This window comes from Aquila chrysaetos, chromosome 8, assembly GCF_900496995.4.
Source record: "Aquila chrysaetos chrysaetos chromosome 8, bAquChr1.4, whole genome shotgun sequence".
NCBI lineage: Eukaryota > Metazoa > Chordata > Aves > Accipitriformes > Accipitridae > Aquila > Aquila chrysaetos.
The window spans coordinates 24007337-24059786 of NC_044011.1; the positions used below are offsets into that span (position 1 = coordinate 24007337).

At 38.5% G+C, this 52450-nt stretch overlaps 1 protein-coding gene across 2 annotated transcripts; it reads right to left on the minus strand.

Moving 5' to 3' along the window:
* Positions 1-1973: 1973 nt before the first annotated feature.
* Positions 1974-47315, minus strand: LOC115344872 (venom phosphodiesterase 1). Of its 2 annotated transcripts, XM_030022839.2 has the most exons (25): positions 46958-47313; positions 41754-41832; positions 38435-38557; positions 37286-37411; positions 35773-35833; positions 33319-33416; positions 30590-30669; positions 29904-30023; positions 27754-27863; positions 26314-26379; positions 25357-25429; positions 23858-23966; positions 23566-23694; positions 22140-22171; positions 19127-19254; positions 17205-17271; positions 15522-15609; positions 14574-14743; positions 14412-14463; positions 13500-13654; positions 8232-8367; positions 7656-7733; positions 6070-6202; positions 4238-4394; positions 1974-2665 (listed from the first exon to the last, which is right to left on the minus strand). In XM_030022839.2, exons 1-25 carry the CDS (start codon positions 47111-47113, stop codon positions 2492-2494), a joined length of 2700 nt encoding a protein of 899 aa, XP_029878699.1. In that variant the 5' UTR covers positions 47114-47313; the 3' UTR covers positions 1974-2491. The 2 variants fall into 2 exon arrangements, with proteins under 2 accessions (XP_029878699.1, XP_040981348.1); XM_041125414.1 differs by lacking the exons at positions 1974-2665; positions 4238-4394; positions 6070-6202 and adding an exon at positions 7343-7428 and having other exon boundaries at positions 46958-47315.
* Positions 47316-52450: the final 5135 nt, after the last annotated feature.

Consider the following 52450-nt stretch of genomic DNA (forward strand, 5'->3'; position numbering starts at 1 on the left):
ACACAATGCTGCCAGAGCAGTTTGTAGCAGAGTTTACATCACGGGGTGTGACAGAAGCTGTATGATACTGCATAGAGAATTGGCACTGAGAAAGCTGGAGACTCTGCAACATGAAGAGAGTACCCAGGCATCAGTGCCAAAGGAAGAATAAAGGGCTAAGAACCAAGTCCTTTACTCACAGAAAAATTTCAGTTAGATATTCCTATGCAATCTCCATACTTCTATCTGTAAATGACCCACTGCACTTTTGAAGGCTAGATATTATGACAGCTGAATGAATAGTAGGGGAAATAAACGTGACTATAGCAAAACCACTTTCATATTTGCTTTCTTAGAGTAACTGCAACTTCAGACTCCGTTACCACAAAAGTTTGTGTAAAACCCAAATATATGATCAAGATCCTCTTGTTAGATGCTATACAAACACAGAACGAGAAATAGTTTTTGTCAGCCTGATAGGCAGGGATCTTTATGCAGAAGGGGCCAACTTTTATCAGCAGGGTGGGGTACTTTTGGGGAGGGAAGGCTAGACGTTTTGATAAAGAAGAATAGTGAAGAATGTTGTGAAGGAGAACAGAGAATTAGTTTTGCTGCTAAATAAGTCCAGTACCTGTCGCATGTGAGAGCATGGATGAAATTAATTTTCAGAAGTCTGGGCAAACCTCAAAGACATTATTTCTTCATGCAGGTACCCGAAGATATACATAATTCAAATGTGAGTGTAACTGGTCACAAAGGCATAACTACACCAGAAATTTGCTTTCATCATTGAACTAGAGTACTGGCCTGAACCTTGTATTGTTGCCATGGTTGGTGATACAGGGGTTAATTCAAATTTAAATATACCAAGTCACAACAACATCACATCAGTCAAGCTAGTTCTACTTTAAATTGCTAATGTAGACATACCAAATATTATACTCTTAAGAGGCTATTTCTTCTTCTTATCTCTGAAATTAAATTTATTATTCTAGACTAGTTAATTTACATACCTAAATTAGTATGTTATGTAGGCTAATTGACTAGAGTTAGGGTATGATTTACTATGCAGTGAAAAATCAGTTGTATTCTTAATTGAGGCAGTTTAGCAGAAGTCTCAGATTTAGATGGACTGAGTTAGATGCCACAGTGTTGCAGGGTGAAATACAATTCCATGGGAAGTGGTGTAATGGTTTAACCAAAGATATAAATCTTGACATTCAGCTTGGTCCCACATCTTGATGTAAAATAAATATTGCTAAGCTACGTTTGGACTGTATGTGCATACACTGATCATCTAAGATGTGGGGAAAAATATGTCCTGTGGTGATTTTGACTTTTTTTTGTATAGGCTTTTAAAGCGTCCTTTTTTAAACAGACATATCTCCTTCATTCCACAGTTAGTTACAGATTGAAACACTCTTTGACATGTTTCTTTAAAACTCCCTCACTGTGCCGATAAATCAGACAAATGGTCAATTGTCTGCTGTTATTTATACCTGTGCTTAGCAGCATTTTCAGTGGAGAAAATCAGCTCAACACTCAATTAATGCGTGACATTTCTGTAGTAGCAGAATCTGGGAATTTCCACTGCCTTGTCCCACTTACCTGCCCTCAGTAGTAATTCATGAACAGCACAGTGTGAGTTAGAAAGTCTATGGTTAAAGTCACTACGGAAAGGAACACTGACTATTTTTTGGATGTCACCACTATTTTTGTGCTCTAATCTCAGGCTTAAATATTTAAAAACAGATACAAACATTTAGACATTGCCAGGCATTTAGAAATCCTTGCAAATACATGTAAATATCCAGACAAAATTCTTCTGGCTAGAGTGTTTCTTTTACCTCTTCATGTTCAGAATGCTTTAAGATTTCTGAAGGGTACAAAATATACCTTGTTTACTCTAACTTCACTCATTACTAGCATAATGAATTAACTCAAGTGGAAAACACAGGGGATGATCATAGAAGACACTTCCACTATATACAAACTTCCTGCAAGTCTGAATATGTTTTTTAAATACATAGCAGTTTCCATATGAATTAATAGGTGAGAAAGAAAAATTCAGAACATTTCAGTACATACTAGTATTAGATAACCATAACCTCTCTGATAAACACAAGAGAGAAAACACACACACTCCTCTCAAACTGCTTCACTTTCCAACTGCATTATAGAAATATTTTCTATACAGTTTACAATTCTGGGGTCTCTCTACTATGAAACAGGTTCCTTTTGCAGGTTTCTTTCAAACCACTACTAATAAAATATTCTCTGTTTTGAAACCCTGGCTGAGCAATGATGATTTAATTTACTTTAGGTAATTTTTATTCAGTTGGCACAAAACACTTGACCAAGGAACACACATTTGAAAAATGAAATTAGCTCCTCTAAGTGTGTTTTCCTATAGAAGAGCTGCAGTCATGTTTCCTACATACTTTAGCAAGGAAAAAAGTTAAATCACTTAAATTTGCTTTCTTCCAAGCACTGACACTTTTTTAACAGATACTCAGTTAATTTCAGTATCAAATATTGGCAAAAATGTCTTTAGCTGTAAGATCTCGGAGATGGGTTCCTTTCTTTCCTGGTAAAAGTCAAGCCCAGTTAGCAGCTCCACATCCCGAACACGTGCAGAATGAGCCTGAACTCTTTCTTCAACCCATTCGGAAAGTGTCTTATTTTCCTGCCAAAACAAACAAGAACAATGTTCAAACACATAAAAGGCATTCTGTTGTTTGGTGGGTTGGTGTTTGTTAGACAATAATCAGTGTTTGAACTGGTTTGACAGACTAAAGGCCTCCAGCTGGTAAAACTTCTTTCAGGTTTTCCTAGACATCTTTACAGCCTTGCATTTAGGGATCTCATTTAAACAGAATCAAATGGATGTCCCCTCTCCCCACTTCCGCACTTCCGAAGTAACAGAGGAGCGAAATTATGCTGAAATGGCAAGTATGACCTTTAACTACAAAGTACAGTTAAGTCAGGTTTTAAACACACAAGTAAGGACAGTTTTAGTTACAGTATAAATTAGTTGCAGTGCTCAGGCTAGCCAAACAACAGACACCTGGCAACCTGAACAAAGTCCTTACAGCAGCTCAGTCTTGATTGTTGGACAGCAATAATAATTGCTAGAGAGACAGGGAAAACAATAGAGATGTAAGCACTAATCAATCAAAAATGTTATTGTTCAATTCTTTTACTACAAAAGTTTTTTTGCAAACATGGTAATTTGCTTTTCCGTTAACAGTATCTGTTTCTGACACAAATGGTTCCCTAAATTTACGGCGCTGCAAGACACAATGAATATGAAGTGCAATGATATTTGGGGTTTATTGCTAAGCTTTAGAAATAACAGATGTTGATTTCTAAAGTATAAAGACTAATTCATTCAAATAATTTATTTTGTATATTTAGTCAACTTTCAACTACCAAAAAGATAAGTGGGCAGTTGTGGATTATCCACACCACAAATGAGGAGACACCCAAGTTGTTTCTAAGCAGTGCAAGCTTGCACGTGTCTGGAGTTATGAGTTCAAAGTTATAAATAAACTGAATAAACACAGTTGTATTGCTTTGAGGGCCAGTTCAAGTCTGTGCAGCTATACTTGTATGTAGGGAGACTGTAATACACACACTGAGGTAAGGAACCTTCTGCATCCCAGAGTTTATGGAATAGACACTCAGCTGGCTCAACAATGCATATTACACTCAGCTAATTTCTTTTGTTTGCTACAAAACATGAGATTTACACTGTTAATGGTAAGCATAGATTTTATTTAATTCAAGTATGAACTTCCACTGCAGAACCATCCATCTAAATGCCTACTGTCTAATTTTTTATAAAGGCGGAACAAAGGATTGAAGGAATTCTAGCTACACTGAAGGGAATAACACTCAAAGTCCTCTGTTACCTCTGGAGTAAGTTTATCCTGCAGCCTTCCATAAAGCTATCTCATCACCCTGTTGGCTGTGCTGCTGTTCTCAGCCCTTCTCAGGTGACAGCATTTCCAAGTCCTCTTATCAAACCCTCCTTTCTTCTTCTTCCTTGCCTTCCTGTCAGCTCATTAGTTTCCAGCTACCTCTCCTGGAGCTTCTTACTCTCCTAGTCATTGCTTTAGCTCTCAACTCACTCTCAACTCATGGGGAATGTATTAATTAAATACTTAGACTTCTAAAGATTCTCCAGATGACTGGATCCCACTGGGAATCAGTTCACAAAGCTCATTGGTATGCAGGAGCATAGAACTGTACTTACAGCACAGCTTTCAGTGTTGTCAGGTCGATGAGGAATGATAAAAGACAAAGCATCCAAGGAGCCTGAACAGTTCAGTGGAGTATAGTACTTGTTCTTGCAGCTAGTCAGAACCACAAAGTAATGGGTTGGGACAGGGATTTCTGTATTGTTTACGTGCCTAGAAAACAAGTATTAATTAAGGAATTTATCTAGATATCAAGTATTAAAACCACTGATGCCATTAGTAATTTATAGAACTTAGCATAGATCTTTCACTACTATATGACCTTTATTTATTTTATAATTGAAATAAATACCTGATGGGATAGACAGCCTCACTATCTGTTGCATGAACAGCCAAACACACAAGGATTAGTCCTTTTGCTACAAGCAGTCTCACTGAAACCAACAGGATTGCTTACATGGTCAACACTATTTTGCCAAAGCCAAAGATCTCTACATCTGGAAGAGGCAGGATAGAGCATCATATTTGCCCTTCATTACATTAAGAATTTCAACCACATGAAACTGAATGGGGGAAGGGTGATGAGAAAATTAGCTTCTGGTTCTTTGCCAGCAAGAAATGCTGGAATGATGAATTGTGGCTATGTGCTATAGAAACTAGTTTAGGATACCTGATTGAAAATGTCTTTGCTTCCCGTTTCTGGTTATTCTGTGAACATGGTCACTTTTGTGTATAAAGTTATGAGGAGTTGAACACTTCCCAAAATTGCTGTACATCTTCAGTATTAAAAAAAACACCATCACTGAAATCATTATACTGCTTCGTATGACTGACTAACCATGCTGAATAAAACATGCTTATTCCAAACTGTAGACATTATGTGGTCAACTGGATACTGCAGCATTCTGCTTGGAAGGAAGTTCTAGCCTCTCCTCCCTTCCACCCTCCTACTTCGTGGCAGAGCTGATTTTCCCATTCTCAAACCATTTTTGACAGATGTGGTATTAAGTCTAGCCTTGAATAAAACATCTCCAGTGACAGATTCAGCTGTGTAGATTTCCCAGCATTTTTCTACTACATAAGCATTCTTACTGTCGCAAGGCATCTTCCCTATATTTGGAACAATCTAAATTGTTTTTTTTTTAATTCTGTTTTTTCCTCCTTCTGTCCTCATTCACTAACATAAATAATTGGTCTTTATCTTTTATATTTCTCTTTTATAGATTTTTTTTTTATGCAAGTCTTCTCTCATTCCTGTTTCTACACACAGATGAATTTTTAAATGTATTTTGTTATGCTACCAGAGCTCACTAAAATGTACCTAGAACTTGTCAGACCTTCAAGTGACTTGTGTAAGCCATAGCTATGCAAAGGTAGCACTCGGGAACGTTACACTTTGCATTCCCAGTTACATGATTCAGTGAAGGCAAACACAGAAATCTGATCTTTGATAAAACACATCAGTCTGAGACAATAGGGAGGAACAACAAACAGGTGAGTGAGCACAACATGGAAGTCAGAAAATTACACTAAAGCACATCATCTGTATATTTAGATGTCATCTATTCTCCCAGTATTTCTGTTGCAGAGGCCCAAAAATCTAGGCATAAGCTTGGGAAACATATTACTGGTCTGTATATGTGCATGTGTACATAGATCCACATGTAACTGCAAAGCTTTTTTCTCTTTACTGGAACTTCAACTTCTACAGTACTGTATCTGTTTGCAGGAGTATTTGCTGTTGTATGAGCAACAGTGGGTTTAGTATTATAAAGGGAATACTCCATTCTCTGTGATACCTATTTCTTGTTCTTCTTGAATAGAAGTTTGTGCGGAAATACAGTGGGAAATAATCTGGAGTTTGACTTCTAGCTTTTCATGTACTTACCGCTTAATTTCATCAAAAGTATCAAAATGGCCATCGTAATTGTAATCAAACACCGGTCCACTGATAACATTTACTCCATTCCTCTCTCTAGCATACTCCTGAAGCAGCACATTATGGAAATAGTCCCATATGTCTGTCATTAAAAGAAAATACAAGCATATTTAACATAAATTTGAAGTTATTTCACCACTAAAGAAAAATAACCTAGTTCCTTTTTTGCTATAGATGAATAATAAAAAGTTCCAAACTAAACTGCCTGTGAAATCAACTCTGTAACACAAAATTTGGATTTCATCAAAAGGGACATACTCTCACACACCATTGAAAAAGGCACGGTAAATGCTATTATAGCACTGCAAGGCCCATTGCACTACTGGAGATAATGCATTTGAGCTGAAGCTGAAGCTACAGTTTTAGAGCTGAGAGGTCATTCATTTCTGGCCTATCTGCTAGCACCTGCAACTCTGCCAATTAGTAGGAACTGAGATAACAGCTTTGTGGGAGGAATATTCACCAGCTGAGAGTTAGTCTAACTCTACAGAACTCATGTCAAATATCACTAGACAATTTGGCTTATTTCACAGCTGTTATTTGAGAAAGTATAATTTATAGGATATAAGCTAGTGAGACTATTCAAATATTTACAGCTATCATGGCAAAAAACCCAGATGTGTCTGGGGAGTTGAGGGCATCCCCTACTGATTTACCTCTTGCTTATGGTCTAGAGTAACTTCTTGTAAGTTTAAATCTCTTGTAGAGTTTTCTTGGAAAATTGGATTTTTCATAATGTCTTTGATTTAATTGGAAGATTAAAGCCAGTTAGGCTTTCTGGATCTCTGTTTTTTCTATGACATGGGTGAATGAATAAATGAGGTCTGAGTGCATTAGAAAGGTAGTTATATCATTGCTTTGCCTCCAGCTTTTTCCTTACACAATTCCTCTTTTTATCCTTTGTCTAAGAAAATGAGCCTAGGCCTAAGAGTAAAACAGGACGATATGAAAATTGTAGACAATTTCTTAACAGTGATTATGAACAAATGTGAGTCAGACTGGATGGAAAGAGTTAATGTAACTTATTGCACTTGTATAATAGAAACACCTGCCTGAAATAAATATTCCAAGATTAGTATCATCTGGTTTGAGTTTCTGCTTGATGAAACAGGCACTGTATCAGGGCATTGATTACAAACTTCGTCCTGTTTTCTCTTGAGACCTCGCAAAAGAAAAGAAAAAGTGCCATTTTCATTCACCTTGAGCATTTCCCCAAGGGGAAATTTTCATGAGAGCTTCATAGCTAGGATTTCTCGTTAGGACAGCACAAAAGAGATGAAGAGAAAATTCAGAAGTGAACAGGTACACCTAAGCAGAGGTCAGACAGGACTATACACAGAAAAAAATTTAACTTACATAAGTGCATTTTAAAGTTTCAAACATCTACTTTTAAAAAGTTTTAAATACATTTGCACAAGATCTGGATATACTGCAGGCCACCCATTAATGTTTTTAAGTCTTTGTCATAGCTTTACCAAATCCAGAACCATAATTACAAAAAAATAATAAAAATTAATCAAAACTTTGCAACCTACCTCTGAAAGCTCTATACATGGGAACAATATTGCTGGTGAGTAAGGCATCATACTGTTCAAGAGCAGATGAATTGAAGTCTATATAAAAGAACAAAGTAAAAATTCATGAAATATTATACAAAGATGAATTTGATTCATATGTCACTATAAATTGCAGGTACATGTAATTCAATTATATTTCACATTTGAGCACGAGTGTATGATCCTACTGCAAACATATATCCAAATTTGTTTGTAAAATCTGTTCAATAAAGTAATTATCAAATTTGACAATAGGAAATTAATATTCATACAGAGGAAGAGGGACAGCCCTTTACATCTTTCCAACCAGTTTCCATCAAATTCAAATTGTTCAATTTTTTAAAGAAAAACTTAAATGTTCTAAACTGAAAATATTTAGATACAAGTAGCAGTTGCCCTGCTTTTGGTCAGTCTACAAACACTGGAAACCTTTTTCTGCCCAACATGCTGATCCGCAGAAGTTTGTTTTGGTGTTTGGGTATATGTTTAAACATAAACCCACATCCAGCTGATTAAGACTTTCTAAGCTCTAGCTATAAAAAGAACCATGCTCACTGGGAGGATAGAGGAAACTGCGGATGAAGGTCAGCCCTTCTGGGTAGTTGGAACAATTTTGGCTCCGAGCAACAGGGATCCTAACATCAGCCCGCAGACAGTCTGAAACAGTGGGAGGAAGAGGAGATGTGTTTTCCTGTGAAAAGGGGGGGAAAAAAAAAGTATTACACCCACGGCTGTGGCTAACCCAATGCTTTGTATGGTTTTAACTTTCTAGAACGAACTTCATTGAATCTTCTCCTATTTTCATAGTGAATCAGGTCAATGCAGGTAATGGACACTGATGTCTTCTGCCTAGTGTTTTTCCTCTACTTCTTCTGGTTTTAGGTAATTCAGGGAAATCCTTATGCAGCATGTAAAATTGTAGTAGCAAAATAAGGTTATACCTTAGGCAAAAACAGGTGACAAGTTTGGCTCATTTGTCACTTTTACATATTTCTGGAAACACAGACTTGATGTCACATCCTCCTGGAAAGCAGCTAGTATATAAAGATGACACTATGACCTAATCTTAGCATCTGAGGATGCTATCTCCATAATAAGAGTCTGTGCTGCTGAAGAGTTAAAGCTAAATAAATTAATACTAAATTCAGTACATTTTACTGGCTAGCTTCACTACCTTCGCTGAGACATGTTAACATGCACACTAGCTAAGATCTGGCCAAAAGTGATGCTGATGAGTATAATTGTTTCTATAACCTTTACTTTTGTTTCCATAACCTTTTCTGTAACCTTTATCGTAATTTTACAATAGCATTAACTAAAACATCAGAATATGCTTTTCTGTGTTTAACTGCATTTTCTTTTTCATACTCATTTACATGTAATTTATTTTCATTTTGGTAAGAACGGAACATATTTATTTTCTTTATACCTTTATAAACAGTAGTTAAACATCTAAACTGATTTTCAGTACACTGCTTATTTTGATCGGTTAAAACTGAGCAGAAAAAAATAACTGGAATGTTCTTCTTGTGCCTCTTTGTACTCCTTGATTCAATTCTTCACTTCCTTCTGTGAGAATTCCTGTAGATGACCATATTATGGTCAGGTTGTATATTAATGGAAAATATATATATATTTCATTCATATGGGATGAAATATAAAAGACAAAAGACTGCCTTTGCCACCTGAGCAGATAAGATGTCATTGTCAAGCAAATGTAAATCCCAATACAAAACTGACATCCAATTCATTTGAGCAATTTGTCCTTTCTAGTGTCCAAATCAATAAGGCAGGGTTAATGGATCAGGGTCACTGAAGAAACCGATATTTTAAATTTAATAATTGAGCTGTGATATTCAATGATGGCTTCAACTTCTTTATGATCTCTGAAGGGAAACCTGAATCAAAGTAACAAAGGTCTGAATAAACGTGCCAAGGACTGTCCTGAAGAGTTCATTCTTCTCACTAAATACAGTGGTCACACCTAATGTTATCCAAATACAGCAGGGAATCTACTTTTGACCTATATCATGAATCTGGATTATTAGAAGCATTCACATTTTCTCCAACTTGAAGTGATGAGGACACCATTCAACTCTCTTCTCCTTATTTCACATTTCTTAAAGCTAACTATATGAGCTATGAGCTCTAATCCAAGTGCCAAGGCAGGAGGACAGTGTTTTAGAACTGTCTGTCCATCACATATGTAATACATTATATAACCTGTATTTTTATGAGCACTCCCATACATTTAGGAGATGAAGGCTGCTCATGGCATTTCCATTGGACATCACAGGAGAAAATTCTCAACTGAAGAAATGAGAATTCATAATGAACCTATGAACTCTCAAAATACTGAAAAGCAACTGCTTAAGAATATTTCAGCTTTTTTCAAGGATCTACAAGTCAGCAAGTAAATAATATCAAAAGCTGTTGAGAGATGAAAATGGCTTTGCCTGTGTCACCTTTTAGTACAATGAGAACAACAGTTAATGCAACCCCAGATTGCAAGCCATATTGCTAATGCTCTGTGAACTAACACACACACCCTGCTACAACCTCTCCTCATTTCTTTTCCTCACAATAGAGGAACAAGCTATTTTTAAACAGATCATCTATCAATTAGAATAGAATGATTCTCAAAGAAGCTAGTGAAAGTGCTCATTTATTAAGAAATGAGGTCTTGACAGTGATAGCCATCGCCTCAAAACTTCAGAATCAGAAAAAAACATTCAACGCCAATTCAACAGCTTTAGCCCTTTGGTTCCTTGTCTTTTAGGTCAAAGAACCATAATGTCTTCTGAAGAAAACAGTTACAACTGAAAAATGGCTTTGCCTATCACATCATGCATCACCTTTTATGATGCAGGTTATTGTCTTTTGACAAGCTAGTAATTAATGTCAAGAAGCATGAATTATTTGCATTACATGACAGACTTCAAGCATCTGCTGTGGTCTGTCATGTCAATTTCAGCCACCTCCAGGAATCTTTTTTCAGTAGTCAAGAAGAAAAAATATTAAACCATAAAAGACAAAACTCCCATAATCCCCAGTGCACTGAGCTTTAGTTCAAAAAATCCCAGTCATTTATACAAGTCCCATTGCTGTTTTCATCCCATGGCAGTATAGATTAGATTGTTATACATTTTAATATATTTTTATAGTAAACTTCAGTGATTCTACATAGAAAAGCTATTTAAATTCCACAGGTGTCTGCAGGCAGGTGGAAGGACTATCTTTTTGCCAGAAAATTTGCCTTCCTCCCTGGAAGATGAGGGTAAAACCTCAAGAAAATAAATGTCCTTCACTCTTAAACTTTCCTTTGACTGAGAATGCTAAGTAACCAAAACTCTATCTGACATAATTTATTTAAAATTTATAACTATATATTATTCATAATATCCCTGATTCTGATATCACATGCCAGTGCAGTAATACTATGCAGGCTTGATCAGCCAGCCCAGTTTCAAAACTTCCAAATCATGCAAAACTCCAGCCTGCATCATTTATTTTACTGTTTAAGCCCTTCTTTATAGCTACCTAATGTCAAGAAATGCCCCACCTTACAAATTGTGTAAATCACTGCACAGGCTTCATCCACAACATAAATAACCTAGGATGCAATAAAAATTCTTACAATTCTTACAATTCTTGCAAGAAAAAATTCTTGCAATTTAAATTGCAATTTTCTGTCATTCCCAAGTATTGTAGCCAAAGCTTACAGTCAAAGGCATTAGCTCTGTCCCTCTGTCCTTCCACTGCTCTTATAAATTATAAAGCTTTTTTCTCTTGATTAGTATATATTGTAATAAAAAATCGTGATGTCAGCTTACAGTATAAGGTAAGTCAGTGAGTGAGCTCTTAGACTTATAGCCTTTCACCATTGTGTCTCTGAGAGTATTACAGAGGAAGTTTATTCTTTCTTATTCTTTCTATAGAAAACATACATCATTGTATTAGAGTCAGCTGTGAACTATACCCTCCAATACTTCAGTCTCAATCATTCGCTGCTTCCCACAATGTTGCATAAACTACTGTAAGAAACTCCCACAAATATGTGTTTCTGTTGATTTAGATGTTATATTGAGCAAGAACTTATTTCATACACTTCTTTTCCAGCTGAGAATTTGGTTTTCAACAAAGGAAAATGTCTGAAAAGTTATTTGCTTTTTTTGAGCTTTTTGCTGTTAGTGCTGAAATATTAAAAAGACTCCAGCTCTGGTGGGACTTTTTAATCTCTTTAAAGTGAAATCAGAAAAAAAATCTGCCCACAATTAACTGGTTTTCATTAGGGTAATGCACTTTCATAGCAAGGTATAAGAGCAGATCTTCAAATATGATGAAGTAAAACCATTCTTTGTTGAAATGGACATTTGTTTCACTAGACTTTAAGCCTTCTTAGGGTTGGATTTGTGATCCTTCACTCACATTGTGAAAAATCAGGAGAAAGTATGGAGTAAAACTTTCTGAAATACTAACATTCTAGCAGCATATATTTGATTAAAATAATTTCCCCATATTTGTACTGATAAAATAAGAAATCATGTAAACATCAATAACAGTTCTCTTCAGACAGAAAAATCAGTGTAAAAGTTATTTCCTCGGGGCAACTTAGAAAAAGGGTCAAATTATAGGGGGAATTAAGCCAATGAATGTCCACTAGTTTACTGACACTGAAAACTCAAACAATTTATTCCAGAGCCACATAGTCTTGAACTCTCAGAGGTTCATTCAGCTATAATTACATTTTTCAGAAATTATATAATGTTGTGGGAACATATTTAGCTAACGGTCACAAGAGCATTCCAGACGCCTTTAGAAGGCCTTGAACAGAATAAACAAGAAGACAAAAATAAGAAAGATACCAATTAGAAAAACACAGGTGCATATTCCACGATAAAGAGAACTTGGCACAAACAACCTCAATTCGGCAGTTTATCTTGACCAATTAGACTGAGATAAGTCTCGTATGTTTAGTTAGTATGACCAATTATATTTTATGTTTATGCGCGTGTGCAGTGTTGATGCAGCCAATCATTGAGTGCAACTGGACGCGTGGACAGTGCATGAATAGTGTGTGTAACCAATGGGAGCTAGTTGGACATGAGGAGGGGGAGATGTAGGGAACACCGTTCGGAAGATCTCGCGATGTCACGGAAAGGTAGAAGGCTAGTCGTCGCCTCCCTATGACATATCAGTAATCCCACCTACCGTTGTTAGTATAAAAGGAATTAACTGCGCAATAAAGGACGGAGTTGGCACTCACACCATGTGTGTTATCTGTCTCTTCCCTGGTCCAGGCCGACCAGTGATCTAATCGCGGCACCTTGATATGTAGCACTGCTACATATAATGTATAGAGAGCAAATAAACAGAACATGCAGAAGTGTGCATTAGTACAAACTGTCTTGCAGAATTGTACAAAGGTTTGTTAATAGGAAAAAGATCATGATATTCATAGGAAAGCTTAAAAACTTCTGATTTTGGAAATCAGAGCCTGCTTTTCCTCAGGAATTGACAGGCAAGTTGGAGCACTGTCTTGACAGCTTATTTTGTAGAACAGGCTTAATGGAACCAGCTTACCAGCAGCTATATTCTTCGCTATCTTTTGTGTCCCTAACAGATGGCCATTCCCACTTTTTTAAACAATAGCTTAAGATAGTTGAAATTTAAAAGATATCAAAGACACTTTTTCTTTTTCAGACATAAGGACCTTAGTCACACAATCTCCATCAGTTCTTAACCTGGACTTCTGATGACTGAACCATGTTTCAATCCATTATATTACATATTTAAGAATAGTATGAATATTTGATAACCTACAGGCTTATTCACAGTGTATGCCGTCCACAGTGGCATCCAGATATCATAGCTGTATCCGCTCACATACTGATGATGGGAAAGTAGGCAGTAGACATTTTTCTTCTGAAGAACTTTGGGTCTCCCATATGGCAAATGATATGAGTTTGCCTTCTTTACTAGAATTTAAACAATAATTATTGATTCATTCTTCTATAACATTTTGGATGGCACAAAGGTTTAAGAGAGCAGAGAAAAAAATGTAAATTAAAACACTAATAAATACAAATAAAACCAACAGTAAACATGGACATGTGTTTCTTTAAGCTCTTAGCTTATGAGTGGAATAAAAAAATGTAGAAAATAGTTTTCATGTTAAGTTTAACACACGAAAGTCAGTGTAATATATCAGACTTGCAAATTCTTTCTTCTTTGCAATTTCATACCAATATAAACCTTTTGAACTTATCCTGCCAGTAGAGTGAAATTTACATCTTATTTGGCTAGGAAGCATTACAATGCTTCCTAAGATTTCCAGAAGACCCATAAAAAAGCACACAGAAATATCTAAGGGAATTTTTGATCAGAGAAAGGCAAAGTTATGGTTACAAGGTGGGGAACAAGAGTTACGGCATATAGCCTGGAAGTGTTCAGGCTTTCTCCAAAGACAACTGAAACCTGTATGGTTTTTTCCAAGATTTTAATGGGATTCAGATCCGATTCCTATGCATAAGTGTTGCTATAACAGTATTAATTAGCATTTTTTAAACAAATGCAAAGAAAAAAGAAAAAAAGCTATGCGTCTGACTTGGCTTTCCCACTTCACTTTAAATTTTAATTAACACTCCAAAAATTCCCACTGGAACCAACAATACAAAATCTAAACCTGGCATAGATTTAAAAATATTGCTGTCCTTTTCATCTCTTGCTACTTACTTTCTTCTGTGGTAAGATTTAACCTCTCATTTAGTACTGAAACATTTGATATCTGTAAAATATAAGAGAATCTTTCACAATGAATCCATAGTTTAGAAAAACCAAAGAAAAGAGAACATACTTGACAAAGATGATTAAAAGATCCCAGAAGCCCCTACTTACATGCTTGCATGTGCATCCCAGATCATCTATGGGAGTCAGATGGGAAACTGGACATGAAGAAGGAGATGAGTTTTCTTTTGCATGTGAAGGATTGTAAAAAGGTTTTTTTAAGAGGTGATTCAAGCTGCCATGTGTTCCATTGTTTGGTGCTGGTGTAATATGCAGCAAATCTGTTGAAACATTTGAAATTTGTAAACATATTTTAAGACTAAAATGGCATTTTAAAAAGTCATTATCTTTCCAATTCTGCACATTTCCTATGCATTCATTCTAAATATAGAAGAAACAGCTTATTCCGTTATCTAAACTATTATGGTAACTACTACCATCAACTTCCAGTTTTCTAGGTATGAAGGTTCATTGCTATCTTCCATTGCATCAAGATTTGGTAATTATGTATTTGAGTACTGTTAATACAGTTTTTTACATTGCCATAACATTCATAAGATTAGAAGATTTAATGCAGAGTACAAATGTGATTGCAAATGCATCATGTATTGTGAAGCACACTAGCCTATTGCATTTTTGTGTGATGCATTAATGCATATTTTCTGAGGCACATACTTCCTAATTGCTCACTGCCAGGACTGCAATGGTCCATTTCAAGTTATGAGCAAGAGTGGTAACTCTCTATAAGATTCTTATTCCACAATTATTCCACAGGCATCATTTCAACAGCAAGCCACGTGGCAGGAGCAGTTCTTTCTGATTCTTTAGTGGAATCCTTCTGCAATCAGAAACAACCTTCAAAGCACAACAATTTTTGGCAGTTAACATTTTAGCACTGTACAGAAGGCAAGAGAGCATGGTTTCAGCGTTTTGTGTGAAAAACCTAGCTTCTGATTTAATTCACTGAATTTTTAGTTACCCTTCTTTTAGCTCTTACAACACTGGTATTTGGAAACACTGTTGGTTTATCATCTAAAGTACTGGATTGTTTCTACTCACCACACATAAGGTTGTAAACCTCAATGTTTTCAAAAGCATCCACTTCTGTTTTCTCTTTAAAGCTTGGGCCATATGCTAAGAATATAGCCTAGATTGTAATAAAACAAAAGTTGTTATCTAAAGGAATCCAGATTAAAAAACAATTCAGTTGGATTTTACGGAAACAGGGACACTGGAACAAAATACAGTCTTTTCACAGTATAAAAGTTAAAATATAGGATTGTTCTGGTAAAGAAGGCAAATTTTGCCCATTGCATATAATTTGAAGAAAAGTGCAAAACATAAATTAATTTCTCAGGATACTTTAAACTATATAATGAATCTGGAGGGGTGTTCTTTAATATTTTGATGCATACTTATGAAAACTATTTTTTGCTATGTTTCAAGTTCACACCTTTTTATGTTTTCATTGCAACAGCCTGTAACAATGCCATTTCAACAAATGCAGAGTTATGACACTCACAGATCCTATCCAAAGGTTAATATTGAGCCAGAAACACAAGCATTGGGGGGTTGGGGTTTGTTTTAATACATTGCATTCTCTAAAGTCTTTGGGTCATTTAAGAGCCTATAGCCATGGTTAAAGCAAGGAGCAGGGAACTGCAGAGACCCATCCCAAGCTCAGCAGAGACCTGCATCAGTACCACCAATGAAGCAATGTAGTGCTGGGCAGCCCTTGCGGGGTCTGCAAGCACTGTGGCAGAACATTGATACTACTTACAGTCTCACATCGGTTTCTACTAGTTTATAAGCCTTTTGAGCTGCCTGCCATAAGATACAGGAAACATGACTAAACAAGACAATGATCTGTTCTAAAATAATATTCTTATGTTCCCGTAACAGAGAAGGAATTTTTAATTTATTTTAAAAAGACAACACTAAGACATTTTTCTCCTTTATAAAGAAAAAAATTTTCCTCAGTCATTGTGCCACCAGCATAAGGTTATTTATGATCAAGGTTTCCATGGTAACCAGAATTTACCTTTTTTCCATACAAACATTCAGCACCATTCTGATCAGTATATTGACATATGGTTTTAATATTGCTGTGAAGATCTGGAAGAATCTGATTCTTAGGCACAGAATATGGGACTAGTAGTGGGATGCTTGACCTTACTTAAAGGTTCACATCACAGAAAGTACATGAAAAACCAAAAGCTCAAGAACTCAAAATATTTTCACTGTAACCAGAAGTGAAAACGAGGTGAAACAGGCTATACTAACATACAGGTTATACTAATGAGTTTTTTACTCTGATGATATGATTAAGTCTTGTACGATAAGCAGAGTCAATGAGATTTAGTTTATTTGAGCACTCAGGCTTTCAGATGCTCAACTGAACTCCCAAGGCCTATGGAGATTTTTCAGTCATTGCTTCAGTAGAAGAATGAAAGAATGAAAGAATTCAGTGTCCCACAGCTAAACATGGTATGCTTGGTTTACTGTAGTCTATCTGGCTCCATGGAGTTAAGGTGAGCCCAGACAAGTTTTACTACAGGATCCCAAGGAAGCAGGCCTCGTACACATCGATGAAAGGCAACATGAATATGTGGACCCAGTGGGTGACACAGAAGAAAAATCACACTGCAAAAACTATCATATATTCTATATTCTGGTGCTTCACCTAGCACATCATGATTTTCTATATAAGAAGGTGCAAGACTTGAATAGAAATCATCTTACCTCCATACTTTTAAATTCGTTGTTATAGCCATGGTTACCCCTATCACAATTCGTGTAATTTGCATTCCTAAGGAGAAATCATCATATAGTGTAAGTAAAAATGGCACAAACAGAACCAGTTAATAACAGTCATCCTGACTCACTGGACTCTGGATCATGCCTTAAGAACTGACTCTGGCGTAATATTGTAGTATTTTTTGCTCATCCAGTGTTCACTTTTATGAACACCTCTTTCTCGTGTAACAGAGATTGCTATGGACAGGAATTATCCTGTCTAGGTAGCTACTGAGTGTACAGTGAATCAATGTTTTCAAAATACATTGACAAAATGGCTATTTTTGAACCGAGGCCTTCACCTAGCTACAAGTTTCAGAACAAGTGTAATCTGCTTAGGAAGAATTCCTCAGTTATTTTCTGTGGTATCTGCATTTTAATAGAAAACCTATAATGGGAGGACTCTGCTGTTAACCTCTGTGGAACAATATAAATAAGACTGCAAGGGACTTGCCTTACAAGACAGTGCATTTTCATCATGGATTCTAAAGGGTGAAGGAGAGATGTGGATGGGGGGGGGGGGGGGATTATAGGATTAATAACACATCAGAATAGTCTAACTTAAAATGACTAATACTTGTTTTAATTTACCCGTTGCTGAGATACATGGAAAGATATAGTCATCCCATACTGATTCAACACACAGTTGTCAAGCACATGTATCCTGTTTTCAGAGTCACAAGAACATTTCAGCAGTTAAAAAAAAGGTGAATACGAGATTTTTCAGTGGCCATTTCTTTTTATATGTCCAGGACAATTATTTGGTTGCATCAAAACAAACAATCAAGTCATATACTGATCGAGCATTTTCTACTATTTGAATATTCTTAAAATTCCAAGTCAGCTCATGCTTCTCCTACTGCAAGACTGTAGCTCAGTTAATACAGCATTGCTACTAACACCACAGGCTTTGTATTGAGTTTTCAAGGCCTCAGGACTAAGGCTTGTCTGAACTGCTCCTGACTTGCTCAGAGCTATTTTTTTATTGTTTAGCTCTTACAGCAATTTTTTGTAATGGCAAGGTGGTTATGTCTAATTTGTTTTCTTATCAGTTTATCTTTGCATGGTAAAGACATAGTTTTTATGCAGATAGCAGTAACAATTTGTTATTCTGTGTAGAATGGAGACTCTGAGGCTAGAAACAACTCACCAACGGCCAATTAAGGAAATGCAGACCTGGAACTGAGCAAAACCAGACTTAGAGGTTCGAAAGAGAATAAAGAACAAATATCTAACACTTGCAGAATGCACCATATCTAGTGAACTGAGACGCAATGTTAACTTGCAAGCCAGTGAAGAATAAGCAAGCTGTAGTGTTAGCATACATAAAGGAAGGACCCCATTCAGATCACCGAGTGTGGAAGAAGGAACACAGACATCATATTCCTCCTGATGAAGGATTCATAATGCTGATTACTAGCCATATCCACACATGTACCAGACTGAAGCCATCAACCTTAGGACCCAGAAGGGCAGCAGAGGGGAGACTGTAATGCCAGGAAAAGGGCTAGATACTAGGAAGGCATTGTATAACAATTTTAACTGCATTGTTTTGAGACCTTTTCTGTGTAGTAGTAGTATTCATTTCTTTATTTGCTTTTTTCTTCATTTTTTTTCTGTAAAAATTTCATCTGGAGTAATGATGATTCTTTCATTAGACTGTTCAGATTTGAATCATACTAATAATACATTCTTGGTTTTATATATAAGGCGTGTTTCCTTTTTACGCATAGTAAGATTTTAAAAGTAACAAACATGGAAATGTAACAAGTCTAAAGCAAAATGGGAAATCAGGCATCTGTGAAGGAAACTAAAAGGATGAGAATGGGATGAAAAAGATAAGGTAACCGTCACACAAATTATGTTACCTCACAGCCAGCCACTGTCGATCCACCAAAAGATGAACTTTATCAATACGAATGTTGTTAGCATAGTGCAATCGTTTTGGCAAGTCAGGTGTCAGATAAGGCTTGAAGTGCTGAGGGGATCTTTTGCACTGTGGAAGAGGAAAGAGCCCAGTGATGAGTTTTGCTCAGTATCAAAAATAAACTGATCATTCAAAATTATCACAAACATCTTAGTGGCAGGAATGTAAGAACAAAGCACATTATTCACAGATAGCTTCTCAGATAACCTGCAGATCTCATTTTTGGCCCAAGAAGCAATGGAAGGAAAAGCGGCTTTTTTTGGAACTGTTTGAAAATATAGTGCTATAATATGTATAGCAAGTTCACAAATACTGTGGTAAAAGTAATCCTAAGGCTGTAATGTTTAGTCTATGTGTCCATACTAATGTCACTGGCATCTAGTATGTAAGATTACACTCCACAAGAGAAAGTTCCCTGGCAGTTTATTTCTGCCATCTTCTATTACTTTACCATTCAATAAATAACAAAGAAAACCAAGTATACGTAACAAAGCAGTCTAGGGTTTTAGCTGCAAGACTGAACATGTACTCTCATGCCATGTAAATGTCCAGTACTCAGCTGTTAGATAAATGCCTTAGCTTTTACATCCACATTTAATGTGTTAATATAACTGCTGTGTTAGCAGGCATGCCATGAATGAGTTTGCATTGAGAGCCTAATGACAACCATATGACACACTGCAAAGATTTAACTACATATGGCCATCAGGAGCCATTCCAGCTGGCTGCAAGCATCACGGCAATGTTTCAGAAGTGTTGTTGCTGATCAGCAATCCAGCACTGGGACAACACAGAACATCTAAAATGCTGAGGGAAGAGCTTCTAGGAAGCTGGGTAAGCCAGAGAAGTGGACCTGTTCTACCACACAGGCAGTACAAACTATAGCACACTTGGAGTCTGATCTGACGTCTTCACCTCTAAGTACTAGAATTGTATACTCTGCACAGAATAACATTAATGTGAAACGAGAGTGAGTGTGCCTGGATAGTAATCAAAGAAGCATAGTGGAATCCAGGAACATGAAAAATAAGGATTCAATGGGTTTGCTAGCCCGGGACAGGAGGCCATTCTACAAAGCATAGTCTAATTAAAGGGAAAAATAGAGGAAATCGATATATAATATCACTTTATGTCTATCAATTAGCAATTAGTATACAACACACAACTCCCTTCTCTGCCCAAAACCCTCATTCTAAGAACTTGAAAGGGACAAAATACACTAACTATTTATGAATGAAAAAGGAAAGAGGAAGTGTCCTGATACCAGGCTATTCCTAAAAGGCAGAGATGTCACATCTCTGCAACTTCTAGCAGTTGCAGTTTCAACTGGGGTTGAGAACAGAATATGCAAATCATGCTATTCCGCTTACACTACTGCTCTTTGATATGACAGGCTCCACATCATACAGTGGGGTAGGGGATGTAGCACTGAAAAAGCTCCTTCTGCTATTCCCAACCATTGATATCCTACTCCTGCAACTGTATTCTTAGGTATTCAGAATCAAGAAAAAATTAAACAGGAACGTTCGCTGCTCTTTGGATGTCAGTGGCAGGCAAAAGCTATGTTTAATATTGCACAACTGAGTTGTTCAGCAGGTTAAAGGAAGGCCTCTAGTGGTGATTTATCAGAAATATACCCAGCTGAGACAGCCCAGAATTTTTCCAAGCTGAGAGCATTTATTCTAAAAGTATAAGAACATCTGTCTACCGCTTGGACTAGGACTAGTCACAGAATAGAAAACAAACTGGCAATGAAGGAAAGGGAAAATTATGACAATGCATGGAGAGCAAGTAGTTTTAATGTTTAACTCACTGTAAATTATAAATGCAAAGAAAATACAAAAAGACAACTTTCCTACAAGCATTTTAGTTTGTCCACCACATTCATCTCACATGTATTAATGTATATCTTGAACACTAAAAAAAAAAGGCAGAGAATTATCTATCTAAAAAAGTATAAGGAAAAACATGCACTGCCACATCTTATCACCTTTCAGTAAAATAGGCTTGGTCTTCCCTTGTTTTGCACTCTGTTCTGCACTCCTTCCATTGTACCCTTCAGAGCTCAGCTGTCACAGAGTGTACCTACAAGGAGCAATTGCCTACATGGAGACACAGACAAGCTTGGTCCTGCCCTGGAGTGCTACATCCACACGGTGTGGCAGAGACCCAAGCAGAACTATCAGTATGGCACCCAGTGGTAGTGCAGCATACCTAAAACCACTGCAAGTATTTAAGTGGTATGTCATAAAAGATCCTAAAAGAGCCATACCGCCTCATGCCAAAGGTCATCTTGCCTAGTACTCTGTTTCCAATCAGATCTCCAGAATTTCCAGAATCAGATACTCAGAGAAAGTGTGTAAGAACAAGTCAAGTATTGAATGAACCTTCTTTCTTGTACCTGCTCAGTTTCCTCTAGGCTTCAGGGATTTCTTAAGGCTGAGGTTGCTTGTGTATCATGTTTAATATCCCTTACAGGCTTGTCCTCCATTAATTTGTCTCAAATACCCCCTTGTTATTTATATTTCCAGCCCCTACAACACCCTGTGGCAGTGTGCTCTATAATGTCATTATCTGTTGTGTGGAAAAGTTGCTTTCACCTAGCCTGGGTGCAGCAGTTGTGTTCCAGAGCTAACAGATGCCTATTATCTAAAGCATCTCTGTGTTGTATTCTGTTCTATAATGAAGGTATATCCTATTTTCTCCACATGAAGTCAGCTACTTCTCTTTCAAAGCGAAGTACAGAAAACTCTTTTGCTCTAAACAGAGATCCCCCCATGACAAACCTTTGTGCACTATCTTCAAACAACTTCCAGAACTGCCTCCTATGGTACACTGGAGTCAGTACACTATTTAAACTGGCACTGTAGTCTCAGTTTTTCACAAACTGTGCTTTTTGATCAGATTCCTATTAAGAGGAACTATGAGGAAAAATTATGAAAATATTTACTCACTGTGAGGTTTTTAACAATTCCTTCTGAGTCAACTGTTAAAAAGAAAAGATGAATTAACATACATTCCAACAGCTGAAGGTCCAAAGCCTCATGAGAAAAATTTCAACGTGCTTTTTGTCTGTAAAATTGAATTTCTTCATTAGTCTGTGAAGATTATGGTAACCATAGCCTTCCACAGGTAGGAAAGTTATTTTTCCAAGAGTAACTGTCTGTAAGTGTGGTAGCCTGTGGATGTACCTAGCACTTTGGGTACATCAAGACAGACTGTAGAAAACTGCCATGGTGATGACTGCCTACACCTAAAGCTGACACATCATCAGAACCAAATTTTCTCTCCCACCTAACCTGTATGAAGTATAATCTTTTTTACACTGAAGTGGACCTGGAGCTCTTGTCTTGTAGTCCTCTTCCAGCAGCATTCACAGAGAAAAATCCAGTCTGTCTTAGTACTTTCACCTTCCACATTTTCAAAGAGTGACTTTAACCTTTTGACATTAGCTTTCTAAAAAACAAATCTGAGCACTTTACAGAAGGAAAATTCCTTCAGAAAAAGTAAGACCATTAGAGGAAATGAGTCAACAATTATATTGAGCTTAAGACACATACGAAACACCATTATTCTCTCTGCTTATTACTCTGCTCCTGTCTGACTTAGACTGTCTTCTACTTAAACCAAGGAAAGTCTGCTTTATGTTGTACAAATATTGTGTCTACAAAGATAAATACAATTAGAAAAGATAAAGTACAATGGGATCCCAGCTTTTACTTGAGATCTGCAAGAATTAAGCCGTTTAGAATACTTTATGAATTCTACAAACTCACTAAATCAAGCACTTCCATCATTTTACCTCTCTCCATTCTTTTCCCTGATAGAGAAAGTTTTGAGATGGTTTGTTTCATTTCAGTCTGGTAGCACAGTATCTATTCCGAGTCAGAGTCAGCTCACATGGTTTCAATTTTGTGTTCTTTTGTGATACTAGCTAAAGGGCTCAACCAAGGCTTAGATCCTACTGTGCTAAGATTCAGATTCCGTAACTTTGTACACACAGTTAGAAATAGTCACTGCTTCAAAAAGATGGACTCTGCCAACATTGCATAAGAAATCTGTGAAGAGCAGTGGACTTATGAAAGACCTGAAGTTCCAGGTCAAAACAACAAAAATATCTTTACTTCATCTTTCCACATGCTATGGAAATGCAAATCAGAGTCTGCAACAAGCTTTTCTAAGCTTCAATTTAATCGAAAGGGGTTGCTCTTGCAAAAAAAACAAAAAAAACCACCACAACTTCCAGGGATGTTTAAGCCAGGTTAAGTGAAACAGACAGCTGTTCACTCTGCTGATTACTACTGATTATCTATTTTCCCTATTTATTTATTTATTTCCTGTTATATTGATTGTGCAATCCCAGGATTGGTCCACACTTACAGGTAAAATAGTCCCTTGGAACATTTCTTGCTCGAATGCGAGCTGCAGGCCCAGCATATATGTAGAAATCGATCTGTTTGAAGTATTTAGTCATATATTCTAACTGTTTGCAGTAGGTCATGTCCATCCCTAAAGGACAATATAGAAAGAGTTATTTTTTGTATACAATATATGGCAAGGAAGATAAAGTGAAGTACAAAATAGATTAAAACTAGTAAGCACACATATTACACAGAGGAAGAAAACTATGACTCAGTAAAATTTAGATTGGAAAAAGAACTATATACATTACCATGATCAGCTAGAACAATGAGGTTTACACATTTGTGCAGGTTTCTTTGTTTAAGTCCATCCATTAGCATCCCCAGTGCTTGATCTGCTAGCTGTAAGGCTTTGATTACCTGTGAGAGAAACCTGTTTCATTAGAATTTTTCTTTCTGATTTCAAGTTCTCACTTAAATGTGATCATCAAAGTCTGAAAAAAGTGAGCTTTTCTGTCAGTTTTCAGGTTCTTAATGTTGCTGCTTCTTTTCTTTTTTCATCACCACTAGAGTATAGATGTGCAGAATTCCACTACTCTACCACAAAATATGCAACTTACTTAAAAAAAGACTCACAATTAATTTTTTCTATTGCCTTAGAAAAATTGAGCTTTAAAATATATTTATGGAAAGAAAACAACACATTCAGATCAAATTTGTTCCTCACTCCCAAATTTATATAAAAACAGATTTGTAACATTAAATACAATTTTTGTTGTAGTATGAACATGTCATTGTATTAACAATAAGCAGCGTTTAAAAAATATTTACACACACATATTATCTATAAGACCAGTGTAGCCTCCAAGAAGGCATGGTGCCCTTCTCTCATATATACAGTCCCTTTAAACTTCCTACAGAAAACCACTGACCACAACTGAAGTAATATGGGAGAAATCCAGCACAACGCTCCCTGCAGCCATTCACAGTGGATGGCTCTTCCCTAGTCGGCACAGCTGACTTACAGTCTTCCTGTAAGTCCTACAGTAAGGACGATACCTGACTGAGTCTGAGGACTCCATGTCTGAGCACTTACACCCTTCTTGTTCCCCTAACTCTGCTGCACTCTCTTGAATGTCTTGCGTGCATGGACAATGTACACATATACGATTGTGCATACAGTAATGGGTTTTCAAGCCCTTTATGTACAAAGAGAAATGGAGGTCCCTTTCCAATTAGGGAGCCTAAAACTATCCTACAAAGATCAGTTTTTCTGTCCTTGTTCACTATAATGAGGCCTTTTGCTGAAGACCATTTTCAAATATATTAAACAAGACCATTCGAGGAAGGAGCTGATATGACAAGCCCCAAGCTCCTTTAAGACTGAACTTTTTGCCTGCATGCAAGTAAAAATGTAATATTTTGGGTTACAAATTAACAAACACTGAAGTACAGTGTTAGGAATAAATAAAAGACAGTTCTGAGGATTTGCCAGACCACATGCTTCCAAATATCACTTGGCAATAAAATTAAAGTTCAGTCTAAACACAACCATTAATATTATTTCTAATAGTATGATCTGAAACGATTTTCTGCCAGTCTGTTTGGTTTACAGCTCTTTTGATTCACACACAGTGTTGGAATCAGAACAATGGGATCAACCACAAGCAGGAGTTCTTAATAAAAACTCATAAAACAGTCACAGTAATTTTTGATCTACTGTCCTTCCCACGTTTGTAAGTTGGTTAAGTTCATAGTGCATACCATTTTTCGTTCAATTTAGTCTAAAAAAACCACAAAAACTACTTACACCACCACTAACTGGTCCAAATGAATGTCCAGAAGAATCTGGTTCTTCAATATATAAAGTGTAGAAATCAGGCCTCGAGTTAGAAATAAATAAGAATGGAATATTATGAGAAATTAGAGACAGCATATCAAAAGAACACTTCCATTTAAAAAAAATTAAATCAAACTTAAAACAAAATTATAAATAACTTCTTTAAACCTTAATAAAAGTCCATACAGCAAATATAATAATTCAACTTCTTCTGAGTTTTGTAATTAATCAACACAGACAATTTGAAGTTACAATTTCAGAAACAGTATCCAGTGTCTTTAATTGGTATCCAGAAATCACTCTGAAAAACTTCAGTGTCTCAGATAGCAGAGCAAGCTGTTCCTTTTTGAGATATAAGTAGAACTACCACCTAAAGGATCTCTTCCTGATTAAGCAGTGAGGCTCTAGAGAGCATCTCCTAACTGTAAATATAGTAGGAATTTGTTAACAAATTATCATATAAAAGATTTCACTTGTTTACATGTCACAAAGTTGAGCATGATAATCAGTACTGACATCTACTTTTCATCCTGAATTACTGCCTGCGATTACTTTCAGATATTTAACCTTTCTTGTGCAATATCTTTCGTATAACATCCTTCATCCATACACTTAGACCAGAAGCTGAATGTTCCGTGTTTCCTCTAGGCCATGCACCAAGAAAAAAGACACAACAATAAAAGAAAACTTCTACAACAGTACATCCCATTCAGATATATGTTCACTTTTTCATCTTTTGTATCTACAATCTTATCCTGAAAATGATTAGCTATACTTACAGAACAGGCTTAAGTCCAGCAAATTATCATTTGAGATGGTGAGGAAGATTCCATGTTTCACAAACACCAATAGAAATTTCAGTTGCTAAGCATTAAAACCTTTCTAAGATATAGTCTCACAAACCAGCTAGATATTACTAAGTGTTACCTCTCAGACTTGCTATAATCAAGCCATTTCAATACTCCTGAAATTCTCTGTTCATATGTAACTGAACTGAAAAAAAAAAAAACAAACCCAACGTTAACAAGATTTTAACAAGGTTTTTCTGATAAGCCCTTCTAATTCCAAGATACAGAGAGTGTCTGCCCTCTAGTCATAGAGTAAAGTCACAGATTTGGATTTCAAGAATGATGCATCTTAACAAGGTACCAGCAATCAGTTTTATTATTCTCATTTTTGATTGAATGTAACTCACTTTTAATGGCAAATTAGACAGATCCTGATTTTGCAAACACAAGCATGTGATGTTGGTTGCAATACTCACATATTTATAATTAAATACATGCAAAAAAGAGATTTCAAGTTCAGGACATAAACCTGAAGTACAAGTCAGAATAATTTTTATTCTTTCCAGCACGTATAAACCGTGGACTTTCACATTTTAAAGGTAATGTCCCCAGCAAAATCTTTGTGAGGTCATGCTTTGCCTCCTATGAAGGAATTCACCCATTAATAGCTTTGCTTTCCCCCAAAGTCATGCACAAGCTTTATGTTAGTCACCTATAGTACTCAGGTGTTTTCTGGGTACTAATCCTACACATCACTGCAAAACCTTTGTTATCTATAGAGACTTACAGTTACATACTTGCTTTAGATTATCTTTGTAAATGTGAAGAATCATGGGATATCTACTGAAATCATCATGAAAATTTAGAAATAGTTTACTAGCATCAATGCTTTCCATAAGGAAAAAAATACTATGAAGGTAATTGCTATATTTTCACATGTGTAACCTGTGAATTAACTAGGCAAAACATACAGAACTATGATTCAGCAGCAGTGTGCACATTATCACACATACAAGCAAGACCGGAGGGAATTGATCTAGAGCCTATCTTCCTTCAGTAGCTTCCCTATTCAGCATCATCTCTTCAATTAGTTTCTGCCTCCTATAGCCTCTTGCCATGACTTCCAACTTTCTCTTCATTATCTTAGGGTATAGGCTATCTGAAAGCTTATTCTCAAGTACAGCTACAAGTATTTGTAAAGGGCTATATCATATGTGTAGATTTTATGTGTGGAAATACAGTAATAGTTGGTATAGCTTTGCAGTGGATACTAATCAGTTATAGGATGCTTTCCTAGTGGGAGATCAGTAGCTTGCAGTTGGCTGAAACTTTCAAAACTCTCTAGGAGAGCAGAATATACAGTACCCTTTGACTTTCTCATTGTGAATCCCCTAAATGATTTTGAAAATTTCAACTACTATTGGTAGTTCCATGGCAAAACCAGGACAATGTGACATGGCATTTACCTCTCAGTCTGTTGTTTAAAAATCTTGTATTTCATTTCCTTCAACTGTCATATGGCAATTTGGATTTTTGGAGTAATTTACAGGAATTTACTACAAGCCCTACAAAAATTTACCTGTTGTATACATTGTACAAGGTGGGGTATGTTCCATTAATTGGAACATCAGAGCCTGGCCAAAACAAGGTGCCTGCTTTCAAATTTTGGTACATTGCTGTCAGCCAGACCTATGGGTAAAGATACAAACAAATTATTTTATGGCATTTACACCACCGGAGGACCTCAGATTACTAAAGCAAAAATACATAATTGGATCAGAAATATGGGCTGTAAGCATGCATTCCTCTTTTTTCACACATCATACAGTTGCCTAATGACCATATCTGATTTGAAGTTTGCTTTCTGCATACACATGCTGAAGAAAAATTATAGAATCATAGAATCGTTTAGGTTGGAAAAGACCTTTAAGATCATCGAGTCCAACTGTCAACCTAACACTGCCAAGTCCACCACTAAATCATGCCCTGAAAGTGCCACTTCTACATGTTTTTTGAACACCTACAGGGGTGGTGACTCCACCACTTCCCTGGGCAGCCTGTTCCAACACTGACAAACCTTCCAGTAAAGAAATTTTTTCTATTATCCGATCTAAACCTCCCCTGGCACAACTTGAGGCCATTTCCTCTCGTCCTGTCACTAGTTACTTGATAGAAGAGAACAACACCCATCTCACTACAACCTTGTTTCAGGTAGTTGTAGAGAGCGATAAGGTCTCCCCTCAGCCTCCTTTTCTCCAGGCTAAACAGCCCCAGTTCCCTCAGCCACTCCTCATAAGACTTGTCCTCTAGACCCTTCACCAGCTTTGTTGCCCTTCTCTGGACACGCTCCAGCACCTCAGTCTCTTTCTTGTAGTGAGGGGCCCAAAACTGAACACAGTAGTCAAGATGCATCCTCACCAGTGCCAAGCACAGGGGAAGTAGTAGCATGGAAGCCAGGAAGTTGCCATTTCTTGGGTATTCTCAGCATAGAAAAAAATCGTATAGGTACTTCCATAACTGGCAACAAGAAGTGATCTTTCTTCCTGTGGCAAATGCCAGTGGAATGGATCATGAAGATGGAAAATGGTTCTAAGCTGCATCAGAGATGTTCAGACTTGACATCAGGAAACATTTCTTTACAGAGAGGGTGGTCAAACAGTGGAACAGGCTTCCTAGAGAGGTGGTTGATGCCCCAGGCCTGTCAGTGTTTAAGAGGCAATTGGACAATGCCGTTAATAACATCTTTTAACTTTTGGCCAGCCCTGAACTGGTCAGGCAGTTGGACAAGATGTTCATTGTAGGTCCCCTCCAACTGAAATATTCTATTCTATTCTATTCTATTCTATTCTATTCTATTCTGTTCTAAGATATGGATTCTAGTTATATGACTTTATTATAAGAGGGCATATTTCTATTTACCTTGAAGAGTGCAGCTGTGGTTCTGTTACGAACCTGATGGAATCCTTCATGAAACAATAGCACCAAAAACCTGGGTACTTGAGCATACTACGAACATGACTACACAGACATACACATACACACACACACGTAAATAAATATATAAATGTATTTTAAGTAGATATACTATATACATGTGTATATACATGTACTATATACATGTGTATTTTTTATATTTTTGTACCATTATTATAGCTTGATATTTCTAGTAAATGAATAATATTAATCATAACCATGGGCACAATGTGTGGGGGGGTTATGAAATGTGCCATACATTACACACAAATGTTCATTTTGCTGGAAATTAAGCTCTTTGCTATTCTCTTCCTTGCTTTTATATGCCTGGACTTTGTAAGTGTATTTGTAAATTGATATAATTTGGAAGTAGATTTTCATATTTCATTTTGTAGCTAGTTGTCAAAAGACAAACAAAAAAATACCCCACAATAAAGCCATATAAAAAATTTACGGTGGTGTCCTGTGGAAAGAGATTAATTCCAATACTAGGCAAAATATTTAAATCTTTTTTACTAACTACCACATCAAGTGAAATTTTTAAGTCTCAGAATTAACACTGTAAGAGTTCTTTTATTGTCATGAAAAGCAAACTGTTTTGTAGGCAGCCTATAATACGAAGCCTACAGGATATTTAGCACATACTGCAAATATATCACACAGCTTTGCATTTCATCCTTGTTTTGTTTCGTTTTATAACATGGCACATGAGCCACTTGAGACTTAAAGGAATACCACAATGAGAAATAAACCTACTGGCTGTCCCTTCCACCATGAAGGTTTGAATTTTTCCGTCCCCGAAAGCGAGAAATGCTCGTTCAAGTCTACATCATACATGCTGTTATCAATAATACCATGAGATTCTGGATACAATCCCTGCAAAATGAAAATAAACAAAAAAACCCACTGGATCTTGAAATGCAATGGAGCATAAACTATGTTGCAATGCACGCTGTTGCAGTGTTGCAATTATTTTTAGCTGTTTTATCACAGAAACAGAACATGCTTTCCTAACTCACACAGATCATCAGATTCCTGCCAATGAATTCAGTGTGCCTGTCAAGTTCCCCTGAGTTTCCCCATTTTCTCCCCAGCCCAGTTAAAACCTGATGTGCTACAAATTAAGTACCATATATGTCATATGGCTGTATATCAGCTGCCAAACCCATCCTAACACACACTCTCATCAACTGGCTGTGTCCTCACCCATACTCACCCATATACAATTAGACTGACAAAGATCAGGAATAACCAGTTTACAGGCCAGAATCAGATAGCGTGCCTATATAGCCACATTGATCATGCCTGTATGTACTTTCTCAGCATCTCCCTCTTTTACTCCTATAGCTTGAGTTCCCATGTCCCACAAAAAGATTGGCACCACAAAATCCTTTCTGTGGCATCCAGATAATGAAAAGGAAAAATAGCAAATTCTCACTTACTGTGACAATAGTATAGTGGTTTGGAAAGGTTTTTGTGGGGTAAACAGCTCTCATGTATTTTGAATGTGTGCCACATGTTTCTGCAACAGATCATGGAATTAATATAAATTTGCTTATAATTTTTTTAAATTGAAAACTAACAGTCTTAAAAACAAACAAACAAAATCGCCACAGTCAGTTGCTGTGGTATTAGAGGGGAAATGTGACTCCAAATTAAGACACATACATTCTGGTGTCTCCTTGTGAGCTAGGCCTACCATCCCATTCCAGTCAATGGACCCTGGACACTCAATTCACCTGCCTAAAGCCTAGACACCTAGGGCCATTTGAGACATCTTTAATGATCCTGCCTGGCCTTCAGATGCTGCTCCTACATCCTGTCTGCCAACCCAAACGAGTGTCTCAGATACTTCTGAGATCCAAAATGGCACTAGACATATATGTTTACGCAATAAGACTGAAACCTCGGGTCAGCCCAGGCAAGATATTCTGCAGAGCTCTCTGGTGACCAGATGCATGGGAAGGACTCAGTTGCTTAAGCACTGGCATCTGGTGCCATTTTAGATATCTTCAGTTATCCAAGACATCTGCATGAAAGTTGGCAGTTTTGATGCAAGATCACCAGGAGATCTGTGTCCTCCTGTCACAACTGCTGAAGGCCACCTAGGATGTGCCACAGCACTCTGAAGTATACTAGAAACATAGGTTAAGGCAACAATTTGTCCTGTGGCACCTGAGCTGACTTGCTCTCTAGGCTCTTGCACTGCTCTGTACAGATTGTATTAACCATAAATGCACTGACTACAATAAGCATATAGACATCTCACACACAGACACCTCCAAGAATGTATCTAACTGTAGGTCTGCTCTGGAGTGAATCCCACCCCAGGTGTCCTATCTTTATCTCCAAACACGCATCACTTTACAGCAATCTAAGGCACTTACCACGCCTGAAGATCTGTAATATCTATATGCACTACAGTATCTAACTTATTTACCCACAAAACAAAGGTGTGAAGACTGGAAGATGCCTTAATGCCATTTTTTAATCTAACTTACGTGGAGAACAGTTCTTTATTAAGCTGTAGTCAGATGATTATTTGATTCACACTCAAACACACTTTCTTCTTTGATGTACAGCATTTCAGTCAAAGAACAGAAACTGATTTTAACTAAACAACCTCAACTAAACAATGAAAGCCTGAAATTATTCAACAAAACTGTTCCAGTGTGGTACAGAAAAAAAGGCTTAAAGAGTGTTTAAAGAAGGGCTGAATAATTGACAAATGCATCAGAAAATCAGCATAATTTTATATGGATTTCTCTTGGATGGTAGAGGAGCTACATTCATAGTGTACATATTCTATAACAACTAGCTTGATTAGTTCTACTGAAAATCCTAGGTTAAGGGAGTTAATAGAGAGGAAATATTTTATGCTACAAATCAGCATTACATTTTTTCTTTTGCAAAGAAAGGAATTCTTCTTTCCTTTCCACTGTAGATTTCTGAGAAGTATAAGCATGAATGTGCATAAGCAATTGTTAAAATTGACAACAAATATGAGTAATGCTGAATTAGATCTGTTTTCATTTGAAAGGATTTCTTGGAAACATACACGTAGCATGGTTTTCATGCCTTTTGTCAACTTGGCATTTCCTTTTCACCCGTTTCAAAAGACTGGAACAGAACACTGACTTCTGCATGCATGATTTCTTCACTGATTCAAATGCCTTCCAAAGTCAGAATGACATCAAAGAATAAAATATTTGCACAAGAAGTCAGGTTTGCACACTGCTTCACGTTCAGGCTTCTGGCTACCCTCATTATCCATAAACAAGATTGTTAACCATTCAGTAAAATGTAGGACTTTGTAACATCCATGTTAAGTTTTTAAATGAGCACAATAGAAACAGAATATGATAGATTCAGAACAGATATGAACACTGTCAATTTAGACTATTACTGCTGAGAAGAAATGAATAAATATGCAGACATTTTGTCCAGGTACAAAGTATCTTGAGAGCTGAGCTCTAAAATATTCAGGAAATTTTAAGGAAGTATGCACTAATGGGTCCCACTTTTTAGAGCCCTTTACAGCACAAGCTAAAGATCTTCAACTTACTCTTTCTCCCAATATTCAGAAATACTGGGAAACAGTTACTTGAACCTTACTGCAATCATATCAATATATGAAATTATACCAGTATGTAAATTACATTGCATTTAAGTCTAATATAATAATATTCACTGACATACTTTTAAATATGCAGTTTCTCTTTAATATCTTAAAATATCTGACTTGAAAAAGTACATCTTTGAGGAAAATTTCCCGATAACCCTATGCATTTTCTCTGTGTATTATACTTTAATGATAATCTCCTTACCAGTTAGAATTTTTCAATGCAGTACAGACAATCCAGGAAATCCTTCTCTGGAACTTTTTTCAGTCTTAAACTGTATTTGAATGTATATTTCAAACTATTTATTTAATAAAAAGCTGCTGAACAGTATTAGACGCCTTGTTAAAAAAAAGTCATGTTTGCTATGCACTCAAATGCAAGAATTAATATAGAACATATAATAATGAAAATATACAACAGATGAGGGAGACCTGATTTGTGATTTTCTTATTGCTGAGCAACACATATGCATGACAGCAGCAAAAGGGATTGGAGAGGTTGCATGCAGACTTTTAAAGAAAATAGTCAAAGTACTCTTGGTAACTTACTGAGTTTTTCAATGTTTGGCAGCAAAGAATTCCAAGTCTGCAAGTATTCTGCTCTAAACCCATCCATTGAAAAAAGGATAAGTGGTGGCAGATCAAACCTACAAGAAAATATGAGTTTGTCATTGTAAAGGAGTTTGGAAAGTTGGTGACTTGTTAAGATCTTTAACAAAATAAATTCTACTTTTAAAAGCAGGATCCAGAATTTCCAGGTACTTCCCAGAATTAATATCACAGTGTGAGATAAACAAATAGTTCAATTTTGAGAGCAAATATGCAATCCTCCTGAAAAAAAAAAAACGCTGGAGGAAAAAAATACAAGCTACTCAGTATATACAGAACCTAGAAAAAAAATCAGGTTTTCTTAATCTTTTAATTACAAATACAAATAAATACGAATGCTGCAGACTAGCATCCAAATACCAACCCAGAGTAGAGAACAGCCAAAGTACTTCTGTACATAGTAATGGGTTGAATTCTGTCTCTTGTATCTCAATGCATCTTAAAAAATCTTTCAGGGCAGCTGCACAAGGACTGTAAAAGTACAACAGTCACCCAGCAAGCAGTTAGGGTCAATTGGCCTCACTGCTGAGAAATGTAATCTCTTCGCAATGCCAGGTTTGTGCTAACCCCTTACCTTACCACATTTCCTTTGTGAAGACATCACTAAGCAACCCATGTTCTTTGTGGATTTTATCTTTCAGGTTTCCCAGCTCCCGTGGAGATGGAGAATGCTTCTTTGCCTCAAGGCCCCTGACAAACTGAACTCAAAGCTACAAAAGGAATGCAGCATCTGCTAATGTGCTTAGGGTAAGACTTTATATAAAGAAACAAGGATAAAAGCCTCAGATCTGACTTCATATGTAGGTATGATAAAATAAACACAAACTGCAGCTGATCTCTAGAACAGTGTTTAAATTCTTGTTATAAAAATTCTAACTAGGAGGTGCTAGCTGTGAAAGTAAACTTCAAAGTTATTAAACATGCTTTCTCCTAGCCAATCTAAAAGGACTCCTAAAGAAAAATGCATTAGCAGTTATGAAGTGCTGGTACTATTGCACCTTTTTTCATAAGACCAAGTGACAAAATCAGTAGGATCAAGTCATCTAGTTCTGAAAATTCAGTCTTTTTGTTAACCATCATTACATATTGCACAGTCTCCTTAGAAACATATAAAGAAACATAAAAATTGTAAACATACAGTTAAATTAAAAATGTAGTTTAAAGTAGGCTTCACTACACGTAGTATCTAATAAAACCCAAACTATTTGCAATTTATAGGAATGGTTCACTAAATAAGCCTGTAAAATACTGGGAGAGAAAATGATTGATAAAATGCAGTTACTGATAACTTACTCCAAACCATTTTTTTGAGTAATATGTTGAGTGATGACTATTAAAAAAAATTATAAATTCACATCAGGCAGTAATCACTATCCCAATTTGTTTCTCATTCACAGTGGTCTTTTCAAAACACAGAAGTACACTGGCATTAACAGTTTGTATAAAAACAGTTTGTGTAAAACAGCTTCCTGATCTGAATCTGAAATTAAATGGAGCTTTATATAACAATGCTGTTTACAGCACTTAAAGAAGCCCTCCTCCACTAGTTTCCAAGCTTTAGCCTATGAAACTGTGTTAACTCAGCAAGTTATTTGTTAACCTATAAAGTATATTTTTATACCTATGTTGGGAGGCGCATGCAGGAACCCATGAAGAGGCCACAATACTAAAGGTATTATTTTTATAATTAAACTAAACTGGCAGTAAAATAGATAGAATAATGGATAATATCACAAATAGCACAATGGAACCAGAAAAGAATCCATCTTTCTTTGAGAACAACTTTTAAACTGTGTTTCTGCCTAGCCTCTACCTATGATTCTGCAATACTGCACAAATAGCAAAATACCTACAGGCAGACATCAGAATTACCATGTTTCAGCATTAGTAGATATACAACTACTTTCATAGCTTCCTTTTTAAGACACCTTTCTTCCTGCAGATAATTCAAGTAAAGAAACCTCTGTTACTTAGATAAAGAATTGCAATCACAGAGTGTAACTGTTATTACACCTTGCATAAAGTGATTTATCTGAATTGTCATGAAACCAATATAGTAACAAAAATGGACTATGGACAATTTGTGACACATGAACCCTGAGATAACTCCAGTAATTTTTCCAGGTCTTTGCAAACTGACTATCAATCTGGATTTGAACTCCTGTACTCTGCTCCAAACTGTAAATGATAAATGAACATGCAACAAAATGACAAAGGTTTTAGAAAGAAAAAACATTTCTAGCCACAAACTGCTTCTATAGAATATTCCTCAGGGCAGGAACCTTATTCTCAGTAAATATGAAAATCTCATGAAGACCTGCTTCAGGCCACTGGAGTATTTCTGACCATCACAATGATTTTATTTGCTAAGAAGACAAAATTATTTTATCCTACCCAGCTGGACACTGAGGAGTTTCAAGTGATATACATGGTTCTTCTACCCAAGGTGTTTCACCTAGAAGGACAAAATAAAATAGTGAGTCAGCATTAAAAACCCCCCCACAAACAACATAGAAGTTTTATGGTTGATCTTTTCAGAGCTCTTCCTGGTACTTTTTCTGCTTCAATACAGAATTATAGAAACGTAGGTCTAAAGATAGATACCTTTAGAAACCATTTAGGGCAACCTATTAGGCCCTCAAACCCTGAAAGGGCTAATGCTTACAATTGTAAGTTAAAAACAAAGCACATATACTACACATACAAGCAAACAAACAAAATGGAGAAGAAATCACCATGAAAGCTTAGCTTAAGTTTTCTCTGGTTTTAAATGGATAACATTTAAACTGTATCCTGTCCACACTGGATTACTGACTTCTTTTTTTGCAGATACCATTTACATATTTAGAGATGATTGCCAGGGCTCCCTTTAGCTTTTTTCTTTTTTTTTTTCCTGTAAAGAGTCCAAACTCCTTCAATCTTTCCTTGTTGACCATGGCTTCCAAATTTCAAGGAATTCTTTCCGTTCCCATTTGAATATTCTCCACCTGCTTCACAGCTATACTCATTTATGATAATGTTTGCCCATCTCTTTGGAAGAAATAAGGGAGGTCAACAAGAGAAGAAAGAAGGAAAGCATCCAAAAAGGAAAAAATATAAAAAAAGAGAAGAAGCAGTGGCTGCTGAAGTTCTCAGCTCACCACAGAAAGTTTCTCTCCTAGTAAGCAGCCAAAGGCAGGGATGTACAGCGACCTTAACTATGTCAGCTCAATCAATTTAGCACCTAGTCAAGCTCCTGACTGCTTTTAGCTTTAATTTGCATTTAGGTGACAAATATAATTTTGCAGGAGTTGCCTTAAATCTCTCACCTCACAATATAAAGGAATTCTGGTAACAGATACCATGTTTTATGACACTGGTATACTCCTCAGGTACCATTCCTGTAATCCGATTTTACCAGTGCTATTCTTTACGTGTTTAGCCAGAGTCTGTATGAAACAACCAGCTATGAACAAAGATATTCAGAAATAAGTAAAACATAGGAAACCCAATCTGAAAACTAATTTCTAACAAAAAGGCCAAGAAATTTTAAATTCGGGATGATTACTACAATATGTACTTTGGATTGCAAGAAGTTTGGAGCAGAAAACATGTCTCCATCTATTTTTGAAAAAAAAAAAAAAAGAAAAGAAACAACAAAAAAACCCACATTTGGTATACTGTGCAATATTCAAAACATTCTGTCTTTCTTATAAATGACACACATTCACATTGTTCTCCAGAAACCATCTTTTTCCCAGTCAAAAATATCAAAAGCTTCATCTCAAAACATCTTAATTTTCCAAAATATCACTGTAAGACTCTAATCTTGAGAAACAAATGCATCTACCTTTATATTTGCCACGTTTGGTCATCTATTTATTTCAAAGGACAATTTATATATAAATATCTTTGACTTTTGATTTACCTTTGCAAATGCTGTTGTAGTTTACACAGCAGTCTTTTTTCTGCAAACAGTCATCAGAACAAGAACAGTAACTTCCAGGTATCCGTGTCTCACCACAGCGGAAATTAGTGCACCTCCAAGATCGGGCTGAAAATTGGAAGAAAAAGATTGTGATTCAGTTCACAGAACCTTATGTAAGCTCCTTGGTGTGGAAATCCCCCAAACAGGTAAAGAAAAAAAGAAGAGTTTTTGTTAAGCTATAATTTACATGTCCTGCTCGAGTTGCTTTAGAAGTTTTATCTGAAAGGAAAACTCCAGATTTCATTTAACACATAAAGCCGATTTCTGTGGCCATTGAATGATAACACAGAGTCATAGAATAATTTGTTTTACAAAGGTGTCCCCAAAGTCACATTCTTCAATGCCTTCCACCCTTCCAGGAAGATCTAAAAAAACATAATCAAACCCATATTTCTCCTATGGAAGAGAGAGAGAAGGAAACAGATCTTTTTCCCGCTCTTCCACATGATTCCCAGCAGACAGCAAAAAAAGAGATGTAAGTGCTGAAGCAGGCAGAAAAAGAGATAAGGATGAAGAAACATCTGAGCAGCTGCTGGGAGAGCAGAGAGGAGAACTGGGGAGGAGTCTGGCCTCGATGCAGAGCCAGGCCTGCCTCCTGGAAGATGAGTGCACTCGTCCAAGACCAGGCCCCCACTGGGTGCTGCATGAGGCTGGAGAGTGCACCTGACCGGAAAACACCCATTCATTTTCAAAAGTGCAAGAGGTGCCGGCACAGCGGCATCGTTTCAGGGCCCCGGTCAAAGATAACCTACGATTTCCACTCATGCTCATCCACAGCTTTATCTGGGCCAGGAAATACGCACTGCAAATGCTCTGGTTATCCAGGGGGGACACAAATACAGGGATCTGACTTGAGAAAGACATGGGAAGACTTTGTGTCCTGCCAGGTCACCAAGTTATGGCCCTCTAGCCACCTGAGTGCAGAAGTAGCTCGACACCGCCACATCCTTCCCTCCCTGAGGGAATGTGACATAACTTCTGTATATCTGTGTAAATATGAGAGTTTATCCTTTTCTTATTACTATCATGTGAAAAAACAAACCCAGAATAAAATGGAAACCAGTGAGCAGTGCCTATAGGGGAACATACTTGGCTCCACGCAGGTGTCCTCGTAGTCCCAGCAGCAGTCCCGACGCTCCTTGCAGCTGCTGTCGCACCGGCAGCCAGGCATCTCCTTCCTGTGCGGCTCATTGCACTTGTGTCTGCAGCTGACTGTAAGAAGAAGGCAGCCAGTCTGAGCGCTCAGATAACCCTGTCTCAGACAGGTCAGTTAAATGGATCACAGACACGGGTTCCATGGAGAAATGTGCTGAATAATTTCCCAAATCTGTTTTCCGAGTCATTTTCCAATGCGGTCACTAGCACACCGTGGGTCAGCGAGGCGAAACGAAAGCTGTAGGAAGTCCTCTGGACGTTGAAGGTCCTGGTGGCTGTTCAGGCCGTGCTCGCCCAGAGCCTGTGGCGGGGCTCTTTCTGCAGCAGGTCTCTCCAGGACCGGTGGCACAGGAGGCAATGCCTGGGTGTCCCACCCTCCCAGCATGAGGAGGTGGAAACTGGCATCTCCCCTGCTCATTGCTGGGTCCGGGATGCAAAAGGAAGAGTGACTCCCGCTTTGGACGTTCCCTAATGCACCTGCCAGGGAGCTGCGTGGGACGGGGGCTCCCCCAGGGCCAGGCACCCAGAGCCATGGGGGCTCCCCCAGGGGCGGCCGGACAGGGCCTGGCAGCCCGGGCCCGTCCCACCACCGAGCCAGGAGCAGGGCAGCCAGGGCACCCCAGGCACTGGGCACCTCCCTGGGGACAGGGACAGGCCAAGGTCAGGCTCTTGGCCTGTGGGTGGGCCTGGCTCAGCGGGACCCATGACTGCGCAGGCCACGGCTGCGGGGACCTGGAGATCAGCCCTGCTGCGGCATTGCTGGGGCAGGGGCTGATGGCCCCAGGGGGCTGAAATGGGGCCCTGGGCAGGGTGGGGGCAGCCCTGGGGGGCTGGGCAGGGCCCATAAGGCTTATTAGTGCACTCGGGACTCTGACCATACCTCTCCACCTTAATCGTTACACCGTCCCTTAAAAATCTTCAGGTTTGGTTGTTTTGATCGAAAGAAAGAAAGGGTCCAAATAAGGGGCCTCATATTGGAAATGGAGACATGTATTTCCTCACCACAGCTCTGCCACCTTCATACAGGGTGAAGGAGAGCTCTGGCTCTCCTGAGGGTACCCAAGGACAACCCCAAATCTCCAAACATCACCCGCAGCTACACACTAGCCTCCACAAGGACAAGCCCTGTGTCTGCCTTCTCTGTATTGCAGAAGTACTGTTTGAACCACTCTGAGCACCTACATTTCCAGCTTTCTTGTCCACTCACACCGTTAGACAGGGATAAGTATAACTACTCAGATTTGCTAGTGCAGTTCTATTACAGTTGCTAAAAGGCTCATGCTTTTGTAGGGTGCACTCCCTACAAAATTTGGGCTTTAATATCCACTGTGTAGAAACCATGTAGAGCTAAAATGATTTTTTTCAAGCTAGGCAGCTTGTTTCACATGTAGAAAGTTCTCATGTTGTACCTTGCGCTTTAAGTGCTTACATCAACAACTATCGTTCAACGCAAGAAAGCTTTGCAAATAATTAGAATAACAAACAATATATGTAATGAGCATAAATGGATCTGTCAAAAGTAGAGATGAAAAGAAGTAATTGAGGGTTAAGTGTTTTATGACTGGAGTCTGTTCTGTCAAGAAAGAGCTACGATTTTTCACAAATGAGCATGAAAATATGCAAACAGTTTTTCTGTGCTTTTTTGGCTGAAGTTCAGAGTATTTAATTTTTCCTCTATCCATTGGCTTTTGAACAACTCAAAGTTGTTCAGGTGGTCTATCTGATTTACAATGATATAGAATGGTGAGTCTAAGTCAGAAAAAATATAAAGATAAAAATACAAACCTTCTCCTCTGTAATGGAACTGTTCATAATTCTCATAATTTGCAACCCATGCTTCTAATTTCTTTACACTATTTACATAACTGTGTGAGGTCAGGAATTTAGTATTTCATTAACTTTTATTTGGAATAGTCAGTACAATTACAGGAGGTATAAGGAAATGTACCTTGAGTATATAAACAGAATCAATTGTACTATCACCAAATGCAAACTCTGTGCTAATTTTTAAACATACAGAATGTCAGGTCCTCCTGACTCCTTTCCAGGCCTCTTCTCCTGAGACCACAAGCCCCCACCACCTGTCTCGACTGTGACTCCTTTTGCTCCTGAACAGCAACACTCTTGCCCACTGCCCTTATAGCAAATGCAACTGCACAAAAGTGCATGTTGCTCAGGGCTGAGGCTTCACCTCCCACTCCGCAGTGTAATACTGTGTGTTGCTAATTCATCTTTCACAAGTAGGTCTGGTTATGAAAGTAGAAAATAAAGTTAGTCAGTCCCTATTTAGGATTGCTCTGTAACACCTGCAGAAGCACCAAAATGCTAACACGCTGATTTGGTGCTATCTTTCACTTACTGCAACTATGACCAAGTTCCTCAGCTAAATGTCAGTGAAGACTCAAGCTGTGGGTATCTACATATTTTACGCAGGAAATTGTAATACCATATATGTGTCATCAAAAATCAATTACAGTTCCATCTCATCCTATTTGCTAGGCCCATAGTGTTGAAAGATCTCAGAAGGAGCTAAGACTTGATGAATAAGTAGGTAAACAACTTCAATATGTGTTGATTAGGAATGAGAAAGAGACTGTGCTTCCTTGAACTCCTCTAGTATGAGATCACTATTGTTTTGATTCTAAAGGAAGTGTTTTATTTAATTCACCATGTGGTGTGTTGTTCTGATCTGGCTTGACCCCTTGACTTCAAAATGTTATGTTGTTTTTCTAACTAAAATACAACATTCCACCAAATCAAACCATTATTGCCTTTATACCATAGCTTTACAGAAATTGAAGTTTTCAGAGAAATTCATAATCAGTTTTAACATTAGCCACCTGAACTATGCCAAATGTACTCAAAGCGTGAGTCCCAAAGATGGTCCAATGATATCTCTTCTACTAAACAAATTGCTTAAATAATTGCAAGATATTATATGTAGTAAGATAACCCCTATTTCAAATTTCCTAAAAGTATTAATATAAAAAAATTTCCAAACCTGTTGTGAACTAGGTTTAGCACTTCCTAAAAGAGAAGCAAGGCACTGAGTGGTTTAGGATAGGTTTTTCAAGTATAGATTGTGAGTGTACAGTTTTTATACAATCCAACTTGAAAAATGCAAGAGCTTTATTTTCACGGGTGATATAAGTTTTCACAGAGCATTTACATTACGCTATGAAAGAGCCTCTGCTGAAGGCCTTTACCAGTTCTAGCTTCAGTGGTGATTATGCTGAAAGTATCATAAACATACCTTGCTCCTGGTCTCCACGGTTGAGTCCTAGTCCTAAACCTAGTCCCAGGGACACAACCACCAAAGCACACAGCAGAACCTGTCACAAAGACACAGGAAAATTAAAGTTCACAGTTGTGATAAACTGTTATGTTTATTAGAAATTAACCATGTGATTATTACCTTTTATGAACTTATCATTTCTCTGAACTTGTTCATCAAAAAATTGGAGACATTCTGAGCCTGAAGATAAGAGAGGCACAAGAATGATAATCTTGTGAACTGCTTACAAGTCAACACCTTAATACCGCACTTTTAACCTATGGCCGGTCCCATGTTGTAATCAGGGAAGTCTTTGCTGGGGAAAAGAGTGTAGGAAGTAATCAATATATTTACCTGTTTTGCAAATTCTTAATCTGTGTAAAGAGAAGGTAATATCTTTTATTTAGCTTTTGTATTTTCCTGAAATGCTCACAGGGATTTCTTAAGAGACTCAGTTGGATTGAGGCTGCAGGTGTCAAGTTTTCATCCACATGCCAGTTTCTTGTAATGTCACCCCGTTAGTGAGGTTAGAGGAAACTGGAAAGAGACAAACAGCCCAAGGAAACCCCATAACAGAAAGCAGCATAACATTTGGGAGGTTAAGGAAGAGTTGAGGAGGCCTCTATCAGCTTAACGGACACTCAAGATGAATGGTGATGTATGCTGGCTGAAAGGTGCAGTGAAAAGTGACAACCATCTCAGAGTATTTCATAGTGTATGCACTTTCCATTTCACTAAGGCAATGATGGGCAAGAAAATGCATATCACAGAAAATCACCATAAACCAACCCAGTTTACTTCCCATTTCGCCTCAGAGCCTTCTTTTGTCTCCTGCTGTTCCCAGGAACCACCAGGCACTAGGAAATACTAAGATTCAAAATAAAGTAGAAATGAGAGGCATACTCTCATGCTTAGTATTACTGTAACGGAGCCTCTTAACTGAGACTACAGCAATTATAAGGAGCTGGGGAAAACTCTGTGTGGTTACGGTATAATCAAGTGCACATACGCCATCCTGTTACTTTTCGCTCATCCCTGCTCACAAAAAGACCCTACACTCTTTGTTACTGCCCATCCTGCCTTGCAGGTGCTGGGCAGGAGTGTGGCAGCAGGGAGGGCTGCTCAGTTCTCAGGTGTGGGCATACAATTTGGCCATGGAGCAGCTCCACACCAGGACAGTCTAAGCACACATTATTCCTTCCTGTAGACCAGGAAGATCCAGGCACACAAGCCAGAAAGTCAGGAGTGTGGCACACTCCCAACTAGCCCTCTCTCAGGGACAACCAGGAGACCTAACTGTAGGTCTGGCATGGCACATACCTCTTCCTCTGGACAGATACAGTCAGAGGGCCTCCTCCAGACCCCACACTTTCTCCTCATGCTGCTATGCTCCTTGCCACTGTGCTCAAGAATTTTGTGTTTCTTCCTTGCTTCCCACCCTCTCCTGCCTCATGTCACTGATTTTTTCCCAAGCAACAGGAAACACCAGCAACACCAAAGTTACTTCCTTCACACTTTCTCTCTCCCACCTTTACTTTCTTCCTGCTCCTCACTCCCTGTTTTTTGTACGGGAGAAATACCCCAAAAGTAGGAATGGAAATGGAATTGGTGAGAGAACTGGGTAAGATAGACAGATGGGATAAGCGTATTTGGAAAGATTGCCCAAAGTGGCAGAAATGCTGAAGTCCCTCGAAGAGAGAACCCAGGTGTGAAGGCAGCAGTTCAATCCTACATCCAGTCTGCAAGGACTAAGAATCAGGGGGCACATTTGGGCTAGAACAGCGGCCACTCTTTCTGGGCAGGGATAATAACACTGCCAGGGTAACCTAACAGGTCTTGTTTCACTGAGTACATATAATCATAGAATCATAGAATGATAGAATCATTTAGGTTGGAAAAGACCTTTAAGATCGAGTCCAACCATCAACCATGCCCACTAAACCATGTTATGGAGTAGCCCATCTATGTGCTTTTTGAATACCTCCAGGGATGGTGACTCAACCACTTCCCTGGGCAGCCTGTTCCAATGCCTGACAACCCTCTCAGTAAAAAAATTTTTCCTAATATCCAACCTAAACCTCCCTTGCCGCAACTTGAGGCCATTTCCTCTCGTCCTATCTCCAGCCACCTGACAGAAGAGACCAGCACCCACCTCACTACAACCTCCTTTCAGGTAGTTGTAGAGAGCGGTAAGGTCTCCCCTCAGCCTCCTTTCCTCCAGACTAAACAACCCCAGTTCCCTCAGCCACTCCTCATAAGACTTGTGCTCCAGGCCCCTCACCAACTTGGTTGCCCTTCTCTGGACACGCTCCAGCACCTCACTGTCTTTCCTGTAGTGAGGGGCCCAAAACTGAACACTGTACTCGAGGTGCGGCCTCACCAGTCCCGAGTACAGGGGAACGATCACCTCCCTGCTCCTGCTGGCCACACTATTTCTGATACAGGCCAGGATGCCGTTGGCCTTCTTGGCCACCTGGGCACACTGCTGGCTCTTATTCAGACGGCTGTCGACCAGCACCCCCAGGTCTTTCTCTGCCGGGCAGCTTTCCAGCCACACTTCCCCAAGCCTGAAGCGTTGCATGGGGTTGTTGTGACCCAAGTGCAGGACCCGGCACTTGGCCTTGTTGAACTTCAAACAATTGGCCTCAGCCCATCAATCCAACTTGTCCAGATCTCTCTGTAGACCCTCCTTACCCTCAAGCAGATTGACCCTGCCTCCCAACTTGGTGTCATCTGCAAACTTGCTGAGGGTGCTCACAATCCCCTCATCCAAATCATTGATAAAGATATTAAACAGAATGGGGCCCAACACTGAGCCCTGGGGAACACCACTTGTGACCTGCCGCCAAATGGATTTCACCCCATTCACCACAGCCCTCTGGGCTCGTCCATCCAGCCAGTTTTTCACCCAGTGAAGAGTACACTTGTCCAAGCCATGAGATGCCAGCTTCTCAAGGAGTATGCCATGAGAGACAGTGTCAAAGGCCTTGCTGAAGTCAAGGTAGACAACATCCACAGCCTTCCCCTCATCCACTAGGTGGGTCACCCGGTCATAGAAGGAGATCAGGTTGGTCAAGCAGGACCTGCCTTTCGTAAACCCGTGCTGACCGAGCCTGATCCCCTGCTTGTCCTGGACTTGCCATGTGAGTGCTCTCAAGACAAACCGTTCCATAATCTTCCCCAGTACCGAGGTCAGGCTGACAGGCCTGTAGTTCCCCGGATCCTCCCTCCAGCCCTTCTTGTAAATGGGAGTCACATTGGTCCCAGTCCTCTGGGACCTCCCCTGTTGACCAGGATCGCTGATAGATGATGGAGAGTGGCTTGGCAAGTACCTCCGCCAGCTCCCTCAGTACTCTTGGATGGATCCCATCGGGTTCCATAGATTTGTGAGTGTCCAGATGGCGTAGTAGGTCACTAACTATTTCCTCCTGGATTAAGGGGGGGTATATTCTGCTCTTCATCCTCACCTTCCAGCTCAGGGGATGGAGTACGCTGAGGATAACTGGTCTCCAATAAGCCCAATCACCAGGGCATGCACTCTTCACCTTAAAGTTCACTATGGTGTTACCTTCCATTTTCATTAAAACTCATGTTTGTAATTGAAATAAATAGATGACACTAAATTGAAAGTACAGCTATTACAGCAGCAAACATTCTCACTGCTACAAGCAATGAGAGAGCTGAAGTAAAAACCAAAAACTCATAGCAGGTATACAGATGAGATGCTGCATTTATTACAGCATTTACACAAAGACCCTTGATTTTGGGACATTCATCCTTAAGGTGAAATAACATTGGTACTGCCTATTCAAATCTTCAGACTTCCCACAGCTAACTTCTATGTCTAAATTCAGGACCACGGCTACTTATTCATAAAAAAGTTGTTCCTAATGCATATGCTCTGTTCTCTGGAGGACTTATTAGACAGTGTGACTACTATTTGTGAGTACACAATTCTTTGCCTAAGCTTTCAGGAAAAAGTTGCCAAGGAAGTACTTCATGCATATAGTTTATCAAAAATGTAGATAAATGGTGTAGAATATTAACAGTTTACACCTCCAATATTTAGATTTTGTTTTTCATACAGGCAGGCATTTGAAAACTAGTGCATTTGAAAGAATGAATATGTTTTAGGATACTTAAATTTCTCACTTTACTCTTCCAAGTACCTCTTGAAAGTATAATTTACTTTCCTTCATATTTAGCCATTTTCCCCACATTGTTTCTCATGATTCATTTATTTTTACTGAAGACTTAAGGAAAAAAAATGTCTCTTAATCTTCTCTTTTTTTCTCCATTTCCAATATTTCCTTCATATTTTACGCAATCCTAGGACAATGCAGCATTAAATAGGAAGTAGTACTATGTGAAATTGTTCTGATGACAGACCTGAAGAGTGTCATAACTTGACTCTCTTTTTCATAGGACTTTTTTCAAAATTAAGTTTGAGTCTTTCTAAAATCAGTACCTGTCATTTTCTTTAAATTCCAATTTACAGATGCAAGAGCTTGTGCAAACATATACACATACATACATATATATTTAATGTTTGTTTCTTTTTTGGTCACAAACAGAAGCTTGAAACTGTGTATTGGCTACAACAAAAGATTTTAAAAATGTAACAAAAACCCTACACATTTTTATTTACAAGGCAGCTGCATGACTTTTAAAGCCCTGGGGAAGAGGGAAAGATTTGACATGATATTCGAGATGTGGGACTGATAATACTGTACAAAATGGTTCATTAGTCTTTTCCCATGCCTTGCTTCCTGTGTGTTTTTCACCAACGCCTTGCCTACATGTTCTGTTTTGTTAATGACATACCCAAAGATAAAAAAGTAAGCAGAAAAGAACTGTGGCTGCTTTGGCCACAAACACATCACTTTTAAACAAATGTATAAAATAAAGTATTGAAGCAATGTCTTTGCTGTGCAAAAGAACTGTCAGGTTATCGTAGTAAAACAAAAAGTGCAGTTAACTGCCAGAAAAAAGCAAATTCGCTTGGTAAGTACCAGAAGAACTTTAGAAATCTGCCAGTGATGTTAGTGCATTCATGCAGCAAAACTTTAAGCACCAATTAACAAGCTACCCTGAATGTTTATATTAATACAACAAAAGTTCTAAAAATTCTGCAGATTTGACAATTGTTAAACTAGCAGCCCTGAAGAACAGCACCTACTTACAGCACAGATGGCTTTGTATTTCAGAAGGGTTTTTCTCTTCACATACTCTGTTGGTTTTAAAGACACCTCATCCAAATGCCCTCTTTGATGCTTGATGATATCATCCTGAAGCTCCATATTGCCAAGATCTGCCTCTTGGCTGTCCGTATGCTGCATTCCTCAGCCTCACCAGCTGGTTTAGCTGCGACTAAGATGCTACTCCTTCTTCAAGGGTGTATGTACTTTGTTCATAGTTTTTTTATGAGATCCTAGCTTTTGCATCAGGTCTGCAGGAAGCCAAAGTAAGCAGGAAAATGACTCAGAAAGGTCAAAGGCTGAAAATCATTATCTGCGTGCAGAGAAACTGTCTGTCACATTCCAAGATAAGGACGGCATTAGGTAAACTCTTAACTGGAGATTAGGAGTAATACATTGCTAAGCAATAAAATGCAAAAATGACACAAATTCAAGTATTCAACTATTTGGTTAATAACTTGTCATCCAGAGTATTTGTTATCTTCAAAGAAAGTGTTAAATATGTTAAATGAAACAAATATGAAAGTAGTCAGTTTCTTAATTCCTGCTCTGTGCCACGCCTATCTTTTCAGGTCCCTTCCCTTATTTAGCACCAGATGATTCCTTGCATTTAGTTTCAATCCATCTTTGTCACGTACTTCTTTCAGCTTGTTACATGTTTTTTCAGTAGTGATAGATGTACTTGTAAAAAAAAAAGGCATAGAGCTGAATCAAATTCAATAAAAAATAAAAAGGTTTTGTTTAAGTATAATTTGAAATCTATTTGTTTTTCAATTTGGTGGTTAATGGAAGGGTTGTTTGTTATGAAAATGTACCTTCATAGCCTACTAGGGCTATGCAAGTATAACTATTGAAATGTTGATCTGATTCTTTAGAACTTTAGTTGAGCACCACATGAGCTGTAATTTATAATATTTATAATTATAAAAAAAAAACCCAAACATAGTACTATATGAGCTGGTATGAAGAAAATTAATTCCATCACAGCCCAAACCTGTTCAATCTCTACCCTTTATTCTATACCATTTGTGCCATGCTCAGGTCCCACATTATGCAATACATCCCATTAACCACAACCCACCCCCCTGCCCCCTTTGATATATAGACAGATATCATTCCCTTAGTGTATGGGCCACCCCTGTTAAATGTCCATAAACTGTCCATGAGTTCACTTCTTCCATGACTAGGGTTCCATCTGTTACAGTGGTTGCTCAGGACAGGAGAGGCACTGTGATGTGTGGAGTTACTGGCTGCCAAAACCTATTCAGGTTGGGTCACACTTGTAGGGATTCTTGTCAGGCTTGTCCTCTGTACAGGCGGTTTCTGCTATAGTGCTTCCTATAACATACAACTCAAAAAACGGGTTACAACAATTTAAGGACTCCGGGGGTGTTGGTCCACAGTCGGCTCAATATGAGCCAGCAGTGTGCCCAGGTGGCCAAGAAGGCCAACAGCATCCTGGCTTGTAACAGAAATAGTGTGGCCAGCAGGAGCAGGGCAGTGATCGTCCCCCTCTACTCGGCACTGGTGAGGCCGCACCTCGAGTTCTGTGTTCAGTTTTGGGCCCCTCAGTATAAGAAAGAGACTGAGGTGCTGGAGCGTGTCCAGAGAAGGGCAACAAAGCTGGTGAAGGGTCTAGAGGACAAGTCTTATGAGGAGCAGCTGAGGGAACTGGGGTTGTTTAGCCTGGAGAAAAGGAGGCTGAGGGGAGACCTTATCGCTCTCTACAACTACCTGAAATGAAGTTGTAGTGAGATGGGTGCTGGTCTCTTCTGTCAAGTAACTAGTGACAGGATGAGAGGAAATGGCCTCAAGTTGTGCCAGGGGAGGTTTAGATTGGATATTAGGAAAAATTTATTTACTGAGAGGGTTGTCAAGCATTGGAACAGGCTGCCCAGGGAAGTGATGGAGTCACCACCCCTGTAGGTGTTCAAAAAACATGTAGAAGTGGCACTTTCAGGGCATGATTTAGTGGTGGACTTGGCAGTGTTAGGTTGACAGTTGGACTCGATGATCTTAAAGGTCTTTTCCAACCTAATGATTCTATGATTCTATGATTCTATTATTCAGGGGTGTACCTGCTCCACTGTGGACCTGTCCACAGACACAGACGCTTTGGGGTGCATCTGCTCCAGCATGGAGTTACTCACAGGTCACAGTCCCTTCAACTGGAGTTCAGACTGTAGTTACAACATGCCTACTACAGCAGTACAGGAACAGCAACAATGCCCTGGCCATATGCCAGCCCAGGCACGTGGCCAGTGCTGTTATCAAAATGTTCCCAGGCACAGCAAAGTAAGATGATAAGCACTACAGCAATCACTAGACTCTAATATACAGCAAAGCAAGCAAGTACCGTGGCAAGCGCAGGAGCCTGCTGATTAATAGCCAAACAGCTGTACCAGCTATAAATCCGGTCTAGCACATTCCGATCAAATCTGTTGTTATCTTGAACCCTTCTGGCCCCACACTGGGTATCAAAAAGCACTCTTGTGGGTTAACCCCAGCAGGCAGCTCAGCCTGCTCACCACTCCCCAGTGGGATGGGGGGGAGAATCGTAAGGGTAAAAGTGAGAAAACTTGTGAGTTGACATAAAGACAGTTTTATAGGTAAAGCAAAGCTGTGCATGCAAGCAAAACAGAATCAGGAATTCATCACTAGTTCCTTTCAGAAGGCAGGTATTCAGCACTTCCAGGAAAGCAGGGCTCCACCACGCATAATGGTTACTTGGGAATACTAACACCATAACTCTGACTCTCCCCCCTTTTCCTTTTTTCCCCAAGGTTTTACTGCTGAGTACGACATCATATGGTGTGGGGTACCCCTTTGGTCAGTTGGGGTCAGCTGTCCCAGCTGTGCCCCCTCCCAACCTCTTGTGCACCCCCAGCCGACCCGCAGAGAAGGCCTTGAGGCTGTGGAAGCACTGCTCAGCAACAGCTAAAACAACGGGGGCTTATCAACACTGTTTTCATCACAAATCCAAAACATAGCACCATACAAGCTACTATGAAGAAAATTAACTCCATTCCAGCCAAAATCAATACATAAATTTACAGAAGTAGCAAATTTGACCTTTGAGAGTGTGAATCATCAGTGTAGGCACCCAGGGTGAATTTCTGCTCCTATTGATATAAAAGAAAATAATTTAGGAAGTGGAACAGGATGTGATCTCATATATTTGATTTAGCTACCTTTACATAATCATTGCTCTAATTTCACAAACATTACTGCCCACATGATGAATTTCTATAAAATTTCTCACTGATAAAATAAGAATATAAAACTTCATGAACATTGACCAAGAACCCAGACTTTTCTGTTTAAAGATCAAGGGCCTCACATGTTTAAAAATACTTCTTTTCATCCCTACCAAAAGACAACTCACATAACAAAAAGCAATTCATGTGATCAATACTTAAGAGTAAAGAAAACAACAGGGAAGAAGGAAATAATTAGCAATTATCCTTTCTGTTCTCAGTTACTGAATCATAAATTTAAGTGACCGCTCTGACACTATACAAATGCAGGGCTAGGGTACAGAGAAACCCATTCCCCTATAGTCAAATTGCCGTCCTCAGTTCATCTGGCACTTCCAGAAATGGGAAGATGGTTTTGAAGAACACAGGCAGGACATCTGTGCCATATACATGTTAACAAGCACCTTGGGGAAACACGGAGAGACATTTCTGAATAGCATTATGTTGTGGCTGCTTTCAATTTTCACTACGATTCCCGTAGTTTTAAGCTACTAATATAAAGGAGCTGAAAGTCCTCTAAGGCCATCAAGAACTAGACAGACCTCATATATCATCAGTTAAAAGACACCTTTATACTGATTTGTCACCCACCTTCTAAAATGAATGGCACTCACTTACAAAAAAACACCTCAAAGCTTAACCATTTTTCCACAGTTATAGTGTGCTGAGTTCACTGTGGAATAAGCAGTTTAAGGAGACATTTCAAAGGAGACTATGAGAAGAAGAATGTCTTGAGGAGACATTTTTCTTCAGCTAAATGTTTATCATCCTTAAACAAATGGTTATTTTGATGAAGGGGTTTTTTTTTGCCAGAGTAACATGACATTTACAGACATTTTGAAAAGTGCATTTCCTTTTCTGTCTCTGGATGAAGAAAGGGTCATTCCTTCCTCATGCCAATGCTGCTTTTCTTCCTTGTTTGGTGAGGCTTGTGGCTCTGTGTTACCTAATACACAGGGCCTGACAGGGTTTCATGCCTTGGCAGAGGCACTGCGGTACAGTCCCTGGGCCTAAGATCTTTATGGTTCCTCCTCTTGGACATTCGGTTCCCTTAGGCAAAGCAGGATGATCATTGCTTAGGCCTGACTTACTGTGGCACCCCTGGCCCTCAGCTCCATCCCAATGACCAGATTCTCTGCCGAAAGTAGGATCATAGGTAGCTCAGTTTTGTTAAAATAAGGTCTGGTTAGATGAGGGGTTAATTTAGGAGATAAATCACTGTTGAGACCTCTTAGGGGGTTCAAAGCTATCACGTGGTCCAGTTTTAAAACTCAAAATTGGGTATAGTATTTGGGCCAAGTTGTGGACCAGGACTCTAGTTAAGGTTAGACCAAGTCTGTCTAATAAACGTAACCAGTTAGATTTGGGCTGGCATGGTAAGTACAGTTTAGAATGAATGTTGGTTAATGACCTAAAATGAAGATAAAGTCATATTAGGCACAAAGTTGTGGACAGATTGTGGCTTGGTACATATTAAGGTTGGATCAAGATCTGGAGTCCAAGGCACCATTAGGAATGGCTGTTAGCCAGTGAGTGTGACAGAGTGGTAAGGCAGATAAAAGCAATAGTAGACTGGTCCTCAAAATAAGGTTAAGACATAATGACGAGTAAAACAACCTCTTTTGTACTCCATTTCCAGTCCTGTTATGGGTCACTATGGGAATGGCTTAGGAGCTTGGCATAGAATTAGAGTAGACACCTATCCCGGGCATTGCCATTTTGATAAAATATGAGCCAGTCTGCCCAGGGCGGGAAGTACTGACAGTAGATGTTGATGGGACATCCAAGGGCATGTCAGATTGTACTGCAACACACTTTAAATAAGCACACAGTGAGGAGTATAATGAACGTTTCTTACAGAATAGCTTTGTGTTAAGACTGAGGGCAACCCAATTATAAGAGCAACACAAGCAAGTACAAATGGACCTTCAATTATATCCTCTGTTTCCAATGATCATTTATTACATGTATATGTACATAAATAACATACAGGTGTCCTGGTTTCAGCTGGGATAGAGTTAATTTTCTTTCTAGCAGCTGGTGTAGTGTTATGTTTTGGGTTCAGTAGGAGAAGAATGTTGATAACACACTGATGTTTTCAGTTGTTGCCAAGTAGTGTTTATACTAAGTCAAGGATTTTTCAGCTTCTCATGCCCAGCCAGCAAGAAGGCTGGAGGGGCACAAGAAACTTAGAGGGGACACAGTCAGGACAGCTGAACCA

Coding starts and splice junctions, on each gene's coding strand:
- LOC115344872 (XM_030022839.2), bottom strand. CDS start 47,113: ATGCAGCATACGGACAGCCAAGAGGCAGATCTTGGCAATATGGAGCTT. Junction 30,670..33,318: donor GCCAAACATTGAAAAACTCA/GTAAGTTACCAA, acceptor GATCTGTTGCAG/AAACATGTGGCACACATTCA. Junction 19,255..22,139: donor GAATTGTTAAAAACCTCACA/GTGAGTAAATAT, acceptor CCTCTTCCACAG/TGCAAAAGATCCCCTCAGCA.